The sequence below is a fragment of the Actinia tenebrosa genome, unplaced genomic scaffold, assembly GCF_029948245.1.
Source record: "Actinia tenebrosa isolate PJP-AT-01 unplaced genomic scaffold, QUT_ActTen_1.0 PGA_scaffold11__36_contigs__length_13525064, whole genome shotgun sequence".
NCBI classification, from domain to species: Eukaryota; Metazoa; Cnidaria; class Anthozoa; order Actiniaria; family Actiniidae; genus Actinia; species Actinia tenebrosa.
The window spans coordinates 10,688,860-10,753,182 of record NW_028292571.1 but is presented as its reverse complement, the minus strand read 5'-3'; the positions used below and the strand labels follow the sequence as shown (position 1 = coordinate 10,753,182).

Below are 64,323 nucleotides of genomic sequence, written 5' to 3'. Positions count from 1 at the left end.
TGCCGTGTTTATATCCGAACCTGGTTTGTACGAACTGATATTTAGCTCCAAACTACCCAAAGCTGTGGAGTTTCGTGATTGGGTCTTTGAGGAAGTCCTACCCGCGCTAAGGAAAACGGGTAAATATGCAATAGAAAGGCGGTTTGGCGGCCCAAACAAGTTAGTATTCAAGATCGAAAATGAAGCCGACCTACACGCGAAGGTCGTCGACTACACACGTAGGTTTTACCCCGATTTCATCATAGCGCCGGGTCTTGGCGAACTTCAAGATTCAGACAGCAAGCGAATAACCTGCTGGCGAAAAGGCTACCAAGCCGGTCAACCCGACCTTTTGATCCTAAATGCGCATAAGAAATACCGCGGGTTGTGTATTGAGTTGAAAACCCCAAAAGGAAACGGCGTCTTATCCGCGAAGCAATCTAAGAAAATCTCACAGCTTGACGTAAATGGTTACCTAACGATGGTTAGCAACGATTACGACATCATCTGCCGTGCCCTGATGGATTACGCGGATGGCATTCGTATCCCCTGTAAGGGCTGTGTAAAGCGGTTTAAGTCCTACGCCACTTTGAAAACGCACCTAAAGATATTCCATAGGTATAATGAAGCTCAGCTTGACTCACTGGCGTGATCTTGTCCACGGTAAAGCATACGAAATAAAAAATTACGTCGTCTTCGAAGACATCGACCGTTTACGGTTAGTCCTCAAAGACTTAGAAGGCAAGGAATATTCCCTTTGGGCGCCGGATTGCGTGCGGTACGTAATTCAGGGCGAGGAATTCACCCACTTACGCAGCTATGGTAAGGTAAATGGCCGATGGAAGTTTGACATTGAAAGAAGAGTCACTCCATCTCCTCTTTGTAGTTAAGCGCGTCTGCTAAAGTCCGCTGCGCTTTAGGATCCGCGGAGCACCAATGCCCTACAAAGGATCCTTCCAGGAATGCACTGCCGCAATGAAGGCAGGTGTATTTTTTACGCGGCTTACGAGGGGTAATGCAGTCGGCAGGTAGTTCGCAAGTAATACAGTCCATATATTGAAAGGGCGATTAGAATGCCTCCCAGAAAGGCGGCTGCGTAGGCTAGCATATACCTTTTAAAAGGGGTCCTTATATTTATTAATGTATCTTCTTTTCTTATTGAGTTCTGCATACCTTCTCCAAAAGGGGTTCTTATATTTATTAATGTTTCTTCTTTTCTTCTTAATAAACCATCAAAGAATATTAATAAATATAAGAGTGTGTTTTGAGACTCTTTGCGCAAGCCCTGCTTTACTAATCCTTACGGGCTTTCCTTACCTCCATGTTTTGAGCATGCCAATCATCAAAGCGATCCAAGTACTCCTTAAAACCGCGGGGATGATGTTGCGGGCACAAACACTGCCAGATATGATCATCTCCTTTCCTTAAACCACCACACGCGTCACAGGGCGCACTCCAATACTCTGCGTTCTCCCAGCGCGTACCTTCGGCGCGGTCGAACTCCGTAAAGCGTTGGTCTATTTCTTTCTTACGAAGAGTTAACTTCCTTATGGTTTCCGCTGGGCAACATCTCGCAGCGATATCACCATGCTCCTCGCATACGACATCCAAATCATAATTACCACGACATCTATGTTGATGCCATGCGTCGGTTAAGAGCTCCCCACAGCGCGCACACACATCCTTTAAACACACCCTATTTTCTTGGTGGTATTGCAACATTTGGGGCGTGCTAAAGAGCCGATTGCAATCAGCACAGCGTCTTTCCTTAGACTTCAAACACACCCTTCCTTCCACGTGATATCGCAGCGCCTGTTTACTGCTAAACTGTCGGCTGCAAGTGCCACAGGTGGTGACGTTATCCACCTCTTTAAAACATACCTTCTTTTTTTGGTGATATTGCAAAGCCTGTTTGCTACTGAACTCCCTGTCGCAATCCTTACACTTCATTATATAATAAGAATTTATTAACCCTTATAAGGGATACTTAATAAAGTCCTGCACGCTTTCTTTTGCCCAACCGGCCATCGTCAAAAGCGCACCAAACCTTTCCGCGCGCTTCAGACCGCACATTTCATCGTACAATTCCTGCACGCGCTCTTTCAGCCGATCGATCTCCTCCCTTTGCATTTCTATGGTGTCTCTTTTATCTTTTGCGTCGGCGACAATTCTTTGCACTGCTTCCACTGGCTCCATCTATATATGAACCCAGATCACATGCCTTGTAACGCTCTGATAGTAGGACCCACCGGCTGCGGCAAAACGCAGTTCGTAGTGGAGCAGCTATTAGGACCCTTTAGATACCGTTTCGACTACATCGTGCTATTATGCCCCACCTACGTGAATAACCGCACCTGGACGGGCATAGGAGTGAAAGATGACGACTTCTTTGTAGATATCTTAGACCCTAACGAGTTATCTGGGCATCTTAAGTTCTGGCACAAACAATTCCCTAAAGATACGCAGACGCTCCTCATACTGGATGACATCGCCTGCGGGGACGACGTAAAAAGACGCACCTCCGAATTAGTGAAGCTCGCTTTCAGCGGTAGACACGACAATATTAGCGTTTGGTTGCTCTCGCAGCAGCTTACCAGCGTCTCTAAGCCTTTTAGGGAAAACATAGGTTCACTTGTCGTATTTTATACGCCGAGCAAGTCTGACCTGGAAACCATCTTAAGCGACTACGGCGGGGAGATAAGTAAGGAACAGTTGCATGAATACATGCGGCATTTAAAAACGCACCAACATTCCAAGATGATCTTCTCCTTAAGGTTTCCTTATGACGTTAATGTATATGGACATTGAGCAGCTCTTAGATGAAGTCCCCACACAGTTAGATGAAAGTAACCTCAAGGAACAACTTAACATCCTGGTGTCTTCTGGGAAGTGCAAAGAAATGATAGGCAAGGAACTTACCCATGAGCAGGTTAATAAGTTGTCGGAAGAAGAAGTCAAGAAGTTCCATAAGAGGTACGAGGCCGCCCTTGCAAGTAAGACCACGGACGCCGTAGCAGACTCCGCTATCCGACTTGCCACCAAGCTCCTCGGACTTGCGCTGCCCATAGACGACGTGGAGCAACTGCGGAAGGACATAAGCGAGGACTATGTCATCGCCCAAGAACTTAAGATAACCTGTGGGTGGCTGTCTTTGAAGTGCGGTAAGTTAATGGCAGTCGCCTCTGCGGCACTTCACGTAGCTCAGCACGTCGACTTGAAGGAGGTACTGGTGTCTTGGAAGGACTTCAAGAAGGACAGAGAAGTCGAAAAGGTCTTCCAGGCGGCACTTGCTGAGGTACCTGATCAAGTCGCCTCAAGTACTTCTTAAGTACTTACTTAAGTCATCCTCAAGTACCTAGTTAAGTCATCCCTAAGTACTTGGTCAGGTCGCGCCCAGGTTATTTCCAAGTCGTCCTTAAGTCGTTCCCAAGTACTTATCAAGTCCTTCAAGTCCTTAGATATAAATGAGCGAACCAGAGTCGAAGATAGAGCAGCCCCAAGAGGAGCAACGAATTACCAAGGCTAAATCTCCAGGCAGAGTTGCCGCGGGAAAGAAGCTCGCGGAGATGAACAGGAAGAACAAATCCAAAAAAGAAGAAAAGGTGGAGGAAAAAGAAGAGGAATCCTTTATTAATCCTGGGTACGTCATTGGCGCGTTAGGAGTCGCTATAGCAGCAGGCAGCCTCTACTTACAATGGCGGGCTACGAAGCCAAAAGTAAAGTGGGAGGCCGCAACATATCACGCACCTGTGGAACCGGCTGTTAGAAAAAGTAAGATCCCTGAAATGGAGTAGATTTATCACCCGCGGCGACCTAGATTTTCCTTCTCGCTTTGTAATATAATGTCGACCGCGTTGTTAAAAACTGTTGAAGAAGCAGCTATTATTACTTCCATCGTTGCGGGTATTGGTTGGGTAGGTAAGAAAGTGCTCAAAGAAGACTTTACTGAAGACCCAAGCAAGAGCTTCGCTAATTTTGCTAAGATGACCGCTGCCGTAGGCGGGGCTATCATGGCAAAGAATTACCTACAGAAGGAAAAGTACATTCCTAATGTATAAATGGCTAGCGTGGTCGTAGGTGGAGTCGTTGCAGCTTTAGCATTCACTGGAGCTAATTATGGTGGTCAGTATTTGGATAGATTAGTCAGAGGCGACAAAAGCGGAGATTTAGCCGCTGAGAGGAAAAGGCATGATTTAGCGCTGGAGAAATATCAAAGGGACGTTGCAGCTTGGAATGAAAAAAGACAAGCTTACAGGGATTGGTTGGACAAGAACTACCAAGACAAAATGCAGGCGGATAAGAACTTCGAAAATACAGACTACGCCTTTAAGCTTTATGCGCAAGCACACCCCGCGGCATTAACGGGGTTAAGAAAGCCTCAGTTTAAGAATTACTATCAGCCTTCTAAGAAACAAAAAGACAATGAATTGGTATTTGTAGGAGTTGCAGGGCTGGCAGGAGGCGCGGCTTTGGCGTATCTAATATAATGATCGTCTTTTTGGAAAGCGATAAAAATAACTTTACCACTTATTTAAATCCCCCCATTAAAGCCCATAAGGTTCGGCTCATAAGTTGCTCTTTGTACAATTGTTGGTATAACCTGATTAGGGGCATAGTCACTGAGCATACAGGAGGATCTAACTATCAAGCCGTATTGCTGCCCGATGGACATTATACACCAATCACACTGGCCAAGGAATTAGCAAAACACGGTTATACTCTCACCACAGGATTGCCGCACGAAATGACCCTCAAACATAATATGTCAAATTATTCAATGACTTTTGGAAAGTCTGACCCATTGGGATCTTTATTATGTGCCTCAGGCAAGACGATTACCAACACAGCCATACCTGTGAAATGGCAAGTCGCATCCTCTTACGAAGTCTATTGCGATTTAGTCCATAGTTACAACAATGGAGAAAAGTCTTCTCTTATGTCCAAGTTTCTGCCCAAAGGTAATCCATTTGACCCAGTAGAATACACTCCCATTTCTTTAAGCTATGACTTGTCTAATTTGGTAGAAAGCATAAACATCACCATCAAAGTGGACGGAAAGACGGTGGATTTTAACGGACGCAAGATCAATCTCGTCCTGGAATTCATATAATGGGCCGCGTAGAGGACAAACTTAAAAGGATTTACTATGGGCCTGAAGGCTATTGGAAAGGAGCGTCGGCCATCAAGAAACTCGCGACCGCGGCCAGGTTATCAGACGAAACGGCTAAGAACTGGCTAAGAAAACAAACCCTCTGGCAGGTTTATCTTCCCGTGCCTAAGTACATTCCCAGGCCCAGCTTCACCGTAAATACCCCTAATGAAGTTCATCAGGCGGATTTGCTTTTCTTGCCGCACAACAAGGTGCGAAAAAAGACCTATAGATACGCTTTGACCGTAGTTGATATCGCAAGCAGATACAAGGACGCCGAACCCATAACCAGCAAGGATTCTGGGGAAGTCGCAGAAGCCCTAGGTAGGATTTATAAGCGCGTCTTGAAATGGCCTAAGCTGCTGCAAGTGGATGCGGGGACGGAGTTCATGGGCGTGGTTACAAAGACCCTGAAAGACCACAGCACTAAGATTAGGAGAGCCGAAGCTGAGTACCACAGGGGTCAGAGCATCGTCGAAAGATTCAATAAGACCTTGGCCGAGCGTCTCTTTGGGTACCAGTATTGGAAAGAGCTGGAAGATCCCTCCAAACGCAACAGGGAATGGACCCAGAGGCTCCCCCAGGTCGTCGCGGCTTTGAACAACGAGGCGGCCAGGGTTACGGGAATGAAACCCAAGGATGCCATAAAAAAGAAACACGTAGAACACAAGTCCTACGTCAGAAGTTCAAGGGCGGTCGGACTGAAGGAAAAAAAGCTCCCCCGCAACATAGTGGTCAGATACCTCTATCAGCCGGGGGAACTCGAAGGTGGCAGTAAGAGAGCCACGGATCCTAACTGGTCTTTGGAAACGTATGAGATTTCGAAGTCCGTCACCAAGGAAGGGCAACCCGTGTTGTATTACCTAAATGGCCTAAGTCGCGGATTTGTCATGGAAGAGCTGCTCATAGTCCCCAAAGACTCAGAGTAGCGCAGCACCACGCGCCCGATTACACTCTAGGCATGTCAGTCTTACGTTGCCTCTACAATGCCCGCGTTTATTATTTATGCGATCCACGGAGAACTGCTGATCGTCATTTGGGTCAAACCTCCATAGTAGAGGTATGTTACACTTGGCACACCGCGCCCCTTTCTTATAGACGTCGTCCACGCATAGGTCGAACGTCATATCTTTTTCTTCTTCGTGCCGCTTGTAGCGAAGGAGTTTCTTAGCAATGTTCTCTTTGGCTACGTCCTCTGGCGTCTTATCGTAGCGCAGTTGCGGACCCCAGGCTCTATTTAGTTGCTTGGCATATTCTACGCGACTTACGGCGGTGTAGATAAGGTTGCTCCAACACAGCCGCTGGTCTATGATCCATAAGGTTTCTTTTATGGTAAGCCCTTGCGCGCTGTGGACTGTCATACAATAGCCCAAGCGCCAGTCTGGATGGGAGGTTATTTTATCCACCTTTTCTATGGGTACCCAGGCTTTGTCATGCGTTACCGCGTTCTGCAGTTGGATGTCGGTACCAGGTACCCAGACGTCTCTTTTTTGCATGCGGGTGTCGTGGGGTTTATAACAAACAGGTACGGGATGTGTAGGGAAGCGCTCTCGGTGTATATTTAGCAAGTCTTTCTGTATGCGAGACTGTGCTGCGCGTTTGCTGCTCAGCACCAGATCCTTTGGATACCATGTGTGAAGGAAGTCCTCGTAGGACTTCGCTCGTACCCTCTTGCGTAGTATCTTGTTTTGTTCCGCGTCACTAAGGCCCCGAAGTTCTGCTTTCAGGTTTCTTATTTGATCCTTACTGCGGTAGTCGGTGTTAATTTCTTCGGAGTGGTCTACCATTTCTTTTAACCATTTATGGGGCATCTCTCCGGTTATTGGAGGAGGCTGGCAAGGATCTCCGGCGAATATCACTTGACACTTTCCACGGAGGAATTCTACAAATTCCTGCAGGATTTCTAAAGGAACGGTGCAAATCTCATCCCAACGTATCACCGGGGGTATGTCGTGGATGGCTTCTGGTACCCACTTTTGACCATTCCAGCGGAAGAAGCTGTGGTAGGTCTGCGCGTCGTAACCCATCTCCGTTAATTCTCTTTCCAGACGGTGCGTTGGCGTTAACACCTTTATCTTTGGAAAGAGTTCCAAAACCCTGGTAGTTTTACCACTGCCTCCCGTTCCGTAAAGGTAAGAGAAGCGTTGGTAAGAGATTGGGTCCGCAACCGACGGTAGAGGCTCCCCGGTTGGTTCCACGCTACCGTAAAGATGTTCTCCGTGATATTCTACACGGCCTCTCCATGCTTTTATCTCCTCATCTTTGACGCGCCATTGACCACTTTCTGCGAGTTCGTCGGCAGTGTAGAACTCCTGCATCTTCTCTAACACTTCTGGCTTTACATACAAGGAACCCGTGGCTACGCGTGGGATGTCCTCTTTGTCAAACCGTAGCAGCATTGCTAAGAGATTGATGTGCGCATATGCTAGCATGCTGGCACGCAGATGGTAATACTGTGGTCGATGGTCTTGGTAATAACACAGCGCATTCCATTTCTGTTCTTTTTGACCTTCTATGAAGTAGTCCCATTTCTCTACGGATACCATTGTTCCTTGGTCATGTGCACGTTTTATGAGGAAGCTTAGTTCACCTTCGTCTGTTATCAAGCGACGCTGCATATGTTTTTCGCCTTCTTTTGCGCCCTGTGTGAATTTACCTATGACCACACGCGCTGTGGGGTTGTGCTCTGGAAGCCATTGTGTAAAGGCGCTATGGCAGAGTATGGCTTCATGCGCTGTGTATTTTAAAAGCTTGCGCTCTTCGAGGAACTTCAGTAGGGGTATGGGTATCCATTCTTTCTCCTGCAGGTGCTTCCCATACCACGCGTAAATTATGGGATGTAAGTCTTTTGCTAACTCCCAGGTGGTCAGTCTGATGAACCCCGTTGCTGGTGCGTCGTAGTAACCCGGTAGTGACACCCTAAAGAATTGGGAGTCTGGATGTCCGTAACGGTCATAATACTCCTTACAATCCCCAAGGCCTTTGAAACTGGCGGGGTAACAGTGTTTCATATCCAACGACACGTACTCGTCTTCGTTGTACTCCATATTCCAAAGACCGCCGTGACCGTGTTCTACGCAAGCTTTGGAGATATCTTTGAACTCTTTTGGGGTAGGTTTCCAGCCGTTCCTTTTCTTCGCGGCTAAGAAGTCCAAGCTGCGAGAGCTGAGCACTTCGTCTGAAAAGTCCTCACCAAGGGTTTCGCAGGCGCTTTTAATGCGTTGATGTTCCACTTCTGGTCGGTATAAAGTACCATCTTGCGTCATGAATTGACATCCTTCTGAATCCATTAACCAAATAGAATTCTCATGAACTAATTCTGTCAATGGGGAATTCTTATAGACCTTTGTCTCCTTCTTTCTTGGGAACCTCAACTCCCTCCACGCGTGCGCGTTGTGTTGGTAAATGACTATGGGAGCACCTTTGCCTTCGTATTTATGCGTTCCTGGGTAAATAAAGCCGTCGGTGATATCTTTCACATGGATTCGCCTTCCTAACGTGGTTTCCAACTTCTTGATGTTTTCGATGGTTCCTCCAGTTTTACGAGTAGAATGCTCCCATTTCCTGATGGCTTCTCTTCTTTTTGGCGTAAGCTTACCACCCCGAGAGGAATCCTCGAAAAACTCCCTAACCAGCTTCCCAACGCAGTTACCAGGATGTCGCATTGGTTTAAGCTTCTTAACGTCCGGCTTCTTAATTTCGTATGCACCGTAGATGACCACGGTAACCGGGTAAGCGACCTCGTAGAAGAGCATGTCTATTCCCTCAAGTGCTCCCGGTCGTGTGTGCTTATTCAAAACGAACAGGTTCTGCTTACCAGACGCTCTGATAGGATTACGACCCTTTTCTATTATCCACTCACCGTCTAAGTACTTTACGAATGTCAACTCCAAACGGTAGTCACCGGCCGGCATTCTGTTGATTATCTTTTCAGCCATTTTGTGATTCATAGTTTTGTCTGTCTTTCCCTCCATAAATGTAGCGAAGACAAAGTCAGCGTCTGAGTCATCCATCACCTGATTTCCGAGCCTGCGCACAGTTTTGTTTTGAATGTCGTTGATGGTGGCCATGTATATCTAAGGAATATTTTAACCTCCGTTTGCGATACCAAAATACCCGTAAATCTGCTGTACCCGTCTTCGTAAATCCGCGAGTTAAACCCGTATATCTTTGGCATCGATCGCGAGTCCCCCTACCTGCTGCTTTTGGCATGTGCGTTTTACTCATACAAAAAGTGGTTACTGTACATTTTTTTGCACTCGTTTAAAACGATTGCAGAAAATGTTAAGCGCAAGATGAATAAATTCCATAACTAAAAAGAAAAGTAATTTACTTGAAATTTTCCGAATCGTTTGACTTATATTAGTAAGACGATGTATGGCTTCCTGAAAATATACGTTGATTAAAAGTTTGATTACCAATGAAGTAAGATGTTTTTGTTAACTATGACAATAATAAAAATATTTATAAAGCGCCATTTCCGTCAGATTAATGGCGCTATTACAAAAACACAATTCATATTATTTTTAAAGTAAAAAAAATAAAAAATAATTGAACAAAATCAAAAAATGAAATAGAATATAATTCATAAATGTACTTTCAAAAAAAACAAACGTTCTTTCCGTTTCAGAAGATATTTAGTTACGTTCGGCTATCCGGTCCTTCTTTCATGCAGCATATAATAAAACAACTTTCAAGCTTTTTTTTAAGAAAAAAGGACTCGAACGTGTGCTCTTGAGCAGCTAAATACAATACAAAAATGAGTATTTTTTGTAAGAAGAGATTTTTTTTATAGTTAAGAGCAAATACGAAGATGGCTTTCGCGGTGACAGCCACAAGAACTGACACTTAATTGCATTATGTATTGAATACTTTATCAAACTGTGACGCGCGAAATAAATATTTATAAGCAAGCTGTTATAGATATTTGTTCAAAAAGTAATGTTTATGTATTCGTGCTAGGAAAATATTATATTAATTGAAAAAAAACTCAACTTAGTTGACCAATATAATAAAAAGGATATTTATTTATATATTTATTATCAATAATGGTAGGAGAAGAAAGTTTTATGCTTTTCCATCGATTTATCCTATTTTTGGCAGTCTATTAAACAGTTTACCTTGCACTGTCATGCCGTGACACTGAACAGCCAGCCAGCCAGCCAGCCAGCCAGCCAGCCAGCCAGCCAGCCAGCCAGCCAGCCAGCCAGCCAGCCAGCCAGCCAGCCAGCCAGCGAGCAAGCGAGCGAGCAAGCAAGCAAATGGTTTTGTTTGTTGCAGAAGAATAGCAGTTATAATGGTGCATGCAAATGAGATGCAAATAATACAACAAGCATTGTAGCGACCCGATAGCCTCACTCGTATGATTCTTAAAAGAAAATCGTCTCATTGCCGGCTCAGCTGTAATAACAGCTATTGAAAAGCTCACACGACCTTGGCTCGTATCACCCAGTGGTCAGTGGCGAGTGCATGAGCTAGGACTATACAACTCATGCCCCAAGTTGACCTCTCTCGTCTCCCGTGGAGTTTTGTATTCGAGTGTAAAGATACACAGTGTACTTTGAGAAAGTCTACGAACTATTAACGCGGATCGGTATTAAAGTTTTGTAAAGGTTTCTTTCACTCAAAGCCTGAACACACACACTAAAAGCCTTTTTACAATCCAAGTATATTGACTGTCAATATCAAGAGTATGAGCTATTCATAGAGCTTAATTAAATGTATACACATACTACTTTAAACGACTCTGCCACTGATATTAAATTGATACAGGTCCTACGAATGATTAGGTATAAATAAAAAATATAATGACTTTGAATTGTGGTTCCAAATCAATGTTTAATCAGCTATCAGAATGCAACGTCCCGCTCATTAGTATTATTTTCGTTTCAACAAAAAGAAATCACGTATTGTGGGGACGTCCGGGGGAGATGGTCGGCGTGTGCGTGAGAGACGGGGATTAAGTGCCTTTTATACCGCCTAAGTTAGACAGTACTACATTGTTTAAGCGTCACGGACAGCACCATACCGGCTGGCCTCCCCCAGTTTTAATATGAATTTTTTGGGCATAAATACGGGGGTTCCACTGCGGAATTTCACTGTACAATGTTACCCAAGATGAAGACGTATATCTTGTTATCCTTTTTGGCTACTGCTGTTTTTGCAGGCTTTGAAGGTAAAGCTCAAATTTTACATTATTTAGAGTGGAAGGGTTTCCCACCGGCATAGAGCTTCATATCCGTAACGATTTATTTAGATAAAAATATTAATATATTTTTTAAGGGTTTAAAAAGTTTTTTGGGGTTATGTTTTTTTCTTAAATTGCTACTTAACGGCATTTAATTCGGCTGAAACTTTACTGGAATAATATTTATGGTTATAATAAACAATGGCTAATGTTTTTTCTCGATATGCCGGCCGATAATGGACAGTATTATATTTTTACTTTTATTTTTAATTTTTGTGATCAAAATATCCGCTAGTTTCATACTCACTTAGCATTGTATAAAAGAGACGAACGAACTAATTCACATCAGAGGTAATATACGTTCGTTCAATAAATAGAAATAAAATATACCAATACCCTATTCACACCTAAACGTGTTTAGTTAAACTATGTTTTCATTAGGAAAAAAATTGAGAAACTAGAAACCTACAATATAATGAAACTTTCTAAAATATTGTCAGAGCAAGACAAAGGATAGTTTACATGCATTATTTCACCAAATATTGTGCAGTGTTCATAGGTAGTTTTCCAAACCTGTTTAGTTAAACCACTTTAAAACATGTTTAGGCCTTGGTGTGTATGGGGTACAAGAATTTGTTTTAGTCATAGTTAATGAAAAGAAATATGCATGGTTTGGAAACTCCATAGAACAAAGCCATTGTTTTGCGTTTGAAGTTGCACGGCGCACAATGAACCAAAGCAAGTATGGATTTAAAAAAAAAAAGATTTCCTTATTATTTTCATGTTTTGAAAGTGAAAACTTTCATTCGATGACCAAAAAGCCATGCGGATAAATATTTCCGTGCAGATACAGTTAAGTTACTAGATGATAAATAAGAAAGCATGAAAATAGGCAATTTCTTTTTCAACAAACAATTGGCAGCAGTAAGGGGGACTCGCGATCGATGCCGTATATTTGCGGGTTTAACCCGCGGAATTAAGCACGCGGGTACAGCAGATTTACGGGATTTCCCGCGGTGTGTCCTTACTGCTGCTGTGTTGGGTACCGCAAACGGAGGTTAAAATATCCTTTATATATAGATGGATACCATCAAAAGCATTAGAAATAAAACTGTGCGCAAGCTCAGAACTCAGGTGCTGGACCGCTTAGACGCCGACTTTGCCTTCACGACATTTATGGAGGGAGATACAGACGAGACGATGGACGAGGAAAGAGCAGAAAGGATAATCAATTTGATGCCCGAAGGCGACTACCGTTTGGAGTTGACGTTTATAAAGTATTTAGACGGCGAGTGGATAATAGAAAAGGGCAGGAATCCAATACGGGCGTCTGGCAGGAAGGACCTGTTTGTTTTAAACAAGGACACGCGACCGGGAGCACTTGAGGGAATAGACATGCTGTTCTACGAAGTTGCTTACCCGGTTACCGTGGTTATTTACGGTGCGTACAAGATAAAGACGCCGGATGTTAAAAAGTTAAAACCAATGCGCCATCCAGGTAACTGCGTAGGGAAGCTGGTTAGAGAGTTCTTCGAAGATTCCTCCCGCGGTGGTAAATTAACCTTAAAGAGAAGAGAAGACATCAGGAAATGGGAGCATGCTACTCGTAAAACCGGAGGAACCATCGAAAACATCAAGAAGTTGGAAACCGCGTTAGAAAGGCGCATACACGTCAAGGATATCACCGACGGCTTTATTTACCCCGGAACGCACAAATACGGAGGCAGAGGTGCTCCTATAGTCATTTATCAGCACAACGCACACGCATGGAGAGAGTTAAGGTTTCCTAAAAAGAAGGAGACAAAGGTCTATTAGTAGAGTGTACAGAATCCCATTTCCCCGGCAACCACTTTCGGCTACCTTTTTTTGTGTCCCAAAAGATGCGTATGCGTGTCCCCAAAAGATGTGCGTGTCCCAAAAGATGTGCGTGTCCCAAAAGATGTGCAGCCGCGTCCCAAAAGATGTGCATGCGTGTCCCAAAAGACGTGCATGTGCTAAAAAAGTGTCTCAGAATGTTAACGATAAGGTTAAATCTTTGTAAGTATGTGCTAAAAAAGTGTCTTAGAATGTTAACAATAAGGTTAAATCTTTGTATATGCTAGTAGAGTGTATGGATTGTCCGCGCCTCGACTACCTTTTTTTGTCCAAAAGAGTGTATGCGTGTTCCCAAAAGAGTGTATGCGTGTTCCAAAAGATGTGCAAGGGCGCCCGCCAGACGGGCTCCCTAAGGCATTCCTGGTAGACGTATTTTTTGTACTGCGACACCCCCCATAGTAGTAGCCAAAAACCTTCTACTCCTAGATATAGACATGGACTCCCAAAAGAGTATTTCGGTTACATTGCAAGAAATGGGCATACGTGCACAGAGCAGAGTGTTGGCGCATTTGCTGCTGGACAATGCATGCGACGGGAACTTGCTGCCGGACATATCCAAATGCGACTACCTACGCAACAACGAAGGTACTACCAGTTTGCAGCCGCTGGAAGGATTGCCGCCATTCGTAGACGACATATTCGTATATGGTTTCGTTGCGGAAGAGAATTTGTATGGCAAGAAGCTGCTCTGCAGAAATGCAAAGACAATAGTTGCGCAGATATCTACGGCAGCAACAGTGGCATTTGGTGGGTTTCTGCCCACGAGTATCGTACATACCTGCAAGCAGGGAAAGATCGTAGAAAACATCGCAAAGATAGAAGAGCGCTCCAATGCCAAAGGCAAATGGTATGGAATACACAACACAGATCCTGCTGGATACTTCGTGGCCAAAGTAGACACTTCGGAGCTGCAAATAGAAGATGTCGGGGAAAACGTACGCAAATTCTCCATGGCTTTGTATGGGCAAGGATATGACATCTACTCCGTGGACTACACACAGGATTTCTCCGGTACTTTGGATAGAGCTGCATTGGTGCGCAGACTGCGGCAAATGGGCTACAAAGAACAAGGAGAAGTTGGTTGGCGCGAAGGTACCATTTTGGACAATACGCATGCCGTCGGGAACCATGTTTGTACTTGGATGGAAGACGGAAAGAGAACCAAAATATACAACAAGATAGTGTCGAACTTCGAAGCCGGAGAAGTGCAAAACCCAGTAGGAGCAAAGTTGGCAGAGTACGTGGATTGTCCCAACGACCATTTGCGTAGAACATTCCTGCACCCCGATGTGCAAAAAAGAGGATGCACCAGAGTGGAAATATCCATCTATGGCAAAGATTTCTCCAAATCCCACACCAACGCCATCGCGGAAACACTAGAACCTTTGCAGGACATATTCGTAGTACAGCCGCCAAAGAATATGTGGTTGGCACTTGCGGAACATTTGGACAGGTGCTTGTGCATTTGCTGCGAGGAGACGAAAGAAATATTCCTAGCTTGGTACTGTAATTTGGAAACCAGACGCATAGCCGGAGTGCGAGTTCGTGGCAACGACAAATGGGAACGATGTGTACTTTGGACCATAGCAGAGTTTGGCCTGCGCAAATGCCCCATATTTCGCATAGATGTGCTTGGTATGGAACCTGTGGAAATAGCTCCGCTGCGCTGCTACACAAAAAACTCGCCTACGGTATTGGCGGAGTCCAAATTCCCCACCCGAGTGCATACAAATGCCCCTGCCATTGCCACAATGCTACCTCCGACGGAACACGTAGAGTGGATATGGCGTACGAAGAAGGCGCAAAGAATAGGAGTAGAAAAGAGTCTCTTCGGAATACTGGAAGTACCTACGGACCGCAGGATATCCTTTCTGTCCAAAAGAAAACGACAACAAAGATTGGAAGACATACGAGACGATTTGGAAGGCGACGAGTGGGTAGAAGCCACGCAGAGATACCACGCAGAGCTGTCGGAACAAAAGCAAAACATCCTGCGGCAAAAAGAAGAAGACAGGCGAAAGATAGAAGAAGAGTTGGAAAAGTACGAAAAGCTGTTGGATAGGATTTCCAAAAGAACAGACAATCTGCGTAGATTGTTCTTTGGAAAAGAAAGCTCGTTTGGTCCAGAGACGCCCAGAGCCAAAGTGCATAGGATGGACCAAATACCCGCAGGAGACTACAAAATACTAGGATATGCGATCCCCAGAGACTTGGATGCTGGCTGGTCGGCAAGGGGGCACCGAGTAGTATTGCGGAGGAATAGAGAAACGTCTGTGGCATGGGCCACGGAAGCCCTATTGGAGGCATTTGCAGCTGGAAAGTTCGAAGCCAACGGCAACATACGCACTGCCATACCAGGAGAAGAAATATTGCTAGAGTGGAAAAATGGCATAGCAACTGTCTTCGTACCGGAAGGACCAGGCTTGGACACATACCACGAGTTGGCCAGAAAAATAGACCACAAAATGCCGCAGAATCCAGGAAAGCTACTGAAAGTCGTAGCGCCACCGAACAAAGAATGTACGCAGGCGCTACATATGCAGCCGAACGAATACCAATGCTGGAAGTACGCCAAAACCACCTACAGAAAAAAAGAAAGGACAATACTGTTCCTTTCCGAGCTATGTTCAGAGTGCGTATTGGAGGGCTGCACGGTAGAACATGCAACCACTCCGGTCTGGGGACACTTCTTGGACGAGCAAAAGATAGACTGGACATCTCCAGCGCCTTTGTATTGCAAAATAGGCAGAGAAAAGACTACCAAAGCAAAGAAGAAAGACAGAATAGTGCACGTCTCCGCAAAGGGTGTCGATCTGGTAGACGCTCTTTCTACTCCATCTCCGGAATCTTAGAAGGCCTCTGTGGCCGTTCGTAGTAGACAACCTTTTCCACTGGTTGCTGCATGCGCGCCCAAAGCAATGCTCCAATGCCAAAGATGGCAAATACTATATTCCCGGCTATTTGCCAGTCTATCTTCGTGGATATTTCCTCCACTTCGTCCTCTAGGTTTTCCTCGCTGTAGTAGCCATCCTCGTCGCTACCAGTTGGTTGTATCTTGGACGACAGCTCCGCACGAAGCTTTTCTAGATCGTCCACACGGTCTAGCAATTCTTTTTTTGTGGTTGCAAGTTCGGCCAGCAATTCCTCCTTTGCTTTTCCTAGGTCGTCCAAAACAATGGCAAAAGAATCCTGCACCTCTAGAAAATGCTTCTGCAAATCTGTCGTAGGTGGCGTTTCTGGAATTGCAGGCGTCGCATTGTTTTCCTGCTCTATCCTGCGTATTTTGGGAATACCCACACCATACTTCTTGGCTACCTTTTGTAGCCCCATTCCATTCTTCCTGTCTTCCAAAAGGTCTGCGATCTCCTCTTTGGATAGTATCTTGGGTGTGGCCATATATGTAGGTAGATACGGAACATACCCTATGTTTGTCCATGGAATACCCTATGGATCCATATGGTAGATACCTGTTTGTCCACAGATATAGACATGTATTTGTACATAGCCATAGGCATAGCTGGATACATGCTAGGAAAACAGCGCACGATAGAAATCCTTTTGGATGTGGTAGGTGGCTTGTACAGAGCGCAGGAGACAATAGGCAACATTCGAATTCCGGGCTACGTAGCTGCACCATTGCGCGTGGCCCTACAAAGAAGGTAGAAGGGGCCTCCATTCTCTTCGGGCAAACTATTCCAAAGAGTGTCTTAGAATGTCGACAATAAGGTTAAATCTTTGTTAAGGATACCTGGAAACTATTCCAAAGAGTGTCTCAGAATGTCGACAATAAGGTTAAATCTTTGTTAAGGATACCTGGAAACTATTCCAAAGAGTGTCTCAGAATGTTAACAATTAAGGTTAAATCTTTGTTAAGACACTCTTTGAAATAGTTTCCATATATACTTAACAAAGATTTAACCTTAATTGTTAACATTCTGAGACACTCTTTTGGAACACACATACGCATCTTTTGGAACATGGATCTACATCTTTTGGGGACACACATACGCTCTTTTGGAACACGCAAAGACACTCTTTTGGGGACACCAAAAAAAGGTAGTCGTGTCGAGGCACTGACACTCTTCTATTTTGGGAAGCGTCGCAAACCACGACACAGACATCTTTTGGGACAGCAATGCACATCTTTTGGAACACAAAAAAAGGTAGCCGGCCGGGAAAATGGGATTCTGTACACTCTAACATACTTAACAAAGATTTAACCTTATTGTCGACATTCTAAGACACTCTTTGAAATAGTTTCCACACATACTTAACAAAGATTTAACCTTATTGTCGACATTCTACGGGGGATATCCGGATCGACACCTTTTGGGACGCGAGAAAAGGTAGTCGAAACATGGTTGTCGAGGCACTGACAATCCATACACTCTTCTATGGGACACGCAATGCACATCTTTCGGGACAGCAATGCACATCTTTTGGGACAGCAATGCACATCTTTCGGGACAGCAATGCACATCTTTCGGGACAGCAATGCACATCTTTTGGAACACAAAAAAAGGTAGCCGAAAGTGGTTGCCGGGAAAATGGGATTCTGTACACTCTACTAATGCTTTTGATGGTATCCATCTATATATAAAGGATATTTTAACCTCCGTTTGCGGTACCCAACACAGCAGCAGTAAGGACACACCGCGGGAAATCCCGTAAATCTGCTGTACCCGCGTGCTTAATTCCGCGGGTTAAACCCGCAAATATACGGCATCGATCGCGAGTCCCCCTTACTGCTGCTCAATTAGTATTAATCATATTAGATTAATCAACAAATAATAACTATTTCAGAACGATTTTTTAAGGGAAAAAACTTCTATATTCCCGATACTGTGAACAAATGGGGGCAACTTTTCCTTCTCTGTGCACGGTCAGCGTCATACAGTCAATTCAAAAAATGTTGTCGTCGACCAACTCAAGCCTACGCGACTGGACCGTAAGGAACTATGGGTAGTAATCATTGAAGCCGAGTTGACTCCATAATTTTATCCGACTAGTTATGCCTGATTTACAGCACGAACCTTCGTAGGCGAGCCGGAAGTGTTGAAGGAGACGTTTTCTTAATGCCTTCATATTTTCGAAATTGTGAACTGAATCATAACTACTTTGTTTTTCTTTCCCTAAACCCAAAGACATGCATTTGATGGCTTTTTTCTCGCCATTATTATCTTATTACTAGCGGGGAAAAAAAAATTCCGAACGAATATTTAACCGCTTCAGTGATTTTTACCAATATTCCTTTCGGTCCAGTCGCGTAGGCTTGAGCCGATCGACGACAACGTTTTTTGAATTGACTGTATAACAATGGATAAAGTCGAACAAAAACCTAGAACAATAGGTTTCCCAACCATTCCGCTCCATTAACTATGTTTTAGTATATGGAGTGATGTTTTAGTGTTGAGCAACTGATGGCACATTCTCCATTAAGAATTCGTAAAATATAATACTTCCCATCGAAATATCAAGAACAAACTTTTACTGCATATTATTATATCCTTAAGCATTATTACAATGAAGTTTCAGCTAAATTAAAATCGTTTGGATCAAATTCGTAAATATTTCTTTTTCCCTATTTTGTTGGGCTACCTGTGGATTTGGCGGGAATGCGCGCGTGTGCTTGCCTCTCTAGCCCTGGTAATTTCGGTATCCCACTAATTAATCGTAAATCTAAACCGACAGAAAATCGAGGTATCGAAGATCCCGACCTGTTTGAGGGAGACATCAAACTAACTTCAGGACAAAGAACAGAACTGGAGACGAGAGGAGAAAGAGCATCCATCAACTACAGACTATGGCCTAACGCACAGATTGTCTACGATGTTAAAGCCTCTATTTGTGAGTAGTACAGGATAGTGAATTACAACGCTACCATACAAACAGGAAATCAAGGGCGATTTAGCAGTATCGCATTTGTCCCTCACCTCTTGGGTCTCGGCTTTGATTCCTGGACTTTGCATCACATGAGTAGAGTGTGTTAGGTCTCTCGCTCCGGCTCTTGATTCAAGAGCTTCACTCCGTGCTCTCGGTTTTTCTCCCTCTGCAAAACATAACACGCTGCAATTCAACTCAAATTGTGAGCCCTGACTTTGACCAGCCCAAAGGTTGTTTCAGGGTTCGATCTGTGAGTTAGCCGTGCCCTGACTTAGACCAGCCCAGAGGTTGTTTCAGGTTTTCTTAGTTTATTGTATGAAATGTTTTTGGTTTTTCTTTTTACCTTTTTGCAGCTAGCGAGCCTCGAGCTATGGCCAGGCTGAACGAAGCCATTGCTGAGTACCACCAGAAGACATGCATTCGCTTCAAGAAGAGAACAACAGAAAAAGCTTACATCTCCGTGTTCAAAGGAAGCGGGTAAGATCTTCCTTGTATCAACCGCTATCATTCTTTGTTTAACGGTTACAAGTCTAAAACCACAATTAAAATTGTCGTTCTTGTGGCCATCAACTCCGGCTATATCCATATTTGGTAAGCTTACTTTATTTGGGAGGGAACATGAATTTCGTTTTGGTGATTTTCCCGCTATTTCAACCTTTAAACTGTCGAAAATATGAATCAAAACAGCAGATATTACAGCGAAGAAATATTTAAAATTGTCCACCATCTTAAGTCCTGCTTAGAAACCTGGCCTTTAACAAAGGAAGCCCAAAACGACCCCACACGCAAACGACAATATAAGTTTGAGAACTCAAACAAAAAAATGTATTTTCTTGGGAATAACTAGTTGCCTGAATCGGGAACGAAGCGTTCGACCAAAAAGAATATATAAGGTAACTGAACAGAAATTTAAAGACAAAATAGCGATAAAACTGAGCGGCGTTGTTGATAAAGCTTGAAAAAATAGGAAACATGTGACGTCACGGTGAAAAGTCTTAATATCACGAATATGGTTGTCTTTGCCTTTTGATTTAATGGAAATAATTGCTGACCATAAGGAACGCAGGCGGAGCTGAGGTTGAGAATATAAAACATTTATTTTGTACGCAGATGCTGGTCATATGTCGGGCGCACTGGAAGAATGCAGCAGTTATCTCTGGCTAGTGGATGTTGGCACAAAGGAATTGTAATTCACGAATTTGGTAAGTGGTTTTAAGCATTTGGAACTATGAACACCCAACATAGTTTTTGATTTTTTTTTTTTCTTTTTTTTTTTTGACATTTTTTTTCACAAGTTTTAATTGTGCTCTCTACCGCTAGCCAATTAGACATCAGCGCTTCACTTTGATGTTTAGATCGAGACGGACTCGAGTCCGTACATCGATGTAACGATATCGAAACATTAAAGTGAAGCGCCAAAACATAATTGATTAGCGGTAAAGAGATCGATTAAAACTTGTCAAAAACTTGTACGACACTTTTTTGGGTGTTCAAGGTTCGGCGCGCAGCACTGTAATACTGTATGTAACACAGCTTTATACACATTTAGGGTCGATATCAGTGTCATAAAGCTGTGAATAAAAACCATATCAGTAAAGTGGCACGATACCACTTCATGTTAAACAAGAAACTGTTAATTTTGTTATTTTATCGAGTACCCTAAACGTGTGATAAACAAATCATTATTCATGTTAAGAGCCTGATATCTTTTGTATTCACTCGTTTTCCATATAGCCCCGTTTACACTGGCGATTTTTGCGGCGATTTTTGCTGCAATTTTCGTGTCAATTTTCGGAAATATGAAATCTTTTGTCTCATCCTTCAAAAGAGACATTGGTCTAGGAAAATCTTGTTATCCTGAAAAAAACTTTACAAGTAAATTCTTCACCATTATTTATTATGGACAAAATCGCAAAAAATTTGCAGTAAAAATCGCTAGTGTAAACGGGGCTTATGATATCACTCGCTGACTCGCTCGTTCGCGATATGATATGGAAACTCGTGAATAAAAACGATGTCAAGCTCTTAACATGTGATAGTCTCTATTGCTAGCTTTCGTGAAAACACAGCAGTATATATTTCCCGAAAGAGCAAAAGGACTATTGTTGTATTTGGTTCAGTTTCTATACATTTCACTGTAAAGGCGTCAAATGCCTCGACTTGAAACTATTGTTTGGAAGCAACAGATTGTAATTCTAATTCTGCTATTGCTCATTGTATAAACGAGTGGTAGCCTTGAAAAAGTTAATAGACTGTTTTTGAATTAGTAAGACATCGTTGTCTTCCTTGATTACAGACTCATTTACTCAGGGTTAGCCTCGTATCAGTGTCTAAATATTCACAAATAACAACGGTAAAGTAAAGAAGGCACAACTTCAACAATACAAACACTTTGAAATTCCACGGACCTTAACTAGAACACATGTATATTCAAAGTAATTCAATACAAAATCTAGGCTAGCCCTGTAGAATTCATAGAATTCAAAACTAGAATATTAGCTGTGCAAACGCGTCTTGGATCGTTAGGCGGACGCTTTCTTGTTGTATCGTATGAAGCGAAAGCGTCCCGCGTAATAATCCCAGACGACTTTGCGTGACAAAACGTTTCCAAGTCCGTTTCTAAAATGGTCAATGCACTCACGTGTGAATAGTTTTCTCTAGTGTCGATTTAAGTCAGTGACTGGATTTTATTCAAACATTTAAAAAAAATCTTTTTCCAGGTCATGCTCTTGGTTTCTTCCATGAACAGTCTCGTCCCGATCGAGACAACTACGTGGAAATCAAATTCGAAAACATTCGAACAGGTCGGTGGCGTAATAATGTAACTGTAATATTTTGAAAGCAATCTCTGTAGTTTTTCAAAACTGTCTTTCTTTTTGAATGACTAAAGGCAGAGAAGGAAACTTCAAGAAGCACTCTTCAGGTATTAACTCTCAGGGCACAACATACGATTATGGTAGCGTGATGCATTATGGGTCAAGAGCTTTCTCCAAGAATGGAAAGCCGACAATAGTCTCCAAGAAAGCAGGGGTGTGTACGAGATCATTATTATTGATTATTAGAGATATATAAATTGTATCCAAAATATAAGCAAATTCTGTTTCTTAATGGATCTCTTTGAAATGTGCGTAATGTTTTCGCATTTCAGACCACATGTCATTGTCTTCATGTGTCTTTCCATGTTCGATCATTAAACATAGAAATCATACCACAGAGAACGACACGTGTTCTGAAATGCGAAAACAGTGCGTCCAAAGTAGAGAGGTGTGTGTATCAACAGTTGATGCCTGACTGCAAGTGATTAAAGTATGTCTTCTAATAATGCAGGTGACACTTGGACAGAGAAGAGGATTAAGCACTATCGATACAATCCAACTGAACAGATTGTACAAATGTGGAATTGGTAAGAAAACTATTCTATGAGGTCAACTTTGCTTGCTTCCTTCCTACTTGCCTCCTTACTCTCTGGCTTCTTTCTTTCCTTTCTTCCTCAATTCTTCGCTTGCTTGCTTGCTTACTTGCTTACTTGCTTGCTTGCTTACTTGCTTACTTGCTTGCTCGCTTATTTGCTTGCTCGCTAATTTGCTTGCTTGCTTGCTTGCTTGCTTCCTTCCTTGCTTGCTTGCTTGCTTGCTTGCTTGCTTGCTTGCTTGTTTGCTTGCTTGCTTTCTTGCTTGCTTTCTTGCTTGCTTGCTTGCTTGCTTGCTTGCTTGCTTGCTTGCTTGCTTCCTTCCTACTTGCCTCCTTACTCTCTGGCTTCTTTCTTTCCTTTCTTCCTCAATTCTTCGCTTGCTTGCTTGCTTACTTGCTTACTTGCTTACTTGCTTGCTTGCTTACTTGCTTACTTGCTTACTTGCTTGCTTGCTTGCTTGCTTATTTGCTTGCTCGCTAATTTGCTTGCTTGCTTGCTTGATTGCTTCCTTGCTTTTAATTGCTTGCTTGCTTGCTTGCTTGCTTGCTTGCTTGCTTGCTTGCTTGCTTGCTTGCTTGCTTGCTTACTTGCTTGCTTGCTTGCTTGCTTGCTTGCTTGCTTGCTTGCTTGCTTGCTTGCTTGCTTGCTTCCTTGCTTCCTTGCTTCCTTGCTTCCTTGCTTCCTTGCTTACTTGCTTGCTTGCTTCCTTGCTTGCTTGCTTGCTTGCTTCCTTGCTTGCTTGCTTCCTTGCTTGCTTGCTTGCTTGCTTGCTTCTTGCTTCCTTGCTTCCTTGCTTCCTTGCTTCCTTGCTTCCTTGCTTCCTTGCTTCCTTGCTTCCTTGCTTCCTTGCTTCCTTGCTTCCTTGCTTCCTTGCTTGCTTGCTTCCTTGCTTCCTTGCTTGCTTGCTTCCTTGCTTCCTTGCTTGCTTGCTTCCTTGCTTCCTTGCTTGCTTGCTTCCTTGCTTCCTTGCTTGCTTGCTTCCTTGCTTCCTTGCTTCCTTGCTTCCTTGCTTCCTTGCTTGCTTGCTTCCTTGCTTCCTTGCTTGCTTGCTTCCTTGCTTGCTTGCTTCCTTGCTTCCTTGCTTCCTTGCTTCCTTGCTTCCTTGCTTCCTTGCTTCCTTGCTTCCTTGCTTCCTTGCTTCCTTGCTTCCTTGCTTCCTTGCTTCCTTGCTTCCTTGCTTCCTTGCTTCCTTGCTTCCTTGCTTCCTTGCTTCCTTGCTTCCTTGCTTCCTTGCTTCCTTGCTTCCTTGCTTCCTTGCTTCCTTGCTTCCTTGCTTCCTTGCTTCCTTGCTTCCTTGCTTCCTTGCTTCCTTGCTTCCTTGCTTCCTTGCTTCCTTGCTTCCTTGCTTCCTTGCTTCCTTGCTTCCTTGCTTCCTTGCTTCCTTGCTTCCTTGCTTCCTTGCTTCCTTGCTTCCTTGCAAAACAAAACCAAAAACAATTTAAAATCTTATAGTTTTAAAACTAATAAGTGCAACCATGCATTTCGTTGTAAAGAATTTCAATTGTCATTTCAGCAACACCAACACCAGTTCCCGTAACAAATCCTCCTCCGCTAGGTTAGTACCTTCATTAACTCAGTAGAACCAAGGGTTTTGAAGCGGTAGTGAAGTCGCCTCAGTACTTTGTGATCTCGGGTTCAATTCCTTGACTTAGCATCAAATGTGAGTAGGTTTTGTGGCAGTATCTCTCCTTTGATGCGAGTGTTTTTCTGCAGGAAGGTTTTGTGCTTACAGTAAGTCCTTTACGAGCAAGGCAGGCATATTACAAAATATGACAAACTACAACGTAAATTATAATTTACTTCCAATTATTTCAATCGGAAAATTCCCTAAACAATGCGTGATTTCCACGTGTCATTCCCTAGAGTATCATTTCTTTGTTTGACAATTGCGCATGAAAAGACACATTAATATGGAAACAACCCAAACAAAGAATCTTATTCTCAAGACCATGTGTCATTCCCTAGAGTATCATTTCTTTGTTTGACAATTTCGCATGAGAAGACACATGAATATGGAAACAACCCAAACAAAGAATCTTATCCTCAAGAAATCGACTGACACGTGGTTTGAAATTGGAAAACGTTAAACCCATGCATACTAATGACTCAAAATAACTTTTCTATTTCTTTCTTTAGGATCTGTCTGTGATTTTGAACGGGATACCTGTGGCTTTACTCAGAGCAAAAGCGACAAGTTTGATTGGACGAGAAAAAGCGGACCCACTCCGTCAAGAGGAACAGGACCAACCGGTGACCATACTACTGGAAATGGTACATAAACTAATAGCAATATACAAGATAAGTGTTGTACGTAATTAGCCTAGATTTCGAGAAAAAACTTATAACGTGTAGGACACGAGCGGACATATGGGACTTGAATGACTTGAATGTGGCGAAAGGTTTTCTCTTGGTTCTCCAATTACCTCCATCCGAAAAAATTAAAAATTTGAGTCGCAGTGGCGGATCCAGGGGGGTTCGAAGGGTTCAACGGAACCCCCCTTGAAGGTTTGATCTTTTAGGTAATAGAAATATGTCTTATATAAATTTTGCTTAAAAGTATTCACAAGGATAATGTTGAACACGAAATGATAAATATTTGCTGTTATAATGTTTAATTTACCTTTAAGTTCCGTTACTAGATAGTAAATTAGGTGATTAGAGCCATTTTTTTTGTCAGACATCGACTAAACAAAAGAGAATTATACACAGTTTAAGAAACGGAACCCCCTTTGAAAAATCCTGGATCCACCACTGAGTCGAGTATTGTGTGCATAGAATATTGAATGTAGCGATAGTGTGTGTGAGGGAAAAGCGTTCCCAGTTAAAGAGAAAGTGCTAGAACGACTTCACACCGAAATAACAAGAGTGTCTAGTTATTTAAAGACGTGTTTTTTTTAATCATCGTTAGAATTTAAAGATTTGAATGGATTTAGACTTGAAAATACTCTGGTGCAATTGCAGGCTACTACATGTACATTGAAACATCTTACCCACGAGTCAAGGGTGATAATGCTGTTATCGAGAAACAAGTGACTCTCACTGGCAAGGAATGTCTCAAGTTCTTCTATCAAATGAATGGCAATAGTGTTGGTACTCTGAACGTGTACGTTGGTAACACCAAGGTGTTTAGCAAGTCTGGTAGTCAAGGACAACCATGGAAGGCAGCTGAAGTACGCCTATCTCAAAGTGGATCACAAAAGGTAAATAATGCGGTCAGCAGCTAATTAGCATAAATCTAAGTCTAAAATCTAAGTATTAGCCTCGAATCAGTGTCTAAATATTCACAAGCACCAACGGTAAATTAAAGTAAAGAATATACAACTTTAGAAACAAAAACACTTTGAAACTCGACGGACCTTGATTGGAACACGTGAATATTCTACACAAAATCGAGGCTAACCCTGTGTAAATGAGTCTGTAATCAAGAAATACAGCGGTAGTACTCCAGTTTCGAGTTCTCTTTGCTCAGTCTTAGTCTCGGTTGTGGGTTATAATATTCAGCTATTTAACGAAAAACCTTGGCATTTTAATCAACTCGTATTGTTCCTTAGTACGTACATTGCTTACTATACAATGGACCTTAACAAAAGAAAAGAACACATTTGTACATAAGGCAAACTCTACATAGGATTATTTCCAACTCGAAACTGGTCTGTTGTTGTGGTCTTGCTATGCAGCTTGCAACAAGCAATTAAAACTTCCACCAACCTTTCTTTAAATAGTATCTAAAACGGGGTTGGTAAGTATTTCCCTTTTAGAAGCACAGATAAAATTTATAAAAATAAAAAATATATTTGAACGTTCATGCATTTGTTTTGAAAAACGCGTGCTGAAATCCTGGAATGCTTGCATATGGAGACATAAACGATTTCTTAACTGTCATGGTAGCAATGCAAACCAGTATGGTTCCTCTTTTCTTCCAGATTCGATTTGAAGGTGTTCGAGGAGTATCTTGGCAGGGAGATATAGCAATTGATGATATTTCATTCCCTAAATGCGGTGGAGGTAATTACAATTAACAATTATTCGTGATATTGCAAAATTTCTGGGTTTCAAATGTCGTTGTCGTTGTCGTTCTTCATCTTCATCTTCATCTTCGTCTTTTTCTTTTACTAATATAACTGATTAATTGATTATTACTAGGAACTCCACCACCAATACCGCCGACGCTGCCACCAACTACTCCACCTCTTCCAAGTAAGAACAATGCGTTTGCCTTCTTGCAATTTGCAACAGGCTTTATTAAGATTCAATCTGTGAGTTAGCCGTGCCCTGACTTAGATTAGCCTAGAGGTTGTTTTCAGGGTTCAATCTGTGAGTTAGCCGTACCCTGACTCAGATTAGCCTATAGGTTGCTTCAGGGTTTGATCTGTGAGTTAGCCGTGCCCTGACTTAGATTAGCCCAGATATTGTTTCAGGGTTCAATGTGTGAGTTAGCTTGGTTTGATGGTTCTTCTGAACAATTTGACGAGCAAATCTGCTCCCATTTATTGAATTTTTCAAAATACAGTGGAACCCCGTTAATAAGGACACCGTTGGGACGGACAAAACTGTCCTTATTAACGGGGTGTCCCTATTAACCGAGGTGTCAAAGAAACAGCTAAAAACACATTTTTAACCATTTATTTTTACTGTACTGTAAACCTTGAACTACGATGTTCAATATAACAGCCTTAAACTGGAACAAAAAGTGCATTACTGTATAAGAACTACATTCCCGTTTTCTGCACTGTATTGTACAATTTCATTTTAAGTTGAGTTCTGGAAAATAACATTGCAATGGTATTGCGAGCTTTGTCTATTTCATTATGCTGTAACAGCAAAGTCTACTGCAATGATCAGTGTATGGTCCGTTCGTTGATACGCAAAAACTGAATATATAATCCATACTAATTTCATTATATCAATAAACAAATACAGTAAAGACGTCTTCATACTTCATATGTCTTTAATGCGGGGTTGATTTTGTATGGAAACTGTCATTCAGGTCCTAGAAATGTGTGCTTTGTACTTATTAACGGGTGACCTTATAAAGCGGGTTAATTTAACAGAAAATGTATGGAGCTTTCGTTGGGACTTTGAAACCTGTCCTTAATAGCGAGGTGTTCTTATTAAGCGGGTGTCCATAGAGCGGGATTCCATTCTATCTCAAAACAACCTAACTACTTCTGACTTCTCCTTACAGAGCTCAACTGCAACTTTGATGCTAATGTGTGCGGGTTTACCCAACGCAAAGGAGATAAATTTGATTGGACCAGAAAATCTGGTGCTACGCCGTCCAAAGGAACTGGTCCAAATGGTGACCATACATCAGGAAAAGGTAAGGAAAGCTTGGCAATAAAAGGAAATGATTGAGAATTGCAATTTCATCTATGAGTTAACCGTGCCCTGACTTAGATCAGCCCAAAGGTTGTTTCAGGGTTCGATCTGTGAGTTAGCCCCACCCTGACTTAGACCAGCCCAAAGGTTGTTTCAGGGTTTGATCTGTGAGTTAGCCATGCCCTGACTTAGATCAGCCCAGAGGTTGTTTCAGGGTTCGATCTGTGAGTTAGCCATGCCCTGACTTAGATCAGCCCAGAGGTTGTTTCATGGCTCGATAAAAGATTGAAGTTTTGAAAATGCAAATTATGCAAGGTTGATGATATCTTCAAGACATCTATACACTACGTACTCAAAGAAGGATAAGACAAGTTCATTTCAAAATAACACTTCTAGGTTCTTACATGTAGGTTTAAAAAACAAGTTAAAGGTTTGAAAGATTTAGTCTTGAAAATGCTCTGGTGCAATTGCAGGCTACTACATGTACATTGAAACATCTTATCCACGAGTCAAGGGTGATAATGCTGTTATCGAGAAACAAGTGACTCTCACTGGCAACGAATGTCTCAAGTTCTTCTATCAAATGAATGGAAATTCTGTTGGTACTCTGAACGTGTATGTTGATAACACCAAGGTGTTTAGCAAGTCTGGTAGTCAAGGGCAACCATGGAAGGCAGCTGAAGTGCGCCTATCTCAAAGTGGATCACAAAAGGTAAATAATGCGTTCAGAAGCTATTAGCATAAATCTAAATCTAAAATCTAAGTATTTATGGCAATCAGATTTTTCATATGAAAGGGTCATGAAAGTAAATTGTAAACGATTGAGAAAGATGAATTAAATATGGCTTCCGTGCACGCTTCACTGGCCTATCTTCTCTTTACATTGCTTTTTTACAGTGGACAATTTGTCCACACTGATTTAGTATATTTGGCTCGGATAAGGATTTGAAGTAACATTTCATAGACATTTATCTTTCAATTTGCAGCTGCATAAGTTGCTTCATTACTGCGAGGATCAACTCAATTTGATCTCAGCACCATTAAGGCATGGCTCTTTTGAGGAAGTGATGGAAAATCAGTTATTTATTCATATCTTTGACAGTTTACTATGAATCTTCCCCAAATTTGGCTCGTAGTAGTAATTCTTCAAGGCAAGCAATTACCGCATATCTGTTACCATGGAAACCAGGTCACGTGACCACAAGGCCGCCATCTTAGATTTAAAAAAAAAATCGTTTGTAATCGTATTGAAACTACTTCAAAAGTCCTGAAAATCCATATTCCTTTTGATATTTGCAATACCTATATGGATCTAATTGGATATCTTGGAAATTATATTAAGTTTAATTTTTAGAATATTTTTAATTTTTTGGAAAAAATAGAAAATATTCTAAAAATTAAACTTAAAATAATTTCCAAGATATCCAATTAGATCCATATAGGCATTGTAAATATGAATAGTAATCTGCATTTTCATGACTTTTAAAGATGTTTCGGTACGTTTACAAACGGCTTGTTTAAAAATCCAAGATGGCGGCCTTGTGGTCACGTGACTTAGTTTCCATGGTAACCAAGGCTCTAAGGTTCCTTCTTTTCATAAAAGACATTAACTTGCCAAGTTTGGGGAAGATTCGTAGAAAACTGGCTATGATATAGCTAATCAGTTTTTCATCTGAGAGCCATGCCTTAATGATGCTGAGATGCAATACAACCGCAGTACGAATATATATTTCATATATATTACGTACAAGAATAAAGATAAAATAAAAAAGGAAGGAAGAAAGGAAAAAAAAAGAAAGCGCAATTTACGAAAGTGGTGAAACTCAGAGAAGGTCGCAGATTGTAACCAAAATCTGTTTTCCATAACAGTTGTCTTTTGAAGGTATTCGTGGAATTAATTGGCAGGGAGATATTGCTATCGATGATGTCTCGATCTCCGCATGTGCTTCAGGTACGATATATAAAGCATATAATATATTTTCTTTCTGTTAATATAATGCATTGGCTTTCAACAATGTGTTACGGGATTTTGCGTCGCATGTGAGTAGAGTTGCTTGTTGGTTCTCTCCTGTTCTTCATTAGGAATATTAAGACGGAGAAATATTGAGATCAAATATTCAATTGATCTAAAAATTTTATCTTCATATTTTTAACAAGATTCATATTTTTACAGGAACACCACCCCCACCCCAGACTACTCCTCCACCCCAGACTACTCCTCCACCTCAGACTCCTCCTCCTGCAACAGCACCACCAGGTATCATAGCACAAATTATTTGTTTACATCCGCCATCTTGATTTAATCTAACAAAGTATTCATCGACGTTAGTAGAGTAATTTTATTTAACCTGTGAAAAAATAGTACGATTAATAGTCAATAGTATTGTAGTATTCCCGAGATATATCAACCGACTTGCTGTTGTTCCTTGGGAACGATGATCGAAAAAAAAGCGAGAGAGAATAAAACCCTTGCATTGATTTCCTAGAGGAATTGTTCTGGGGGACAAAACAATAGACCATCTTTTCTTATGCAAAAAAAAAAAAAAAAAAAAAAAAACAATAATAAAAATCCATTGATTTTGTCCCCCAGAACAATTCCTCTTGGGACTCAGTGCAAGGGGGCTATATCCTTCTGAAAAAGACTTTTGCATAATGGTGTCATTTGACTGCTACACAGCCAAATAACTTTCCGAATTTCCTTTCTTATTTTATTTGTATTCCTTCATAGGAATCCCGGGATGATGGGGGGGGGGGGGGGGGTACTCCCATATATGGACTATACGGGGATGATCCGCTGAACAGGGTATGGTTTTTCGAGCTTCTTGTCATAAACAGGGTATGCAATTTCACTCAAGTTCAAAGTTCTTCCTGAGCTTCCTGTCATATTCAGGGTTTCTACTTTCGTTTTGACCGAAACTGGTTATCAGGTCGTAAAAAAACGATACGCGAGATGACATGATAATTGAAACTGAGGAATAAAATATATCTTTTGTCATAAACAGGGTCTACAAATTTGAGTTTCTTTTGTCATAAACAGGGTACCCCTTTCAGAATCCCAGCGGAACACCCCTACCCAAATTCTGGCGGAGTACTCCCTCCCCCCGATAGGATTATAGTAAGGCAATTGCTGCTAATTAACTGAACAAAAGAAAGTGTGCAAGAGATCCTTGACATTGTAGCTAAAGAACACCATGCAATGCAAATGTCCTATTAAGCATTAACTGCATGGGATTTAATGTTTATCGGTTTAAAATGAGAAGACAGTCACAATATTAAACTCAAAAAAATCTTATTTTCAAAGTATTTGGGTAAGCTCAGTTATTTCATAGAGATATACAGAACACTTTCACTCTGTCCCTAGAGAGTTGAATAACGATAGAGATGGCGGACATATTGGTCTAATGATGCAATGTAATGTGTAATTGTCAAATGTACACTAATATGGCGGCTCTGACGGCATGTGAGAACGCTCTGTATATCAAAAAATATATACTTGTTTTTACTATTTTGATAACTATTTCAGGTTCATGCGGTGTCCGTCCACACACGAGAATCGTAGGAGGCACAGCCGCTAAGCATGGTGACTGGCCTTGGCAGGTTCAGTTAAGAACTAGATCCGGGTTCCCATACTGTGGTGGATCTCTGATTCATCCTCAATGGATTCTCACCGCTACTCACTGTGTCTCTGGGAAATCAGCAAGCTCCATTGTCATCAGGTAATTAAAAATTCCAGGGTTGAGAGAAGGACTTTGTCGAGTTAAGCTACTGTTACATACACTGTGCAATTTTCTCAGCAACTTGTGTCGAAATGCTTGAAAATGTAGACAAACACTTTTGCAATGTGCAATTCTCCAGCAATTTGTCTCGCAATGGCGTTGCCAGACAAGTTGCTGGAAAAAATTGCACGGTGCTTTAAAAATCACTTTTTTTTACTTAGGCTTGGAGCTCACAGACGCATCCAGACTGTTGGCACAGAACAGGATATTAAGGTATCCAAGGTCATTACTCATCCTAGTTACCACAAGCCAAAGTCGTACTCTCATGACATCGCCTTGTTGAAGCTGGAGAAACCTGCTCTACTCAATCGGTGAGTTACCTTATCATGTTGAGAATTGTGTGTATAGAGCGTTTTCACTCACGTGAGAAGGCAGCCATATTGGTGTACCAAACAATAGAAATTCTCTGCACAGTATTTGTCTAGGAAATCGCACGTTCTCGAGTACAATTTGGAATTAATAGAACTTGTAATGTTTTGAAAGTTCTTTAATTGCACTCGCCTTTTACGAGAAGATCGTGCGATTTTTTGTTTATAGTTCACTCAACAAAATTTCAGTAAAAGATGCGAAGCGACTCCGTTCATCTTTGTCTATTTGGCGGCCGATTTTCAGTCCATCGCGCAATTGAAATGCATAAAAAAGATTAGTTCTTACGGCTTTAAAATTTTATTTATATGTTTTTAAAGTACAAAATGATAGAAAATAATTGAGTGTACTATAAGCATAAGAATAGAGTTCAATTCCCGGAGGATAGAAAATGTATTGTTTTGGTACACGTCACGTGGAAACGCTCTATACGACGAAAGCAACATATTAATAAATATTGAAAGCTATAAATTTTATCTTTAATTTTCTGCCTATTCCTAATGCAACGGGGTGATATGCCTCTTTTCCTTGCGTGTAATGTTTTCCTATTTCAGACCACGTACCATCTTCTTAGTGATTGACTTTATTTGAGTTAAATCCATATTGATGTACCTTTTTTACTAAACCATTAGAGACATGATACTTTAGAGACAAATGATAATTGTATTGCTAGAATTTCCCTGCGGTGTACGTTTCTAAAGACAGGGCTCTTTAGTTTGAACGAAATCTTTACCCATTTTAGACCACGTGCCATTTTCTTGAGAATAAGATTGTTTCTTTGAATTGTCTATATGATGATGTTTTTTTCATGCGCAAACGCAAAATATTACTCAAGGGATTGGCACTTGGTCTAAAATGGGGAAACATTATGGCAAGGGTAAAGAGGTGTCGCGTTTTGCTTCTTAGAAGAATAAATGTTTCGTGAGATTCAAGGCACTGAGTGTTTGACAAAATGTTCCTCTTACAGAAACGTCAACCTGGTGTGTCTGCCTGAAACTGACCCGGCTCCTACTGATGGCAAACACTGCTGGATCACAGGATGGGGACGCCTTTCATCAGGAGGTGCAACACCAGATTTCCTTCAACAAGTGTCTGTCCCAATTGCTAGCCGTGCTCGTTGTGACAAAGCTTACCCAAATAAAATCCACGATTCTATGATTTGTGCTGGTATTGACCAGGGTGGTATTGACTCATGCCAAGGAGACTCTGGTGGACCAATGGTCTGTGAAAATGGAGGTCGATTCTTTATTCATGGGGCTACCAGCTGGGGTTATGGCTGCGCTGCTCCTGGCAAATTTGGTGTCTATGCCAAGGTCAAGTATCTCCTTCCATGGATAAAAGGAGAAATGGCCAAGAACTAAAATCCTTCTGATGTAATAATATCACATTAAAAGGGAAAATAAACGCCTATCTATGAAATGTTTTAAGCTTCTTTTCAAATTGTTTGAAAATTCTAGTTTTGACGCAAATGCTATGGTAATTTGAGAGGTGACTTTGTGAAATAGACCTTATTCGTGGTGTGACAATGTTTTCCCAATTCAGCGTGACAAACCTCTGGGGGAATAAAGAGCTATTGCTTTGCAACTCGTCGGGATATCATCATTGTTCCTTTCGTATCCTTTGGGAAACTCATGAATTTTTCGAAGAGTAAAAACAAAAGAAAATGAATCCCCTTGAGGTTCGTCACGCTGAATTGGGAAAACATTGTCACACCACGAATAACGTCTATTGTGAAATTTGTGGCACCATTAATACCCCCAGGGGAGGAGGGGGAGGAGAATTCCCAATATAGAAGGGCGGGGATGCTCTTCGTACCCTTTACGGTTTCATTTTCGCTAATTTGTTACCTTTTAGAGTGTTTAAATGAAAAACTAATTAAAGTGCTGTAAAATTAGGTCATTTGGAACCAATTAGGGGTTGAAATTGCCACTGCATGATATGAGTACAAGAAAGACAATTTTCGTACCTTTAAGGGATCATTTTCGATCCTAATCCCAATTGTTTAATTAGCTACCACGAGCCATGGGATTTCGCTTCCTTAATTCCGAGTGAATTAATCAATCAGCGAACATTTTGTTCGTAGCTCAAGATCTCTTAGTTAGAGGTTTTGGGATTGATAAATAACAACGTTTACTTCTCAATTGACACGGTTTTCTTTGTTATTCGCAAGGCTTTATTTTTGTTATAACCCTCATTATACACTCGATTGCAGAAACGTTGTAGTATACATTTAAACATATATCTAATTTATTCAGCATGTTTAATGATATGCAAAGCAGAAAAATCGCTCGCTTTATTTATTGTTAGTTTCATTCAATGACTGTCAAAATATTTTTTTCTTGTCTTTTCGATCATACAGAATATAAATCAGTTGGTTTTAAGCGTTGAAAATGGTTAATTTGCATTATGCATCTCATTAGATATTTGTATAAATGTATACTACAACGTTTCTGCAATCGAGTGTAAATGCGAGGTCAATATATAGTTATTAACCCGGTTAATAACTATATATAGACCGTTCGCATTTATAATGAGCAACAATTGATAGAAAACCTTCTCAATTGATAAATAAAATCCTGCGGCCCTCGGGATGTATATGGCTTATTGCCGACGTTCTCGGTAATTAACTCTTACTTACTCGGGAGGGGAACGAAAGAAGCTGAAAGAAAGAAAGAAAGAAAGAAAGAAAGAAAGAAAGAAAGAAAGAAAAATCATTTGGTACCAATTAGGGGTTGAACTTGCTACTGCATTATCATATTTTTTTTCTCCCTCCGTAAAAATCAACTTTGGAGTTGAGCGTTGCATGTGTGCATAGAATATTGAATGAAGTGGCAGCATGTAAGCGAAAAGTGTCCCCAATTAGAGCGAAAGCGCTAGAACGACACTTAAATAAAATTATTTATTTCATTTTAAAGACAATGATATGTTCGTACTTTTTAGGGGCCGTTTAAAATCAATCCCGATTGTTTAATTAGCTGCCACGAGCCAGGTGATTTCGCTTCCTTAATTCCTAGTGAATTAGCCAATCAGCGAATATTTTGACATTTTGTTCGTAGCTCAAGATCTCCTAGTTACAAGCTTTGGGATCGATAAATAACAGGGCCCATGTAATATTCTCTATTTTCACAAGATATAAAAGAAAATACTTACAAAGTGTTCGCTTTGACAAACAGTACATTCCACGCCTAGATTCCGCATAGCTTATTTTATATTGATTACTTTCGATTCAACTATCAACCAATAGGATTCGCGCATTGTGGTTTCCGTGGTAGTTGGCTGATGACGGACGATTAAGAACCTTTTATAGGTCTAAATTAGATATTATTGCATGCCTTAATTTAGCATTAAATACATTTGAATATTAATTTTTGGAGGGCTTAAATACGAACGCTCGGCTGCGAGATTTCAATCAAGTTCACAAGATGATGACTTTAGTTTGGTTGAGTTTTTTTGCAACTGCTGCTTTTGGAGGAGTCGTAGGTAAGTCTTAAATTAAGTTTGCAAAATAGTTATTTTCTTTAAAAAAAACGTTTGCATTAAGAGGGTTTTTGATTTGAGTGTTTAAAGCTCATAGCTCATTCCGCGAGTAACGGACGGAAATGATCCAAAACACGCATCGCCCTAATTCAAACCTTGCCTGAAGAAAGCCTATTATTTGATTTACAGCAAATCCATATCTGAAATATCATAATATAAGACTCAAAACATCCTTCGATCCTTCCAAAGTATATAGACAGCAAATGGCTTTTTCTTTTGGCTTTTGTGTTTTGCAAATCGACAGAAACAAAGCGATACTTTTCGAGCGTTGCCAATTTTTATGATCTTGCTCAATATCTAAAAACAGTAAACGCGCATTCACAGTGCTTTCACCGACGTTTGGATATGACTTTATAATGTTATAATTAATATAAGAGACTAGCATTGGAAAAGTCATTTCCGAGTAAATATTCTGTGTAATGTACAATTATCGATGAAATACGATTAGTGGATTTTTACTATTTATGGTCAGATTTCTAAGAATTCTTATAGTGTTATTTATAAGATATCACGTTTCAGTGACAAAGAAAAAATTTTATTTTATCAATGATTATATATTTAGCTCATGTTCCAGCACATGAAATGCTTCACATAGACTTCATTAGTGTTAAAACTGTAAATACTACTATGATCTTGACCTCCCATTGAAAGAAGTTGACCTCTCTTTCTAATTACTATCATAGATTCTTTGGGAAATTTTGTTAAAGAGGACCTTAGTAACTGGCGTAACTTGTTAATCATTTACCTGTGAAGCAAAGTGTAAAGGTTATTCAAAAACCGCTGAATATAACCTTCAATATTTGATTGAAGAACCATACACGTTTTGAACTTCAAGAGGGCGAAACCCTCAAATTTTGCACGGGACTCTACTCCATCAGAATAACGGGTAATATCCTAATTATTTGTTTATTAGAATCGTTCTGTTTGTTTTATGCTCAATTTTTACGATAACTTGCACACCATAGCAGTGAACAAAAAAAGGTTTTTCCATTGTCTACAATAGTTTATTGAATCAACTTTTATCAGCATTTTATATATACAGTGTAAGTTACGTGTTCGGAAAAAAATTACTCGTTTCTTCCTTAGTTTCGGTTTTATGATTTTTTGTGCAGAGCTTGATTGTCGCTATTTTTCTTCCAAATTTGTACAAATCCATGTCATTCCGGAGTGATTATCTCAAAAACGAGCTCGGGACACCCCATTTATCTTTGCATTTTTGAAATCAGCATTTCAGGTTAAAAAGAGTTTCAATTTTCTGTTTATAATTAATTAACAAGACACCTTAATTAGAGTGAGATAGTCAGATGATGAAGACAATAGAGAACAAAAGAATTAGAGTGGTGAAGTAGTGCTAATTATGCTTGAGTACAATTCGAATTTTTTTGGTACGAGGGATGTTTTGAAAATTTTCAAAATTTGACGAGCCTGGCCTTTAGTCGAGTTTGATTTGAGAACTTTCAAAGCATCACGAGTATCTATAAATTCCGAATTGTACGAGAAGATTACAGGTGCGATTGTTTTGTTTATAATTCAGAGTACAATTGGGGATTTAGTTGTACTCCTCTCAGTCCAATCAGAATGGAGTAATTTTGTAGAGTGTATCATTAGAGTACAAATAACAAAGGAGAAAGAATGGAGCGAGTACAAATATCTTGTGATATCTGTGCCCAAACAATCTGATTTGAGAAAACAATTTTAGCCTATAAAAATAGAGAATATTTACAAAGCTGGCATGTCATTTTTCCTCTTTTTTTAAAAAAAAAAAAAAAAAAAATACGGGAAAACAATAGATTATTTACCGTCCTATAGTTGGTAACGGCCTCGGTCCGTATATTCATCAAGCCCTCGGGCACAAGACCTCGTTTTTCCTCTTAGATTATGGAATTCTAGGCCACCAAATTATATGGGGAAAAAAACGTTGCTTATGTGCAATAATGATTTTTATTTTTTAATTGCAATGGCAGACATGATTTTACTTTTCCTTGGACAATTACACCTTAATTTTGCAGTGACCTCATTTCTACGTCACTATTTCAGATCAAGTGGAGGTCATTTAGTACAATTAAAAATCGGTTTTGAAAACTAGTTCAAAAAAGATTAGTTTAACTTGAAGCCTTAATTCTTTGTGGGAAAACGTAATTAAGCTCTGTTGGATAATAAATAACTTATCGTCGACAATTTAGGGTGGATTACGAGTGGAAATGTTTTCTCGCTCTTGGTATTTTGTCTTACCCATCGGGCTCGCCAAAACTGTTTAACAAATAAAACAGTGTTTAATAAGATCTATGTATTTCACGGGTTTATGAAAAAAAACCTCTAATAATCTACTTCTGATTCACCATTTTCCATTCATCGGTTTACTGGTCAAACACAAAGCATTCAGTCGAGGTTGCAAGGTTCAAATTTGAATAATCCTTTGAAAGTACCTTGGTGCCTCACGTGAGCGCTTTGTGTTTGACCAGTGAACCAATGTATGGAAAATGGTGAATTACTACGAATTACTGACTAATAATTAATGTACATATAATAATATCAGTAATGTAATTAAGTACTGTTTAATAAACGAGTAGGAGTGTTTTATCGAGTATAAAACACGAGGCGTAGCCGAGTGGTTTTAGACCCGATAAAACACGATCTGCGAGTTTATTAAACGGCTTAAAAAACTCCTGATGTATGTTCTCATACTGTACCGAATTCTTTACGAAATGAACCAAGTTTGATAGAGAAAATCCAAGTTAAAGTTTATGCAAATGAAGACGAATCTATATCAGATATAAAACCTCCTTCATGGTCATGATTTCTATTGTGTTTCCTTCATGAATTATTAATGAGTTTTTTAAGCCGTATTTAGTATTATTTAGGTTGCATACTTTTAGTGTTTACACGTGTCATTCTCTAGAGTATCATTTCTTTGTTTAACGGTTATGCATGAGAAGACACATGAACATGGATACAACTCAAAAAAATAATCTTATTCACAAGAGATATCATTGACACGTTTTTGGAAATTGAAAAGCGTTACAACCATGCATTTTAATGAGGTCAAAATAACTTTTCTATTTCTTTCTTTAACATCTATGTGTGATTTTGCACAAGTGGTTCGAAATTGGAAAACGTTAAACCCATGCATACTTATGAGGTCAATATAACATTTATATTTCTTCTTTAGGATCTGTCTGTGATTTTGAACGGGATACCTGTGGATTTACTCAGAGCAAAAAAGACAAGTTTGATTGGACGAGGCGCAGGGGATTCACTCCGTCACTTAGAACAGGACCAAATGGAGACCATGCTACTGGAAAAGGTGGGTGATGAAAATTTGATAATATACACTTAATGTCTGGTCGCGAAGGAAATAATTTCGTTTTCCAGATACTCGATGTTTCACGAGGCGAAGCCGAGGGAAACATCGATACTAGAGGAGGGAGGGAAAACTAACTAATTTTCCGAGGGACCAGACATTAAGTGTTTTGTTATATAGCAATTGAGAAATATTGAGAAGTCTGTTTACGAAATAAGAACTTTATTTAGCGAGCTAAATGCATGAAAACTGACCATGATTTTACAAATACAAGTCTCTTTCGGTCTTGTATTTCTCTACCAAAAAGCGAGGAGAGTGGCAACAGCATTTTTAGTCGCTTTTTTCGTATTTTTCAAATCCTTTTTCTCAATAAAAGTCTGTAATTTCTCTGTAGAAACACTGGAGAATCTATATTGTTTCGCTTCGAGCTCCATTTGGACTGAAAATTTAAGCAAAATATCTGCTCCCGCGCTCTGCTGTTTTTGATTGGTGCAAAAATATCACGCCATCAGCGATTTTCACGTTTTGATCACGTGCTCTCGTTTACTTTCACGATTATTGTCACGTGGAACCTATATCCCCGTAGGGATACATTTAGATTTAACTAGCGTCAAGTGGTCATCTTTCAACCAATGAGGATGTTCGTTACATCGGAAAATTTCGTAGCTATGTAACAATTTTGTTTAGTTATATCTAATTGAAGAAACGTAGTCGGGTTCGAGAAGGTCATATCATCGAAGCTAAAATGATTTTGTGTACTCCGAAATGTGTATTATATTTGCATATAGACATGTAAAAATGCACAGTAGAGCAAAGTTGGTCGACCTAGATTAACAACATGCCAAAGCCATGATGCATAAATTGTGCACAGGAGGGGAAAACTGCAATACGCATGAAATTAGCATAATTGTTTGTCTTCTCATGCTCCCCTTCGTTCTTAGCTTTAATGATATAACCTTTTTTTGAACCCGACTCAATTTTCTTCTCAAAATCAAAGTAAAATTCATTAGCAATTGTAAAAACCGGCACAAAATACCGTATCTAGCATCAATTTCATAAACATTTGATTTTCAAGACTGCAGAAGGCACATGCCATGTAAGTGGCGCTCAGAAATATAGGAAATACTAGTCAAAATGCCATATCCAATTCTCAATACAGTTTCGCATTTGATGCAAACCGCTGTTTTTGAAGAAGACAGATTGATTTGCACAGGCTTAGCCTCGTTCATAAGTCAGCTATTCACAGATACCATTCAAATTCAGATCAAGATATTGGTATTGCTCAACTTGCACATTCTTTACAAATTACAGTTGAATTTTGTGAATGATTTTCTCGTAAGCGAGGCTAAGCCTTACAAATAAGTCTTTAGTCTTAAAAACAGTTGTATTTACGTTATGAGAAAAGGCATTCTGAATGGTTTAATGGCTGAAAATTTTAACGCTCAACCGAGATTAAGGCTGATTAAAGGAAACTCAGACTTTTAGCCCAGAGGTTAAATGTAATGGATTATCAATAACGCATTAAGATTTGAATTCAATTACCTTGAAAATACTCTGGTGTGACTACAGGCTACTACATGTACATTGAAACATCTTATCCACGAGTCAAGGGTGATATTGCTGTTATCGAGAAACAAGTGACTCTCACTGGCAAGGAATGTCTCAAGTTCTTCTATCAAATGAATGGCAATGGTGTTGGTACTCTGAACGTGTATGTTGGTAACACCAAGGTGTTTAGCAAGTCTGGTAGTCAAGGACAACCATGGAAGGCTGCCGAAGTGCGCTTAACTCAAAGTGGATCACAAACGGTAAGATTTCCTTTCTCATTATTTGAAACGACTGAATAACTCAAGAGACGACAGCTGAAAAATACTGCTTTTTGGGTTATTTGTTGCTCAGTTTTGTCGCAGTTCTGCAGTTTTGCAACGCCCCATCGATTTGGACAGGATAAAGGGAAACTGGGCCCGAGCAGATTCTCGCTGAGTGGTGACGTCACAACAAGAACGAATGTTTTGATAAGCAAAGATTCTTACTAGTTCTTCGGTCAGAATATGAGAAAATGCCGACTAGATGTGTTGTTGCGACCAAAACAGGTAAAAACACTGGAAGGAACAGCCAAGCTCTACTTTGTTTTACTTATTGGAAGCCGAGTCGTTCTTGTTGTGACGTCATTCGACGCCAACTAGGTACCAGACCTCGCGATCCCGTCCAAATCGATGGGGCGTTGCAAAACTGCGTAATTTAGCGCGTTATATCCCCGAGAATATTTAGTCAATCGAAAACAAATTTTTTGTTTATTCATCTCCAACACACAGAAAATCAAAATTGATCATAATCCTATAAAGGTTATAGGCACTTGAAACTTTTTCCTTGTTTTTAGATGTTTTCGTTTTCATTATTATTGAAAAAGACAAATCGCTCATAGGTTTCCATTCACATAGATGACATAAATGTTCAAAACTTTACAGTGAAACCACTAGCTGTGTTTTGTACTTCCACTTGAGGATTAATTGGAACTCGAAACTGTTCTTTTGCGGGCTTGCTAAGCAGCTTTCTATTTTTTATTTAATTTATTAGCTTTTCCACATGAGGGCAGGGACACCACAAGAGCTTTTATAATTAAAAAAAGAAGATATAATTACAAAGGCAGCCCCTTCTCCACAGTTATTTTAAGATCCTTAGTGTTGGTCCGGCCAAGGCTTGAACCACGACCTCCCGCACAACAGACCGACGCTCTTACCAACTGAGCTAATCGGTATGGTTCCTTATTTCTTTCCAGATACGATTTGAAGGTGTTCGAGGAGGATATTGGACAGGAGATATAGCTATTGATGATATTTCATTCCCTAGATGCGCTCCAGGTAATTACAATTAACACTTACAAATGATATTGTAAAATTGCTGGGTTTCACAAGACGTCACTTAATTCTTATCCGTACAGAATGTTTATCAGCTGAATCACAAGTTTTCAATAGAATTCTTTGTGGTTGACAGCAAATGGTGGTCAGTGTTTGACCATAATTTCGAGCCGATAATACGATTTGAAGACTTTTAGTGAGTAAAAAAAACCCAAATGGCATATGTCTGTTTTTTGTCGTTGTCGTCGTTGTCGTCGTTGTTCATCTTCATCTTCATCTTCATCTTCATCTTCATCTTCATCTTCATCTTCATCTTCATCTTCATCTTCATCTTCATCTTCATCTTCATCTTCATCTTCATCTTCATCTTCATCTTCATCTTCATCTTCATCTTCATCTTCATCTTCATCTTCATCTTCATCTTCATCTTCATCTTCATCTTCATCTTCATCTTCATCTTCATCTTCATCTTCATCTTCATCTTCATCTTCATCTTCATCTAATTTAACTGACTAATTAATTATAACTATGAACTCCACCACCAATACCGCCAACGCTGCCATCAACTACTCCACCTCTTCCAAGTAAGAACAATGCGTTAACCTTCTTACAGGGTTTGATCTGTGAGTTAGCCGTGCCCGGCTCTGACTTGAATTAGCGTAAAGGTTGTTTCAGGGTTCAATCTGTGAGTTAGCCATGCCTTGACTTAGATCAGCCCAGATATTGTTTCAGGGTTGAATCTGTGAGTTAGCCGTGCCTTGACTTAGATTAGCCTAGAGGTTGTTTAAGGGTTTGATCTGTGAGTTAGCCGTGCCTTGACTTAGATTAGCCCAGATATTTTGCCCGTTGTTCTGAACAGTTTGGCGAGAATATGTCTTTGAGCACATCTTTGAGCTCATCTTTCAAAATATCTTAAAACAACCTAACTACTTTTGACTTCTCCTTACAGAGCTCAACTGCAACTTTGATGCTAATATGTGCGGGTTCACCCAACGCAAAGGAGATAAATTTGATTGGACCAGAAATTCTGGTGCTACGCCGTCCAGAGGAACTGGTCCATATGGTGACAATACATCAGGAAAAGGTAAGGGAAGCTTGGCATTAAAAGGAAATGATTGAGAATTGCATTTCAATCTGTGAGTTAGCCATGCCCTGAATTAGATCAGCCCAGAGGTTGTTTCAGGGTACAATCTGTGAGTTAGCCATGCCCTGACTTAGATCAGCCAAAAGGTTGTTTCAGGGTCAATTTGTGAGTTAGCCATGCCTGACTTAGATCAGCCCAGAGGTTGTTTCAGGGTTCGATCTGTGAGTTAGCCATGCCCTGACTTAGATCAGCCCAGAGGTTGTTTCAGGGTTCGATCTGTGAGTTAGCCATGCCCTGACTTAGATCAGCCCAGAGGTTGTTTCAGGGTTCAATCTGTGAGTTAGCCATGCCCTGACTTAGATCAGCCCAGAGGTTGTTTCAGGGTTCGATCTGTGAGTTAGCCGTGCCCTGACTTAGATCAGCCCAGAGGTTGTTTCAGGGTTCAATCTGTGAGTTAGCCATGCCCTGACTTAGATCAGCTTAAAGGTTGTTTCAGGGTTCAATCGGTGAGTAAACCATGCCCTGACTTAGATCAGCTCAGAAATTGCTTCATAAAAGGTTGAATTTTGAAAAGGGAAAATTACGCAAGGTTGATTATATCTATACACTACGTACGTACTCAAAGAAGAATAAAACAAATTCAATTTCAAATAAACACTTCTAGGTTCTTACATGTAGGTTTAAAAGACAAGTAAAAGGTTTGAAAGATTTGGTCTTGAAAATGATCTTGTGCAATTGCAGGCTACTACATGTACATTGAAACATCTTATCCACGAGTCAAGGGTGATAATGCTGTTCTCGATAAACAAGTGACTCTCACTGGCAAGGAATGTCTCAAGTTCTTCTATCAAATGAATGGAGCTCATATTGGTACTCTGAACGTGTATATTGGTAACACTAAGGTGTTTAGCAAGTCTGGTAGTCAAGGGCAACCATGGAAGGAAGCCGAAGTGCGTTTAACTCAAAGTGGATCACAAAGGGTAAATTTATTGGTTTATTTGATGTCATTTCCTGTCTCGTACGGAATGCGCCATTTTTTGACAGAATGGTGGTGGGCATGAACTCTAATTGGAGCCGATAACGAGAATTCAAACACTTTTAACACCTGATTGAAACTCCGACTTAGACCTTTTTTATTTTTGAAAACGGAATGCTTATCAATCTCGTTCCCAGAGCCTGCGTTTCTTCTGGCCTGCGGCGAAGAACCAGGGCTCTGGCATAATCCATGTTTTGAGTCCAGGATTTCTTGGACTTCCGGTGTAATAGCGCATGCATTAAAAGACTTTCCAAAAAAATTGTTCCCGATTTTTGATTTTTAATTCGATCGGAAGTAAACACAAACCTCTGTTTGAAAGCATACTTTTCATTGATTATTGTACGATAATTTATGAATATAGTCTCCAACCCCTGCTTTAAGATTTAATCCAAATAACGAGTTTATCCTCTTTACAATTCCGATTCTCTCTCACAACATCCTTTTCTCCAAACACATCTCTCGTGCTCTCACGTCTCTTCTCTCACATGTCACTCAAACTCCCTCCACAGGGAGCCCAGTCCTTATCATTCTCTCACAATTATATTTCACTTCCGGAATAGTGCGCTTGTGTCAAAAAATGGATTATGCCATAGGCCTTGTTCTTCGCCGCAGGCCATGGATGCTTGACAGAAAAAAAAGCCTACTGCACATGCTCTATTTATGTGTGCACATAAGTCAAGATTCAAAAAGTATGAAAAATATTGAAAAATTTGACTTTCAAACTTTTGAGACAAATATAATTGCAGTGTGCAGAAATGATTGATTGATTGAAATGCCAAAAATAAAAACAATATTTTTTTCTTTCAAATATAATAACGATATATAAACTTATTTCAATAAAGTTAGTCACCCAAAATCTACAAAGCTGAGACCGACAAGGATTATGGGTAGATACATGTTTTAACCTTTTGACCGCTTGATAACTGTTGATGGACTTGAGATCTTCTACCAGTTACAAGTTCACCTCCTCGGAGCATCCTCAACCGCTGCAGGTTGTGTCGAAACCTTTACTTGTTGAATATGAAATATTTCCCATGATTCTCAGCGATCACAGCTTTCTAGGTTTTTGTTGACTAACTTTATTGAAATAAGTGTATGTACAAAGCAATGAAAATAGACATAAGGAACTCAAAAAGAATTCATATTCCCTGAACCTACGACCCTTGGCGGATTCTTCGTTTGAACATGACGTCATAGCCGCCATCTTAATTGACGATAACAAAGCATTCCTCATTAGCTTTTCTTGTTTGTTCCACCATCCTAGCGGACATAGCCTTGTTCGAATTCTCTATTTCTCGAGGGACTGTAAAGCAGTTTTAAGTAGGGACGGCGGGGTAAAGGGAGCAGCCAAACGTCGGGGGAAGTACAACCGAGACCAATAAATTATCATAGGTTCTTGAATATTCGCACCAGCTGTGGGAACAATGACATTGATGGCTCCCAAGGAAGTCAAGTGAGTTATACGCTTCGTGTAATGGGCTCTTGAGGAATCGAAATCTAAGCGATATTTATTTTCTTACAACAGCTGTCATTTGAAGGTATTCGTGGAATATTATATAACGGAGATATTGCTATCGATGATGTCTGGATCTCAACTTGTGGTTCAGGTACCTTTTATACCTTTTTTTAATATATAGTTAGGATAGTACGCGCGCGCTGGCTGGTCGAAAACTGTGCTTTATAGTGAACGGAGCACAGTGCTGACGCCATCTGCGCGCGCGAAGTGCTGCTGAAGTTATGAATAGTTTCAAGTTCCTTGTTTTTCTTCTAGGTTTTCTACCATTTAAATTTTTTAATGAATTATTTTTTAATAGGATATTTTTTTCAATAACGAGCAATAATGTCAAAATGCGCCAAAAACTAGACTTTCGTATGAGTTTTGATCCCAATTTTCGTTTTAACACTCAAAACCTTTTTTAAACAGTTAGAAACTGATGTACTATGATCAAATGCCTGTTTGAAGCGGTATTTTCAATTGTACAAAGATGTTTTGTTGCATCTGTGTTACAATGTTGCTTTGTCAGGCTTTTTTATAGAAAATATATGGAAAATAAGCAAACTGAAGCCCTAAACCTCATTTTCGAATAAAATTTTTGCTTTGGATTAATACTTTGATTCCACTTTCACTGGTCATCTCCACTTCCAAACAAGTTAAACTTTCTGAATAACAAGATTTTAGCCTTGTACAACAGCCTTTCTTCAAGAAAATAGTTTTTGGAGCTCACTGCTTGAATACGAAAAGAATTCTCTCTTAATGAATTATAGTGAATATGTAGTCAGATTTCTCCATGCGCAGCCAGGGATGTCAATTCTTTTTTTATTAGTGATCTTACAAAAACCTATTAATATATACACCGACTTGCAAGAACATCGACATACGAAAATAGAACATTAGTGATTTAGTGGGATAGGAATTATATTAAAAAACAAAAGAAGATCACTGAAGCTCAACTTTTTCTTTTGTCTTTTAATGTATTCCTTTCTCACTAAATTACTAATGTTCTATTTTCGTATATCAACGTCCTTGCAAGTAGGTGTAAATGAAACCCCGAATATATGCAGAAACAATTCTAGTTTAAGGATTTATTGAATACTTAATTTGGCTTCCTTGTTTTTCTACTATTTATATTAGTTTTTAAAATGAGTTATAGTGAATGTGTTATATCAGATTTTTTCATGCGCAACCAGCGATTTCAAGTGTTATTTTTAATTAAAGAGAGCTTACAAAAACCTATTAATCTGATAAATGGAACCCCGAATGAGTTATTGAATACTTTGTTGTTGTTGTTGTTTTGTACATTGTTTTCTTTGTTTTTTATTGGTCTCTTATCACCTTGCCCGAAAATGACTCGTTTTCATGTCTGCACCTTCGATATCAATGTTACCATCGTCTCCTTTTTAACCACAATTAAATATTTTTTGCAGTACGACCTCCTGTTCCTACGACTCCTCCTCCTCCTCCAGTGTGGGCAGGTATTTATAGCACTTACGTCATAACGAAGTTCTCCCTTTTCAGACCACGTGTCATTCTCATGTCTAATTGGTAATTATTGGTAATGATAAATTTTTAAAAAAGAAATATTAAAAAGGTTTTTGAAAATAATCGAGATGCTGAAGAACACTAGAGAAACTTGGGAAACAACGTCGCAAAGTGGAATAGTTTCCAGTTTCTCAAGTCTTCTCTCAGCATCGCTAGGTAAGCGGAATTTGATCCATCAGAACTTGTAAATGTAAACTTTCTTTAACTGCAGTGACCTATTCAGGTACGACGCTGGTTTCCAGAGGAGCATTGCTTAAAAATACAACTAATGTTATAAAGATATATCGACAAATTTAATTAAGTTCGAATTTTTAATTAACTGTTTCATTCAATTTGCAGCTGCATAAGTTGCTTCATATACGGCGAGGATCAACTCAATTTGATACATTACAACCGCAGTACAAATATATATTTATATATTCACACACACACACACACACACACACACACACACACACACACACACACACACACACACACACACACACACATCCTATCGGTCCGATAAACCCACCTATTGTATCCTTGAAGTCTAATATGATACTTGGTAGCTCAGTGGTTAGAGCACGGCACGGGTTAAAATCCCACTCAAGACTGAGAATTTTTTTCAACTCAATTTGATATGTTTCAGGTTTATGCGGCATCACTCCAAGCAAAAGAATCGTGGGAGGTACGGCAGCCAAGCATGGCGAATGGCCTTGGCAGGCTCAACTGGCAACTAATTCCAGATTCGCCTTCTGTGGTGGATCTCTGATTCATCCTCAATGGATTGTCACCGCTGCCCACTGTGTCTCTGGGAAAACAACACGCTCCTTCTTTATCCGGTACTACTCGAATTTCTAGTTTCTTGTTGTTGTTGTTGTTGTTTTTTCTCTCTAGAATATGCATTTGTTCTATTGAAGATGTAAACAAACTACCCGTACATATTATCTAACTGAAACTTGCTTTCAAAATCACCTTTTCCTTTAGGCTTGGAGCTCATAGACGTGTTCATAACGTTGGCACTGAACAGGACATTAAGGTATCCAAGATTATTAGTCATCCTAGTTATAAAAGACCAAGGACGTACTCTAATGACATCGCCTTGTTGAAGCTAGTGAAACCTGCTCAACTCAACCGGTGAGTATTAAAGGAAAAGAGAGAACGCGCGCGTGTGCTGTGAGCAATTATAAATCACCTAAGGGTTGGCAAAACACGAAAGAAGTGTTTGGAGACACTCTCAAGTGTTCTGCCAATCTCCAAGTGCTTTAAAACTCCACACAGCAAGCAAAGTTTTATTTTATTTCATAGAATACAAATTACAATAACCGCTATTTTAGTTAGGAATGAAGCAACTGAAAGTGCGCGCGCGTGCTGTGTGCTCTCACAAAGCACGCGCTCACAACCAATCCCAACACGAGATTTATAGCAGTGATTTTATAATATTGGTTAAGTCCGTACACTGCAGTATAAACCTTCATAACTTAGAGACCCATCACTCAATTCAAGAAATATTTTACCAATCAACTATTTACTTTATGCAGTACCAGTACTGAATGTAAGTCCGTACACTGCAGTAAAAACCTTCATAACTTAGAGACGTATCTCTCAAATCAAGAAATATTTTACCAATCAACTATTTACTTTATGCAGAACCAGTACTGAATGTATCGTCAAAGGGTTCATTTGCATTTTAAGTCTCGAATTCTGTGTAACTTCTCGTTTGGATGGCAATATAAAAATAATATGCATGGACATAATGAGGTTCTATTGCCAGTTTTCACATGACGTCATCAAAACACCAAATTCTAAACTATAGATCGTATAAAGGCATTTCACAAGTATGTTTTAGAAATCAGGGTTATAAGTCACAAGAAAAATCTTGAGTCATTTCGATGTTTGGTTCTCGAGTTATGAAGGTTGAGTTTGTGTCACGCAATGCCGTCACGTCTATCTAAATAGCGATCAAAATAGTAAAATAATTTACTCTAGTTAAAATATTTTCCCTTAGACACGTTTTAAAGATCTATTTAAGGTATATTTAATTGAAATATAGTCAAAAATATTCAAAATTACATCATCTTAAGCATTTGGAGTTTCGTCCGCCATAATAGTGTACCAGCTTGGAATACCAAGATGGCCGGTCCATACATTTTAACCAAAACTTGCGTTATGTTTACTCGCCTCTAGTTCCGCAACGAAATGCTTTACAGCCTTAAAATTTGGCCAGTATTTGTAGTTTTGACCGCTTTGCAAGATTATGAAACTTTTATTTCATCATAATGCGAATTTACGCTTTTGAAATTCATGATGACGTAAGTGAAAACCAAGAATAGGATGCTGTAAATAAAGGTCAAAACGCAAGGGCGAGAGTTTGCATTGAATATCAATGTATATACCCGAGCACGTGCGTTTTAACTGGTTTAAAAATTCATCATGCCGTATTTCTATTGTTTTATGTAGAGTTTGAATTTCGATGGAAAAATCAACTTCTAAATTCTAATTCGATCTAGAAGGGCCAAGATGAAAATTGAGCTGTATAATTCTAGTTATGCAACCAAATTGTGTAATTGTGTAATATGTTCATTTTCGTTTTTCGTTTCTGCAATTTGTCTTTGATCGAGAACTTGTCAAGATGCTACAATTTCTAAGAAAGTTTTTTAAATTACTTTTTTAAGCAGTTATTCACCTTTAGACAATGATCTCTCTGTAATCTCTTCTGCAGACACGTCAATCTGGTTTGTCTGCCTGAAACTGACCCAGCTCCAACTGATGGCACCCAATGCTCAATCACAGGATGGGGGCACCTTTCATCAGGAGGGCCATCCCCAGATTACCTTCAACATGTGTCTGTCCCCATTGCTAGCCGTGCTCGTTGTGTCAGAGCATATGGATATAAAATCGACGATTCTATGATTTGTGCTGGTGTTGACAAGGGTGGTATTGTCACATGCCAAGGAGACTCTGGTGGACCAATGGTCTGTGAAAATGGAGGTCGATTCTATCTTCATGGGGCTACCAGTTGGGGTAATGGCTGCGCTAAACCTGGTAAATTTGGTGTCTATGCCAAGGTCAAGTATCTCCTTCCGTGGATAAAGAACGAAGTAGCAAACAACTGATTGCAATAAACGGGAAAATAAACGCATGTTTATCAAACTATTTTTGGGCTCGTTGTCAATTTAATTTTGGGTTCCGATAACAGCTACAAAAACCCTGAAATATCCTCTAGGCTAATCTAAGTCAGGGCACGGCTAACTCACAGATCGAGACCTGAAACAACCCCTGGGCTGATCTAAGTCAGGGCACGGCTAACTCACAGATGGAACCCTGAAACAACCTCTGTGCTGATCTAAGTCAGGGCACGGCTAACTCACAGATCGAGACCTGAAACAACCCCTGGGCTGATCTAAGTCAGGGCATGGCCGACTCACAGATGGAACCCTGAAACAACCTCTGGGCTGATCTAAGTCAAGGCACGGCTATCTCACAGATTGTACCCTGAAACAGCCTCTGGGCTGATCTAAGTCAGGGCATAGCTAACTCACAGATTGAACCCTGAAACAACCTCTGGGCTGGTCTAAGTCAGGGCATGGCTCTTCTGCAAGTAGTTTTGATTTTACATTATAATTTACTGAAAAACACTCTTAAGACTACCGGGGAAAAGGCAAATAAGGGTTAAACAGATGTGAATTTGTTATAATTCCAGTTGCCCAATGATGCAGTCAACATTAGTCAACATTATTTCTACCAAACGAACAATACCTATTAACATTTCTATGAATAAGTTTGCAATGTCTGGACAGGTTTCGACTGATATGTTGGGGCACTTTTCTTCAATTTACTTTCGTATTTTGAAATCGATCGATCGATGCTGTTTTCTAAAAAAGACTCGCTGATTCACAGCAGTTTGCCGCTTGTGTGGTCCTACTATTAATAAGCGAAAAAAGGTCATTTTTTTGGGCGTTAGTTTGTTATGAAAGGCCTTCACTTCCTATTGGCTTGGCATCAATATTTCAATTTTTCTGTAAAGGTTCTCTTTTACAACCGTAAAAAATATCTGAATAAAGTATATCTCTTTCTCAATATTACTGGATCATATAAACTTGGAGAAAATAATGTTTTTCCCTCAGCGAGATTTATGTTTCATTAAAACGAAAAAATAAAAAATAAGTTTTTATCAATGTATTTACTGGCAGACACATTTACGGGGACCACTAGAAGAAATTTAACCAATTACGACGTAGATTGAAAACAAAGGAATCAAACTTAAATCAAACTTTGACCAATCAGGATCAAGCAGCAAAGCCTAGATATTTGAGAAAATACTTAGATGTTATCGACTACCACGTAAAACGAGAGACTGTGATTGGATGAGGTCAATATGATACTGATTTTCTTCTTTCATGATTGGCTTAAATCTTATCTTAGCTTTAGTTCAAGCGATATTGGTTTGTGTATTTAATTACTGGATATTTTCAAGTCTACATCACGATTACTGCGATTCCCAGTCACACGCGACCAAGTGAGACCAAAATCACAAACGAAGAATTGAGTTTTGGTGGACGTCAATCAAAAGGGTTTCTTAAACATGTCTAAGGATTCCGACTCCGAATTTCAAACGTTTAATTGCAAACTATCAGTATTGACTTATCCTATCTTGAAGAAACTCAAATCATATCCATACCGATAGCTTTGCAATCAAGCGTTTCAAGATTCGGAGCCGGAATCCTGTGACATTCTTAAGAAAATATATATCCAAAGTGAGAAATTCACAGCGACAAGAAGCATGAGATAAGGACAACGATTTTTGCACATTTGCACGTGTTCACGTGAGTATTCACATCAGTCCTGGTGTAGAAACCAATAAAAACGATAGAAACCCTTTTGATTGACGTCCATCCAAATTCAATTTTTCGTTTGTGATGAAGGTCTAGTTGGTCGCGTGTGACTGGGAATCGCAGTAAAACTCTCTCTACATAACACTTTCAACCTATATAACTATATCCGTTCGTTTTAAAGGTCATATAATAAAGATTATGAAAGCTATACTTTTTGAAAGCGATTTCACAATCTAAAAGAATGCCGGAGCCTTAAACACGAATTGGGTACGTTCCGTAGATGTGAATTAATGGGGATATAGCGTATAGCCAAAGTAATTGCACTTTGTGAACTAGCGAGAGATAAGCTACAAAAAGATGTAAGCGATTTTTTTATTTTTTTATTTTTTCCCTTTCTTAAAAAAATTATTAAGCGAGTGTCGAAAAAAGTCTGTTGACGTATTACCGCGTAAAATACTAAATAATCATAATATTAAAAAAACCGCTCACACTCTTCTGTTTTTCCATACGTTATCCATGCTCTTTGCCAATTTTCATTGAAATTCAATAAAACTATATATCAATATCTATGTATATTAATTCCTTTAAATATATAGAAATGGCGTAAAATCAAATTTGAGAGAGTTTCACATCTCGTTAGGAAGTCTGTCAACACAAAGTTACCACTGGCCAACCAGACACAGGGACCAGCCAGACAAACGGTGTGGTCGACAAACGTATCGAACTGCGAGAGAAATCGTCATCTATAAATTGCATACTCCGTGTCTCCGATAGACTTAAAGACAAACAAAAGATTGTAGGATTTCCAAGAGTAGAGAAAATGCAGTGTCGTCAAGACCCTAATGAAATCAGAGAAAGGCAAAGTTTCGAGCAAAGTAGGGCTTGGAAGTCTTCGTCATTCGGGGAAATCCAGAGAATAACTGACCCCGGGGAAATCCAGAGAATAACTGACCCCGGGGAAATCCAGAGAATAACTGACCCCGGGGAAATCCAGAGAATAACTGACCCCGGAGAAATCCAGAGAATAACTGACCCCGGTTACACAACGTCCACACTAGTCCACACTAGAACAATTCTTCACCGAAAACGAATTTTCGAAATGGAACCGAATAAATAAAAATTCGGATTCAAATTTATCCGGCATAGTGTGGACGGGGACTAAGACTGACCAGAAAAAAGTCTATATTTTTCAGGTTAAGCCAGATGGAAGTATATATATGATGACTCATATTTTACGGCTTGCTCTAAATGTATTTTTCTGTGCCCGAGAAGATGCGCGATAATGGACGGTTTGGATTCCTGTTGTTACCTTCCCCCAAACGGAAAACTTCACTGGCCATGTTTTCATCATTCTTCTGTATTTCAATTCGATTTGTGTAAACCTTTTCGCCAAAGACAAATAATGTTATGTTTATCTAGCACTTGGATAATTGTGTGATAATTTTTCAGTCATTTTAAATATTCTTTCAATGGTGATGTTACACGTTTACTGCAAATGACAATCTTAAATTCCAGTAAAGCAACAGGTGAGTGAAAGAAAAAAATCTTAATGTCCAAACTTGTATGTCAAAAACCCGTTTCAACGTAATTCCAAATTTGAAAGGGAAAGGTTGTAACAATATTCCGAGACCTTTTGACAAAATTCATATTTTCACGCGTTGGTATATATTATTGTTATAAATTTCCCATTGTAATAAAATAAGTAACCAGGAATAAGTACTTCACCATAGTTTTCCACCGGTCCAAGGTAACAGTTTTTTTCTTCATTGTATTTTTACTAAACAGGTATACCGGTAACAATTTTTTTCTCTTTTTTGCTTTATTTTTCCTTTTTGTTTCTCGTAGTTATATCAGGTAAAAACGTATTTGGTAATCAAATCATTTCTAGGATCTTCCAGTATTTTCCAAGTTTCAAAAACTATTTTCTGTTAAGGAAGGGTTTATGCAGCTTCCAAAAATATCTTATTAACACGCATTAATTACAATTTCCAATGGTTTGTAACATTGACAATACCAACATTTTAACACCTGTATAATACGACTTTAATATAAAGTTCATAGTATACGTATGAGTTAACAACAACAGGTGCTATGTCATAAAACACGTATAAAACGCGTATATTCCTCATGAACAGACATTACAGTTGGCCAACGCTGGAACAAAGGTAAGTCGGTTGTTTGTGAAAATGTATTCATTATATTGCATACTTGCTTCTATAACTATTGTTAAGTCATAAATGTTTAGAGAAAATATTTAACATTTTTATTTATGATTTCCCCATAGCGAAGATCTTTACGACCCTAGACACTTTGCTTTCTCCCGTTATTCAAGTCAGACAACCAATCCCCCGTAGCGATGATCTTTACGACCCTAGACACTTTTCTCTCTTTCGTTGTTCAAGTCAGAGAAACCAATCCCCCACAGTGATGATCTTTACGACCCTAGACACTTTTCTCTCTTTCGTTGTTCAAGTCAGACAAACCGGTCCCCTCATTATTTTGACGACCATAGAAGTTTTGCTTATTTTCGTTGTTCAAGTATTTTTTCTTTCTTTACTTGCCTTTTTTTCTTTTCATTTCTTTTTCAAAAATGTTCATGTCGAATTCGTTATCAAACGACGGCCTTTTTGTTCGCCGCTTTTCCCCAAAATCCAAATATGGAATTGATCATACCATATATGGAATGAGCTTTCTCTATCCAGCTTCGACACTAACATATAGAGTAAAGCTTGATATGCAGTTAAAGATGAGCCAATCAGTGCAACCACTCCTAATTGCTAATAATTTACTGGTTTCATTTATTATTTATTTATTATTTATTATTTCTTTATTTGTTTCATTGTTTCCATTTTATTTTGATGTTTTATTTTGGTTATTCTTTTACTTCATTCGCTGTTACTTAAAATACTCGTATTTTTATAGTTCATTAAAATTATGTTGGCATTAGTATATGTAATAGGACTCCATGCTGTCCAATTAAGAAATAATTGGACGAGGAAAATTCCGAGGACTTCCAAAATTGGATGAGGCCGTAGGCCGAGTCCAATTTGGCAGTCAGAGGAATTTTTCGAGTCTAATTATTTCTTGATTGGGGAGCATGAAATCCCATTACCTATTAATCATATAGCTCCCTAATTAATCCCATATCGACAAGACCTGTCCAATTGAGAAAATAATTGGACAGTTACCTAGATAGGATTAATGAGAAGTTGTATAATTAAAACGAAATAATTCTACTCTAATCAGGTTTTCATCCATTCATATTTTATTCAGGTTATCAACAATAAACTATCTTTGAAAACCACGTTATTCAGGTGGAAATGGCTTCAAGGAACATTTTTGTCTTTTGCTCAATTTTCATTTTTCTCTTCTGGTAAGTAAAATATAAGTAAAACTAAAAACGAAATTTTCATAACATATAAATATTTATTGATAATAGCTTAATATTTATGATTAAATTAATATTAATCATTAACTTGATATTTATATTTAAATTAATATTTATTATTAGAATAATATCGATTATTAGATAAATATCACTTATTCTATTACATTCATTCATTCGTTCATTAATTTCTTTCTTCCTTCTACTGATTAGTATGCATTTTGCTACCTATCTCTGAAAAAGTCGATTTTCATAATATAAATAGTTATCGAAACTCGATGAAATTTTGCAAAAGTAAACTTAAGTTATCTGGTAGCAGTTTGTGTACGAAAACGTTTTGAATTTTCCGGAAACATCATGAAAATATACGGTAAAACCATCAACTGACATAAGCTATCCATATTGATTATCGTGGATATAGCTGAACTTCAAATAAAATTTCAAACCAAATATATTTACAACTAATTTCCCGAGGGACCAGACATTAAGTCTTTTGTTATATAGCAATTGAGAAATATTGAGAAGTCGGTTTACGAAATAAGGACTTTATTTAGCAAGCTAAATGCATGAAAACTGACCATGATTTTACAAATACAACTCACATACGGTCTTGTATTTCTCTACCAAAAAGCGAGGAGAGTAGCAACAGCATTTTTAGTCGCTTTTTTCGTATTTTCCAAATCCTTTTTCTCAATAGTTAAAGTCTGTAATTTCTCTGTAGAAACACTGGAAAATCTCTATTGTTTCGCTTCGAGCTCCATTTGGACTGAAAATTTAAGCAAAATATCTGCTCCCGCTCTGATGTTTGTGATTGGTGCAAAATATCACGCCATCAGCGATTTTCACGTTCTGATCACATGAACTTGTTTATTGTCACGATTATTGTCACGTGCAACTTATTTCCCGGTCGGGAAACATTTAGATTTAACTAGTGTCACGTGGTCATCTTTCAACCAATGAGAGTGTTTGTTATATCGGAAAATTCCGTAGCTATATAACAATCCACGGATAGTCAATTCCCCTTCGGCGAATAATTGTTAAATAATATAGCTAAGTTATAAACCGCGTATCCCCATGGGTAGCACGCTGACGTCAGAATTTTTCTCTTTTTCCTCTCCATGCGCGAAAAAAATCAAAGCTTTTCTATTTCTTGGGCGATAATTATAAAGAAAGTTTTACAAACTATACTGGAGAAATGACCGAAAACAAATGTACGCCTATACAAGGTGCTGAGCAACCACCAACATTCTTCGTGAATTTTCAAACGCCGAGCTCATTAAGCTTCTCTCGTGCTAAGCAGCCTCATCTCCCGCATGCATCCATAGCTTGATAGATGCACTCTGCTTATGAACCATTTTTTCATTATTTTTTTATAGCATGGCTGCTGGAGCTGCAAAGAAGGTGAATAAGAAAGGGTTGGAAGACTCCTCTGTTGCCAATGGTTCTCCTTCTTCCATAATTCCAGGAGGAGGTATGTCATGTCTAAAATCCAATAAATAGATATTAGCATAATTTGAGACTTGCGTACGAAGATCCTAGAATTTGCTGTGAGTAGTCGAGCGACCAGTGACTACGAGACAATAATCACTGCTCGAACAGTGATATGAGGTTTCTCAAAGTTTGCAAAAGTAAGTAATGCTAAAACGTTTTTTAAGTTTTTTAACCTGAATTGTGTTTTGATATTAAAGTTTTACATTTTATTAGAATTACTAAAATTGTATTAAAACAATTATTGAACTCGGGCTCAGTGGCCGGGAATATTTAACTCGCAGCTTGGTAAATATCCATTGATATTCACTTCACCTTCGGCGAATAATTGTTAAACATCCGTCTTCTATTAATTAGCAATCAGTCCAAGATTCCGAATGGACTATGAGTCAATGCTTTGCACCTCACTTGATACAGTCTTTTCCCCCTGGGAAACGTAATTCTTTCTCATGTAAAACAGATTAGATTAATGCATTTAGCATTGTTTACTAACTAGCGAATAGGCATATTGGAATGCAAGGGGATTCACTAGGGAATTAAGAGACGCTAATACTTAAGAGCTGAGGTTGTGTAATAAGGCATTCGCGTTCAACGGCCTTTCTGCGTCGTGCAAATTTTAAATAAATAAATAAATGTAAGGGAGATAAGTTAGATAAAGGAAATTATGTAGTAAGCTGGTTATTATGCTAACATTATACATATTGGCAATCCTGCACTTAAACACTTAATTATAATGCATGAATTTGTCACCACTATATTATTTCATTTCATTTCATTTCATTCAGTATAAGTAACCAATGTGTGTAATATATTCTTTCTATGATACAGAGTTCAATAAAGCACGCACGCGCTGTCGTGTGGACAATCTCCTAAAGTCTGTGTAGTATTAAATTATAAGTGATTTATGTTCGGTTGAGCGGGGGAGCGATTTAGAATATAAGATTCAATTGTTCCTGCCCCCTGTCATGGCTGCAATCACGTGATGTTGCAAAGCCTCTAATGACTCATAGGCCATGAGGGCGAGAGGAGTAATAGTTTTAGTCAAATCCAACTAGTCGGTCCTATATATAGATGCAAACAAGTTTTAAATTAAAGTTAAATTTAATGTTTTGGTTTTACACTATATTTATAAAATACTGATAAAAGTTGTTTTAATAAGCTATTGTAGACATTGGAGAAATTCAGGTTCTACGGTGTGCAAGTTATCGTAAAAATTGAGCACGAAACAAACAGAACTATTTTTACATTGTTCTGATAAACAGAATTGTCTTAAACTTTGAAAAATAATAGGATATTACCTGTTCTTATGGAAAATAACAAAAAAATATGGAGTCCCGTGCAAAATTTTCGCCCTCTTGAAGTTCAAAACATATATGGTTCTTCAATAAAATCGTAAAGATTATTCAGCGGTTTTTGATAGCGCGCACATCGTGCACTCAAATCGAATGTTGAAAAGTAGTAATCCACCTTAAGATTTTGGACTTTTCTAGCAAAAAAAAAAAAAAAAAAAAAAAAAAAACCAAAACAAAACAAAACAAAACGTAATTCGATCTTGTTAGAACAAGCCGCGTGGCGTATGCCAAAATCCAAACCCGGGTTTGATGGGTTGCGCATGCTTGAGATTGGAGTTGAAATTGATTTTTTTTTCGATGATTATGAAATTATGGCATAAATGTTTTGCCCAAAATTCATATTTCTTCTCCTTCTTCTTCTTCTTCTTCTTCTTTTTCTTCTTCTTAATTTGCACTTAGATCAGCCCAGAGGTTGGTTATTTCAGGGTTCTAACATTAAGTTAGAGGTTCTTTAAAAAGAACACGATGTAATTCATGCTCGTTTTCATGTTTTGGTCTGGTTGACGAGCAAATCTCCTTCAACTCTTTGTGTGCATGTTCCAAAATACCTTAAAACAACCTCACAATAAAGTGCTTTAGGATAATTTTCTGATTTCTCCTTACAGAGTTCAACTGTACCTTTGATGCTGATACATGCGGGTTTACCCAAAGACGAAATGATCGATTTGATTGGACCAGAACATCTGGTCCCACACAAAGTCAAGGAACTGGTCCAAAAAGTGACCATACATCAGGAAATGGTAATATAATTGAGTTAAATATAAAGGAAATTAGAGGTTGTGTAGCAGTAAACGACGCTTATCATCTCTGGGGTCTAGGATTATATTCTAGGGCTTCACAACACGTGTGAGTAGATTTTAGATATGCCCTCGGATCTCTCCATTTATCCTAGAGGAGATCTTGAACCTTGAAATATATGCGTCACTCAACGTGACGAATTATGGTTAAGATCATACCCAAAGAAAAAAAGCACAACCAAAGATAGTTGGAAGATACCTGCAAGATATCTAAATACCACTAACTCACAGGAAAATAAATTTGAAATAACTTCTAGGTTTCTACATGTATATCGAGGCTTCAAATCCAAGAGCCAAGGGTGATATTGCTGTTATCGATAAACAAGTGACTCTCACTGGCAACGAATGTCTCAAGTTCTTCTATCAAATGAATGGCAAATATATTGGTACTCTGAACGTGTATGTTGGTAACACCAAGGTCTTTAGCGCGTCTGGTAATCACGACCAGCTATGGATCCCTGCTCAAGTGCGCCTTCCTAAAAGAGGATCACAGAGGGTAAACAATAGCCATCAGTTTCTCAGTGCATGCGGGCTTAGCCTCGAATACAGGAGTTGTTTCCTTTGTTATTCTAATTATGTTCTTGATTATCGATCTCGGAAGTTAGGGATAAGCCCGCATGACTGGATTTATAAGGGTCAGAGAGGAACACGGAGGGTAAACAACAGTTTCTCAGTATAATTCGTTTGTTTTACTTGAAGTCATTTCTTGTCTCGTACGAAATGCCCAAGGTTTTTCGACAGCATAGTGGACATAATGAGATTCAATCACTTTTATAAACGTTAACTACTTGAAACCCAGCAAATAACCTTTTCTGATTTCGATAAACATGATGTTTGACAGAAAAAAAGCCTTCTGCGCATGCTCTATGAACTTGGCGAAATACAATAAAGAAATTTAAATTCAATATTTAATATTATAATAATGATATATACTTATTTCAATAAAGTTAGTCACCAAAAACCTACAAAACAGTGACCGCTGAGAATCATGAGAAATGTTTTTTATCCAACAACAGCTTTCGACACAAACTGCAGCAGTTGAGGATGCTCAGAGGAGGTTAACTTGTAACTCGTAGAAGATCTCAAGTCCATCAACAGTTATCAAGCGGTTGAAACATGTAAAATGTATCTACCCATATTCCTTGTCGGTCTCAGTTTTGTAGCTTTTCAGGTGACTAATTTTATTGAAATAAGTGTATATGTACATGACAATGAAAAAAGACACAGGGACTCAGAAAAAAAATATCTTATTCATCGTTTCTATTTATTTTTTATAACAGTTGTCTTTTGAAGGTATTCGTGGAATTAATTGGCAGGGAGATATTGCTATCGATGATATCTCGATCTTCGCCTGTCCTACAGGTACATCATATTACACATGTGGACAGGATATGGGGAGGAGGAGGGTAAAAGTTCAAAAGTTGATATCTTTCACCGAGGCAAGTCCAGGCAGAGTGAGCGTGATATCATGCCACGTGTCAGTTAAAACCCCCTGGGGGGGGGGGGGGGGTTGAGTTAATTGACCTAATCCCCATACCCCTCCACGGTAGAATTACTTCCGGTCAATTAACTATTGACACCGGATACTGCTAACAATTTTGTAAATACACAAGGATGAACAGAAAGTCCAGGAGGGACATAAAAATAGGGCTATATAAATAAATAAAGTTATTATTATTATTACCACAGCGTGAGCTTGAATGAACTTGACATGATAAATGTATTATCTGTAGGAAAACCTACAGATAATACATTTATCATGTCGAGTTCACACGATATCAGGGATTGGCTGAGGGCTCTCGACCAATCAGAATTGAGATACTTAGTAAAATGTATAATGATAGATTTTCGCTGAATAAGCGCGCACTTATCTGAGAACATCTTTATAAAATAACTGTTATGAATGTCGCGCTCTGATTGGTTTGGAGGGCGTGCTTTATGAGAGCACATTGCACGCGCGCGCACTTTCCGGTGCTTCATTCCTATCTATTATTGTTATTTGTATTTTATAAAAGAAATAGAAAACTTGCTTGCTGTGCTGTGTGCAGTCATAAAGCACTTGGGGGTTGGCAGAACACTCGAGAAGTGTCCAGAAGCACTCCGCTACGCGTCGTGCTTCTCCTAACACTTCTCTCGTGTTCTGCCAACCCCCTCGTGCTTTATGACAGCACACAGCACGCGCGCGCGTTTTCTATTTCTTCATTAATTTCTCCGGCTGCGGTGTTGAATACTTCGAAGTTTCTTTTAACTCGTAGGATTATGATTTTTTTTTTTAAATATAGCTAAAAAGCTTCATGAGACAAAAAATTATTCAGGGGTTTTAGAAACTTGAAATCCTGTCATCTTGTCATTTAAATTTTTGTTAAGATTAAAACATTTTTACAGGGACCCTACCTCCATTAGTTTGACCTTCAAGGGCTTTTCGATAATTTTTGGATTCTCCTTACAGAACTCAACTGCAATTTTGATGCTGATACATGCGGGTTTACCCAAAGACGAAATGATCAATTTGATTGGAGCAAAACGTCTGGAAAGACACCAACCCATAACAGTGGTCCAGATAGTGACCATACATCAGGACGTGGTAAGGGAAGCTTGGTTATGAACGAAATGATATATATAATACAATATTGAGTTAAAAATAAAGGAAATTAGAGGTTGTGTGGCAGTAAAGACGCGTCTCACCTCTGGGGTCTCTGATTCCATTGCTTTCATTTTTGTGTATTTGATTATTACATGTTGACTAGTATTTTTAGTTGTCTATCGATTAAAATGCTTTCACTCTCCTGGAGTGAACAATGAAATCAGAAAGAATATTTAACCGCTTCAGTGATTTTTTCCCATATTGATCCTCTCGATCCAGTCGCATAGATAGGCTCGAGCCAGTCGACGACAACAATTTTTTCAACTGACTATGTTTTAGGACTTCACATCACATGTGAGTAGAGTTTGCTAGATCTCTTTTCGGATCAAGGGAGAGATCCGAGGGAAGGTCTAACAAACTCTACTCACATGTGATCGAACCCGAGGCCCCCAGATGTGAGACGCGAGTGCTCTACTAATGAAAACGGTATTTTGGCAAACTTGACTTGCCTGTCCAAACAAGGTTTCAATGTTTGGTTAATATGGTTAAGATATAAAAATATATGCTTCACTCAACGTGATGAAACTTGAAGTGTATGCGTCACTCAACGTAACCAAAGGTTAAAATTATATCCAAATACATGAAGCACAACCAAACAAGGTTGGAACGTTCCTAAATACCACGTACTAGCTCACAGGAAAAATAAAATTGAAATAACACTTCTAGGTTCCTACATGTATATCGAGGCTTCATTTCCACGAAGGGAAGGAGATAGGGCTTTCCTAGACAGAGCAGTAACTCTCACTGGTAACGAATGTCTCAAGTTCTTCTATAACATGAATGGAGACGATATTGGTACTCTAAACGTGCTTGTTGGTAACACCAAGGTGTTTAGCATGTCTGGTAATCAAGGCAAACTATGGATCCCTGCTCTAGTGCGCCTTCCTAAAAGAGGATCACAGAGGGTAAACAATAGCCATCAGTTTCTCAGTGCATGCGGGCTTAGCCTCGAATACAGGAGTTGTTTCCTTTGTTATTCTAATGATGTTCTTGATTATCGATCTCGGAAGTTAGGGATAAGCCCGCATGACTGGATTTATAAGGGTCATCAATAATTTGTAGGTTTTACCTTTTCTTGTGTCGTACGAAATGGTACATCGACAGCATGGTGGTCGTTGTTTGAACACCATTTGGAGCCGATAATGAGATTCAAACATTTTTATCACCTATTATACATGAGATAAAACAATAAGCTGGGGCATTGAATAGCATTTATATGCAATAGTTACTCTGGCCAACAGCAACAGTGAAACTGATAGCCTCCTAAGAAAGTCAAGTGAGTTGTACTTTCCAGTAATGAGCTCCTTCATGAGTAAATCAAAATGTAAATGAAATCTATTTTTTCATAACAGCTGTCATTTGAAGGTATTCGTGGAGGATCATATAGGGGAGATATTGCTATCGATGATATCTCGACCTTCGCCTGTCCTACAGGTACATCTTATAAGGCCCCGTCCACACGTATCCCGAAATATATGTATCCGCAATTTTTTTTTTTTATTGGGGGGATACGGGAAATTTTTCTGTCCGTATCCGAAATTTTCTAAAACGGTCTCCAGAGTGGAAATTTTCGGATACGCTCCGAATACGAATAAGGATACGTACATCAGGGCGGATCAAGAAATTTCCGGATACGTGTGGACAGTGAAAACGATTCGAAAACCATTCGAATACGCTGCGTGTGGACGCGAACATTTTCGTACTAACGCAAGTGCTCGCTCATTTACAGCCGACTCGCTATAATTCATGCTTGTTTTCATGTTTTGAACAGGTTGACGAGCAAATCTCCTTCAACTCTTTGTGTGCATGTTCCAAAATACCTTAAAACAACCTCACAATAAAGTGCTTTAGGATAATTTTCTGATTTCTCCTTACAGAGTTCAACTGTACCTTTGATGCTGATACATGCGGGTTTACCCAAAGCCGAAATGATCGATTTGATTGGACCAGAATATCTGGTCCCACACAAAGTCAAGGAACTGGTCCAAAAAGTGACCATACATCAGGAAATGGTAATATAATTGAGTTAAATATAAAGGAAATTAGAGGTTGTGTAGCAGTAAACGACGCTTATCATCTCTGGGGTCTAGGATTATATTCTAGGGCTTCACATCACGTGTGAGTAGATTTTAGATATGCCCTCGGATCTCTCCATTTATCCTAGAGGAGATCTTGAACCTTGAAATATATGCGTCACTCAACGTGACGAATTATGGTTAAGATCATACCCAAAGAAAAAAAGCACAACCAAAGATAGTTGGAAGATACCTGCAAGATATCTAAATACCACTAACTCACAGGAAAATAAATTTGAAATAATACTTCTAGGTTTCTACATGTATATCGAGGCTTCAGGTCACGCAGAGAGAGACAAGGCTTCCCTAAACACATTTGTGATTCTCACTGGTAACGAATGTCTCAATTTCTTCTATCACATGAATGGCAATGGTCTTGGTACTCTGAACGTGTACGTTGGTAACACCAAGGTGTTTAGCAAGTCTGGTAGTCAAGGCAATCGATGGATCCTTGCTAAAGTGCGCCTATCTCATAATCAAAGAGGATTACATAGGGTAAACAATAGTCATCAGTTTCTCAGCATTGACGACCAGGGTGGGGAAGGGGGGGGGGGGGGGGGACTCCGGCAAAAAAGTACCAGTGATGCTCGGTAGCTTGGTAGGAATCTAGTTTTATGCACCTTTTTATGGTTTTTGACTCGATCTTTTATGTTTGAATTCTGAATAAAATTCTTTTGAACAAAACTACATTTGATCTGATGATTCAGGATCAATGACAGCGTACGGGCATTACATTGGTTTCAAGACGGATTCCTGCATGTCGTTGAATTTTGTCCTATGATAAACGGGTAATCGTATGGTTCCTCGTAAAATTGAGGATTAATTTCACTTGTGTTTCAAAGAGCAGCGCATGAGGAGATGGAGGGGGGGGGGAGGGATAACAAAATAAAAAGTACAGCCGAGACCACTAAACGTGTCCACTAAACTTGATGGGCTAAAAGCATTCCCACGAAAGTCAAAAGA

The 64,323-nt window shown here is 39.5% G+C and overlaps 3 protein-coding genes across 3 annotated transcripts in view; all 3 read left to right on the top strand.

The window, feature by feature from the left end:
• The first annotated feature begins 11,197 nt into the window (after positions 1-11,197).
• LOC116302414 (enteropeptidase) lies at positions 11,198-33,365 on the top strand. The gene is made up of 19 exons (XM_089027792.1): positions 11,198-11,303; positions 18,882-19,037; positions 19,427-19,550; positions 20,184-20,275; positions 21,794-21,877; positions 21,964-22,103; positions 22,401-22,476; positions 23,999-24,040; positions 24,622-24,756; positions 25,447-25,685; positions 26,409-26,490; positions 26,629-26,682; positions 27,671-27,805; positions 28,278-28,516; positions 29,674-29,755; positions 29,978-30,061; positions 31,328-31,520; positions 31,742-31,891; positions 32,914-33,365. The coding sequence occupies exons 1-19, from the start codon at positions 11,234-11,236 to the stop codon at positions 33,305-33,307; spliced, it is 2,571 nt and encodes an 856-aa protein (XP_088883918.1). The 5' UTR covers positions 11,198-11,233; the 3' UTR covers positions 33,308-33,365.
• A 1,979-nt stretch (positions 33,366-35,344) lies between these two features.
• On the top strand, positions 35,345-49,940 carry LOC148912542 (MAM and LDL-receptor class A domain-containing protein 1-like). Its single transcript, XM_089027804.1, has 11 exons — positions 35,345-35,426; positions 38,653-38,787; positions 40,354-40,592; positions 41,564-41,645; positions 42,592-42,726; positions 43,468-43,706; positions 45,288-45,369; positions 46,688-46,735; positions 47,434-47,626; positions 47,772-47,921; positions 49,507-49,940. Exons 1-11 carry the CDS (start codon positions 35,369-35,371, stop codon positions 49,898-49,900), a joined length of 1,755 nt encoding a protein of 584 aa, XP_088883930.1. The 5' UTR covers positions 35,345-35,368; the 3' UTR covers positions 49,901-49,940.
• A 3,808-nt stretch (positions 49,941-53,748) lies between these two features.
• Positions 53,749-64,323, top strand: part of LOC116302412 (MAM and LDL-receptor class A domain-containing protein 1) — a 13,112-nt gene continuing 2,537 nt past the window's right edge. The window contains exons 1-11 of the mRNA XM_089027810.1: positions 53,749-53,784; positions 54,893-54,992; positions 56,381-56,475; positions 58,450-58,584; positions 58,899-59,137; positions 59,922-60,003; positions 61,091-61,225; positions 61,952-62,190; positions 62,638-62,719; positions 63,163-63,297; positions 63,614-63,855. Coding sequence (XP_088883936.1) covers positions 54,940-54,992; positions 56,381-56,475; positions 58,450-58,584; positions 58,899-59,137; positions 59,922-60,003; positions 61,091-61,225; positions 61,952-62,190; positions 62,638-62,719; positions 63,163-63,297; positions 63,614-63,855 — 1,437 coding nt within the window. The 5' untranslated portion in view covers positions 53,749-53,784; positions 54,893-54,939. The remainder of the gene's footprint in view (positions 53,785-54,892; positions 54,993-56,380; positions 56,476-58,449; positions 58,585-58,898; positions 59,138-59,921; positions 60,004-61,090; positions 61,226-61,951; positions 62,191-62,637; positions 62,720-63,162; positions 63,298-63,613; positions 63,856-64,323) is intronic.

Bases quoted from the DNA above. Each gene is read 5' to 3' on its own strand.
- LOC116302414 (XM_089027792.1), top strand. From the start codon at position 11,234: ATGTTACCCAAGATGAAGACGTATATCTTGTTATCCTTTTTGGCTACT. The intron at 24,041-24,621 runs GTTAGTACCTTC...TTCTTTCTTTAG, and splicing joins AACAAATCCTCCTCCGCTAG to GATCTGTCTGTGATTTTGAA. The intron at 25,686-26,408 runs GTAAATAATGCG...CTTTTCTTCCAG, and splicing joins CTCAAAGTGGATCACAAAAG to ATTCGATTTGAAGGTGTTCG.
- LOC148912542 (XM_089027804.1), top strand. From the start codon at position 35,369: ATGATGACTTTAGTTTGGTTGAGTTTTTTTGCAACTGCTGCTTTTGGA. The intron at 41,646-42,591 runs GTAATTACAATT...TTCTCCTTACAG, and splicing joins ATTCCCTAGATGCGCTCCAG to AGCTCAACTGCAACTTTGAT. The intron at 42,727-43,467 runs GTAAGGGAAGCT...GTGCAATTGCAG, and splicing joins TGACAATACATCAGGAAAAG to GCTACTACATGTACATTGAA.